Source organism: Oncorhynchus mykiss, chromosome 29 (assembly GCF_057628025.1).
Source record: "Oncorhynchus mykiss isolate SJ-2025 chromosome 29, ASM5762802v1, whole genome shotgun sequence".
In the NCBI taxonomy this organism is placed as follows: domain Eukaryota; kingdom Metazoa; phylum Chordata; class Actinopteri; order Salmoniformes; family Salmonidae; genus Oncorhynchus; species Oncorhynchus mykiss.
Genome location: NC_143050.1, coordinates 17,663,105 through 17,735,193, shown reverse-complemented (window position 1 = coordinate 17,735,193; position 72,089 = coordinate 17,663,105). Strand labels below are relative to the sequence as shown.

The 72,089-nt window shown below is 43.1% G+C and overlaps 4 protein-coding genes across 12 annotated transcripts in view; all 4 read right to left on the bottom strand.

The window, feature by feature from the left end:
* LOC110510013 (latent-transforming growth factor beta-binding protein 3) overlaps positions 1-10,241 on the bottom strand; it is a 47,859-nt gene extending 37,618 nt beyond the window's left edge. For all 8 annotated transcript variants that reach the window (XM_036967647.2, XM_036967649.2, XM_036967650.2 and 5 more), the window contains exon 1: positions 9,560-10,241. In XM_036967647.2, coding sequence (XP_036823542.2) covers positions 9,560-9,800 — 241 coding nt within the window. In that variant the 5' untranslated portion in view covers positions 9,801-10,241. The remainder of the gene's footprint in view (positions 1-9,559) is intronic.
* Positions 10,242-14,081: 3,840 nt separating this feature from the next.
* LOC110510014 (uncharacterized) lies at positions 14,082-21,203 on the bottom strand. The gene is made up of 2 exons (XM_021591275.3): positions 20,000-21,203; positions 14,082-18,478 (listed from the first exon to the last, which is right to left on the bottom strand). The coding sequence occupies exons 1-2, from the start codon at positions 20,712-20,714 to the stop codon at positions 17,505-17,507; spliced, it is 1,689 nt and encodes a 562-aa protein (XP_021446950.2). The 5' UTR covers positions 20,715-21,203; the 3' UTR covers positions 14,082-17,504.
* A 12,888-nt stretch (positions 21,204-34,091) lies between these two features.
* Positions 34,092-42,310, bottom strand: LOC110510015 (uncharacterized). 2 transcript variants are annotated; one of them, XM_021591276.3, is made up of 3 exons: positions 42,153-42,310; positions 38,891-38,980; positions 34,092-36,557 (listed from the first exon to the last, which is right to left on the bottom strand). In XM_021591276.3, the coding sequence occupies exons 2-3, from the start codon at positions 38,928-38,930 to the stop codon at positions 34,288-34,290; spliced, it is 2,310 nt and encodes a 769-aa protein (XP_021446951.2). In that variant the 5' UTR covers positions 38,931-38,980; positions 42,153-42,310; the 3' UTR covers positions 34,092-34,287. The 2 variants fall into 2 exon arrangements, with proteins under 2 accessions (XP_021446951.2, XP_036823851.1); XM_036967956.2 differs by lacking the exon at positions 38,891-38,980 and having other exon boundaries at positions 42,153-42,296.
* An 11,211-nt stretch (positions 42,311-53,521) lies between these two features.
* Positions 53,522-55,622, bottom strand: LOC110510017 (leucine-rich repeat neuronal protein 4). Its single transcript, XM_021591277.3, has 2 exons — positions 55,380-55,622; positions 53,522-54,635 (listed from the first exon to the last, which is right to left on the bottom strand). Exons 1-2 carry the CDS (start codon positions 55,393-55,395, stop codon positions 53,887-53,889), a joined length of 765 nt encoding a protein of 254 aa, XP_021446952.2. The 5' UTR covers positions 55,396-55,622; the 3' UTR covers positions 53,522-53,886.
* Between the last annotated feature and the right edge of the window lie 16,467 nt (positions 55,623-72,089).

Sequence of the window (72,089 nt, the reverse complement as noted above, 5' to 3'; positions counted from 1 at the left end):
TCATAGGCTAGGTTGTAGCAACCTCATGATGGGTATAGGGAAAATTGGAGTATCATATAGTAGCTTAAACCTAGTGATGTTACATTGAGCTGGGTGAATGGAATATGAATCACAGTCATCCAATATGCTGTAATAGAAATAAGGCCACGCTCATTATTTTATTTTTTGTCTTTCCTCATCTTAAACAGCACAGACCACCACTGTTAACCATTTGACTACTTAGTCCACTTTCATTAAACCCACCCACCCCCTATTTTCAAGCAGAATTATCTACAACACTTATTTTGATTCTATATAATTTCTAAAATTACAATTAATCTGGTGTGAGACCCTGATTTCTCAATGGACATAACATGTCATGGAGGTATGTGAGATTGTTTACATGGCCCAGAGGGGGGGGGGGTGTGTGTGTGTGTGTGTGTGTGTGTGTGTGTGTGTGTGTGTGTGTGTGTGTGTGTGTGTGTATGTGAGAGAGAGAGAGAGAGAGAGAGAGAGAGAGAGAGAGAGAGAGAGAGAGAGAATATGTTGGCAACAGTGTGAATGTTGTCATATAATCACTGGTCTAATCCCACTGTCATTGGGCCTACAGTATAATAGCAGACCAGGCAGGTAGCGAGAGGAGCGCTGACAGTGTACCCAGCAGAGCTGACTTCAGATATCTGCCCAGGCCCGGCTGCAGTGTGGTGGCACACCCCTCAGGGGAGCTGTAGTGGCTGGGGTGTCTTAGGGCCCTCTCCCCCTGGCCTGGCAGCAGCACTGTGATTCTGTATTTACCCTGGCTAATGGCTGTGCAGCTTTAGAGGTTTGGCAGGGTGCAGTCACACAGTCTCACATTCCATTGGCCAGCGTTAAATAACTGCTCCTTTTCTGCCCCTCACTAAGCAAATGGGAGGGAAGCGGGATAAAGATGGGGATGTTGTTTTGAGCTAGCTCCTATATTTCCCTCAAATGCGAGATAGCCTCCTCCATGACACACACACTGTGTTCCCTCGTCACTTAAGAAATTACCTCTAATTAGTGCTTGTTTTTGGAGCTTCAGCTGCCAAAAACAATTTGCTACTTTTTTCTCAACCTGCGCCAAAGTGTTGACTTGAATAGAGCCAGTGACAGAATGGGAATAGCCCTGAGAGGAGGAATCGAATTCCATGAGAAATCCCTGTTATGATCACCAAATAACCATGTGACCTGGAGGGTTACCCTGGCGCAGTAAAGGCTGAACAGATATCAACAAACACTGGGATTGGACTGTAGATCGACATCGCTCCCGACCTCAAATAACCTGAGATATTTTCCCTCCATATGAGAGTAGCCTAAATAAGAGAGAGAGGCAAACCATAAACATTAAAACACAACTTTGAGGGGAGGCTGTGACATGGCACCAAAAACACACACACACAGACACACACACAGACACAGACACACACACACACACACACACACACACACACACACACCCTTAATGTAGAGTTCACAGAGGGGTGAGGCTCATGAGGAGCAATGATTCAGATGACAGGCAGTCCTCAAGCACTCATCAAGCAGTCATCAGGCAGTCATCACACACACAGTTCTAAAATGGCTGAATGAATCCCCCTCTCTATGCCCCAGGGAGAGACTGACAGAGTGTGTGAGTGAAGCCATGCTGAGCCCCATCTCAGTGCACAGCCAGGCCTGTGGCACACTGTGGTGGTGTAGGTTTCTGGGTTTCCCATGTTTACCACAGCACCCATAACTTGGCATCAGAGGAGGAAGTGAGTGAGTGTGGGGAAGAGTAGAGGGCTCTCAGAGGGAAAATAAAGTGTGTCTCTAAACACGGACAGCTAGCCTTGGGCTGGTCCAGTTCTGCTTGTTCTGCTGATTTCCCTTTGACCTTTCTTTCTCCCATGGACCTCTGACCTTTACCTCTGACCCATACCCAGGGAAAACCTAAATAAATCACTGCAATAAAATGTGGGACAGAAGCTGAGCATTCAGAATTAAATACATGATTGGTATTGAATGACCCATTGAAGTCATATTTTGTGCATTTCACATCCTCACATGACCTTCATCCTGTGTCACGGATGGAGAGAGAGGAACCTTTAGGCACGCAATACAGGGGGAGTGATATAGGACATTCTATAGATACAGAGGTCAGCTCAGCCTTAATAGTAAGGACGGGAATATTGTTTAGGTCCAGCACTACCCAGCATATCAAAGTTCTGGAGGAAACCTGAGTTTACGATATGGAAAGATCTACAAAGAAACAGAGCCAGCGTGACTGGGCCACAGGAGGCTGCTGAGGGGAGGACGGCTCATAATAACAGCCGGAACAGGGTAAATGGAATGGCATCAAAGACATGGAAATCATTCCACCTATTCCGCTCCAGACATTACCACCAGTCCTTCCTTCTCCATTAAGGTGCCACCAACCTCCTGTGGACTGGGCTGAATGAAGCAGGAAGTCTGGTTTAGGATACAGATGGTTACAGAGTGACTGGGCTGAGCTGGGAAGGTCTGGTTAAGGATACAGAGGGAGAGTGACTGGGCTGAGCTGGGCAGGTCTGGTTAAGGACACAGAGGGAGAGTGACTGGGCTGAGAACACCAGGTCTGGTTAAGGATACAGAGGGAGAGTGACTGGGCTGAGCTGGGCAGGTCTGGTTAAGGATACAGAGGGAGAGTGACTGGGCTGAGCACAGCAGGTCTGGTTAAGGACACAGAGGGAGAGTGACTGGGCTGAGCTGGGCAGGTCTGGTTAAGGATACAGAGGGAGAGTGACTGGGCTGAGCACAGCAGGTCTGGTTAAGGATACAGAGGGAGAGTGACTGGGCTGAGCTGGGAAGGTCTGGTAAAGGATACAGAGAGAGAGTGACTGGGCTGAGCTGGGCAGGTCTGGTTAAGGATACAGAGGGAGAGTGACTGGGCTGAGCTGGGCAGGTCTGGTTAAGGATACAGAGGGAGAGTGACTGGGCTGAGCTGGGCAGGTCTGGTTAAGGATACAGAGGGAGAGTGACTGGGCTGAGCTGGGCATGTCTGGTTAAGGATACAGAGGGAGAGTGACTGGGCTGAGCACAGCAGGTCTGGTTAAGGATACAGAGGGAGAGTGACTGGGCTGAGCACAGCAGGTCTGGTTAAGGATACAGAGGGAGAACGACTGGGTGGGGAGAGAAGAAACAGGTCTAGTTGAGATGGGGAGCAACAGCTACCAGGCAACTGAGATTGATGGATGGAATGCCTGTGTGGTAGCAACCTTTGAGGAGAAAAGAAAGAAAGGCAGCATCCAGCGTCCCTCGCCCAAACAGAGCTGTGAGCAGGAAAACCCAGATTCAGAGCTACTGTAGGTAAATACTGCAGGGAGGGTGGGAGGGGGCAGTGGGAGGAGTATCTATCAGTAACCTCACTTGATTCCCATTCTCAGCCTCTTTGGTCATACAGTGCTGCTTCACTGACCTGCACAACCCAGCTCAACCTCTATGACTGTGTGGAGGAGACATAACACAGAACAATACGAGCCTGATTCAAAGATCAACCGCTGACTCTTTTAATCTATAGAACCTGCTGGAAATGAAACGTGTAAAAGTATGTCAACATACACAGCACATGCCATATCTGATATTATTATGGGATTCATCTCTGATACAGTATGTTATTTGAGTATGACAAGAAAAAAATGCATAAAAATATAACTATGTTTATTGTTTATTTAGCTACTTCATTAACTATTCTCTGGCAATACTGCCATTCTGAGTTTGTGAAACCCTGTTCTGGACTACAGAGTTCCTGCTTTGAAGCAGTGCAGTTTCACGCTCTCTCTCTCCTTTGTAAAATGCTTTTTGATTGCGCAATAATTCAACATGTAATTGCGGTAAAACCCTGTATTGAAAGCAACCAGTGTTGTTACTGTTGAAGATAAATGGGTCCCAGTTTTCTGGTCTGAATTGCGTTTATTATTGAACAAAGGACACTTACGTCGGCCATTCAAGGTGGGTGCATAGGCCTATACGTTAAATGTACTGTTAGATATCAACTATCAGTAATATTAGGATATACTTAAGAGTTAGCGATCTAGTTAACCACTTACTCAGGTGGTGAATTAGCCCCAAATGAATTATGTGGTATGCGATATTTACGCCGAAAAAAGGTGTAGACAAATGCATCTCTATTGAATGAAAAAAATCTGAAAATTCTGGAACCCTATTTTATATTAACATAATAACAACAATTGCATAGTTGTCGAACTTCAAATTCATGACAATGACTGGTTTAGGTTGCAAGTTAAAGTCATCCAAAAGTAATCAGCTTACGTTATTAATTTTGAGTAAGCAGCAACTAATCCTCCTCTGACCCTGCTGGACTCCCCACACCACTGGGATTCCTTAATATGATATATTAGGAGACCTGTGCCATACACTTCTGACAGTAGCATAAGAGAAATGTGAAGAGAATGAGCACAGAATGAGCATGGAAAAGGGTCACCTATATCATTTCACTGTTGGAGTTGAGGTTGACTGATTTGTGTCAATTCTCATTTACCAGGTTTTTTTTGCATTAACCATGTCAGAATCTATTACAAATCTTTAAAGTAAGTATACAGTGTTTCCATATTTCTATGAAATGTTACCTATAATTAATTACAATATAAATGAAATAGTTTTCCTTCCATCTTTTTTTATTAAAGCCCCCATGCCGTCTTTTTAAATCATCACTCTATGTCTAATAAATCACTGTGTGTGTTTATTTCATGAAAATCACTTCAAATATATATTTTAGCATTTATTTCCCGAGCCGCCTTTTGCCATTGAAATGCTCAGTCTGATCGAGTGGGCGTGTTGATAAAAAAAATGTGTATATATTTACATACACAGCCCTGATTGGCGGATAGAATCATCTAGACTCGAGTCTACCCCGCTTACCCCTTCAAAGTAGATCAGATTGTGATGTTATTATCTGGGCCAAAAGGAAAATCACGTTTTTGACTGCAATGTCCATTTTAGTATGTTAAAAAGCAGCTTTTCTGTGTTGGAATGGTGTGGGCGTACCCCAACAACAGAATGGTTTGGGCGTATACCAGTCATTGAAAATATTCATGCGAGTAGACCACTGATTTGCCAGTTCAGCTATGATTATGAGGAAATAGCAAGCAAGTTTTTTTCCCCCTCCGATTTATGCTTTGGACACAAATATGAGTATAGGACAAGTCAACAACCTTATTTGGGTACGGGTAAGTTAACAGAATATGACATTTTAAAAGTGAGATTTTCACTGGACATTTACTTCAAATGAACTCTCAGAACCTAGGATGGAAATGTAATTACTGTAAAATATAGTAATAGACAAAACCAGCCCGGTAGACTGAGGCTTAATAGACTTACCTGAAACTCACAAAGCTTTATGTATCCTTTTTTTCATCATGTTCTACAACAGCTTGAACAACATTGTTCTTTTAAGAAAGGCAATCTTGAATCATTAGGCAGAAAATGACTGCATTTGGAAGCAAACTGCATCACGGCAAGGTTCTTGCAGGTTTGCTCAGTCTAGGCCTCAGTTTCGCTGTGGTGCTGAAGTCACAACCACTCAGATATTGAAAAGCGTTGTTGTTGTCATTGACCAGCGGCCATTGCAACATGCTAAAGAGAAATTCTGCATGTCCATTGAGTGCACAGTCCACACACACCTTTGCCAAAAGTTACGCTGCCTTAGGTTGCCCTCTGTAGCCCCAGCCAGACAAACCCACACAACTGGACAAAAGCCTGGATAAATGCAGCTTATAGTACCTGTACAATACTAGACACAGGCCCGATTGTACACCAGTTTGATTCTCTGGACCAAAGATTCAGATGACACCAAATGAATAATCCAGTATTGTACTGTAATTACAACTGGAGAATAAATGCAGGGCCATTCTGATGTTGTTTTGAACAATTAATTTACAGTGCAGAAAAATATAGCTTATTATGACAAAACCCCTTTTTGTAATTTACAAATACGCTGTAGTTCTGTAATGAAGGGCTGGTGGGAGAAAAAGCTTAGCAACTTCACATTTCACTACAATATTTCCAAAACAAAATCTGTTTGAAACCACCATGACAGGGTCAATGGAAATTACAGTCATTAGTTGTATTTTTCTTAAATAAAAGCATTGTGTAAATGTATAGGAAATGTGTGGGCATAAGTGAATGTGAATATTGCTCTAACCCTCTTGACCACGATGCCCCACAGCCAACACTTCAAGGATGACCTCTGCTGTATTTGCATAAATGTAGCTTTCATAGTGACTGAATCAGTGCCTTCGTTTAGTTTTACCACTGCAGTTTATTTTGGGGTCCTGTTCGCATTCGTAGTCTGCCTTAATTGTGGGGTTGGGGTGTAGTCAACCTAAAATAACCTTGGGCCCCATACGGATCAACACAGAAAGGGACACCCCTCATCACAGAAAGAGATACCCCCTAATCATGACTAATGAAAAGCTGGGCAAATAATAACAGTGCTCTCTCAAACCAACAGGTAAGATAGTTAGAAGTGCCACTCCAAGGCCATAACGTTCATAGACTGATGATCTGTCATACTGCGAACTGTGAATCAATCTGAATGATCATTTACACTGTGTATACAAAACATAATGCTCTTTCCATGACATAGACTGACCAGGTGAATCCAGGTAAAAGCTATGGTCCCTTATTGATGTCACATGAGGCGGTTTCAAAAAATGCGGCACTTCCTGATTGGATTTTTATCTGGGTTTCGCCTGTAACATCAGTTCTGTTGCACTCACAGACAATATCTTTGCAGTTTTGGAAACGTCTGAGTGTTTTCTATCCAAAGCTGTCAATTATATGCATAGTTGAGCATCTTTTCGTGACAAAATATCTTGTTTGAAACGGGAACGTTTTTTATCCAAAAATTAAAATACTGCCCCCTAGTCGTAAAAGGTTAAATCAACTTCAAACAGCGTTGGTAAAGGGCAGGAGACAGGTTAAAGAATACTTGTTAAGCCTTGAGACAATTGAGACATTAATTGTGTATGTGTACCATTCAGAGGGTGAATGGACAAGACAAAAATTGTAAGTGCCTTTGAACAGGGTATGGTAGCAGGTGCCAGGCGAACAAGTTTGTGTCAAGAACTGCAACGTTGCTGGGTTTCACACGGTCAACAGTTTCCCGTGTGTATCAAGAATGGTCCACCACCCAAAGGACACTAGTTAGAAACTTCCTTCAAACTGCCCTTTAAAATGAGACAGGGCGATTTTTTTTAATGAGCATGGCCTTATTTCTATTACAGCATATTGGATGACTGTCATTCATATTCCATTCACCCAGCTCAATGTAACATCACTAGGTTTAGGCTACTACATGATACTCAAATTTTCCCTATACCCATCATGAGGTTGCTACAACCTAGCCTATGAATGAAAGTTTACAATGTAGGTGCACAAATCGAGAGAAAAATAGTAAACACGGTGACAGAAAGTGACACATTCAATACCGCCTTGCACACTCTTGCCTGCATCTAGCTGATCTAGGGTGCAATCATTAGTCCACTCCAAACAGTTGCAAAGGAGAGATTCTATTAGACAAATTCAGGTATGTTTATTCCTGTTTCGTTTGCATTCATTTAAGAAATGTTTTTCAACAGAATCGCCGTAATGAATCACTGATCACCTGGCCGCAAACACAGTTCAGTTTCATAGCAGCCACATACGAACAGCATGATCACTTTGCTCATTGTGTAATTCCTTCTAACATCTATGCGCTCTCCTCCTCTCACCTTTTCCCTTCGCTTGTGGACTTCATTGCACAACACAACAGCTGTCCGAGACTAGGCAAAAAAAACATTCCAAGCCAAACCTTCATACCATAATCGCTAACTGCTACACACAGCCTACATTGTTGTGTCACCATATTAGCTAACATCATAGTCAACATAGCTACTAGAACTAATGCATTAGTAAACTCGCTAAAATCATGCAGTACAGAGTACAGCAAACACTTTAGCAGTTATAACGGTGGGCTCGGTAGCAATAAATTAATAAAACCCCAAGCTTACCTTGACTTGGAAGACTTCCTTTGGATAGCTATAGCCAGCTAGCTAACATGGCATCCCTCTCTGTTTGAGCTGTGTGTTTGAGTAGGCTAAACTAGCTAGCTGCATTTGCTAGCTAAGTATGTGAAAGTGAAAAAAATACAACGAAATATAGATGGCTCACTCTTTCTTGCTTTTCCTTTATTTTTCAAGAAATTAATTTGCTCAAAACTGTTCCACTATTGAGAACCATGAGCCTCCTAGGTTTTGTATTGAAGTCAATGTACCCAGAGAAGGACATAAACTTCAATGGCTTGTTCATGTTGCTACCCCAGAGAGTGCTGTTGAGACCTTCGTTGTAAAACAGTGTTTTAATAAATTATTTGGTGACGTGAATATATTTAGTATAGTTTTATCTAAAAAGGATAACTTTTTTAATGTTTCACTATTTACATTTTTTATGAAATTCACTGAGGCAGATGGTCCTCCACTTCCTCCCCTGATGAGCCTCCACTGGCACGCAGAGACATAAAAATGGTATGCACAGGTTTATCTGACTCTAGGGAAGTAGATAAATGGTCTCATTGCCAAAATCCCAAAGTATCCCTTTAACTTTGTGCAGGAGAGAGGCAACCATGATATTTTAATTTTTGATAATTGAGTGGAGATATTGATTCATTTCAGTTTGACATTTCATTTGTACCTTTAAAGAAAAAAAATAACAGTCAACTGTGTATGTTGCTGGTTATTATTACAGTTTAATAACTGTATTATGCATTTAAAATATTATGTTAAGGTTCAAACTATACCGTATGTAGAGCAGCAGTAGTAACAACCTGACATACTAGGAAAATCATACAGTAGCAGAAAAAGAGTACACAATGTTTGTTGAATTGAATATGTCCCCGTTAACAGTCACACTGGTATTCAGTGCAGTATGAATGGCCATGGCCCCAAGACTAATTGGACTGTACCAGAGTAAGTGCCCCTATGCAAGGTCCCTCTTAGACTTGTAAATGTGCCTATTTGTAAGTTAATAAGATTTGTCTGTATAATCTTCTCAAAAGTTACTATAAATTAGCACTTAAAACCAGTTTTTATTAATTTTTTTAAATCAGGGGAACCCAGAAGCAAAATGTGTCCCCACCAATGTCAGAGTAGCTCCTACGCCCCTGATTGTGAGTGTGTTGTGAGTGACTGACCTGTTACTGGCCACCTCCTTTACAGGGCAGTGGGAGAGGAGAGTCAACTCCAGTGTAGCCTCAAGAGTGTAAACTAGTATAAGGCTCCATGCCTTACCACAGTTTATCTGATACTGTGCAGATAGACTTAACACATGCCAGCCAGACAATGTGATGATGTGGTTAGAGGAGGGGCAAAGCTGAAATATGCCAATGAGCCATGTCTGAGAAATGCAAGGTAATAAAGTTTCCGCTGAGATGTAATTGTTTCTTTTGATTTTGATGATTTAGGCCTAGGGGCCTATGTGCAATTTCTTCCCTAGTAGGACTGATATTGTTCAGAAATATGTCGCCAAAATGGGCATCAAACCAACCACTCACCCACTCTGAATCCAGGACCTGTGAGAGTATCCGCTGACTGTCCGTTCTCGCCTATCAGTGTGGTATTGTTGCCCTGCTCACAGGTGTCCTGGCACTGGCCTTTCAAACAAATTCTCTTGCAGATGAGAGGGGCGATGACCACTTTGAAGCGCTCCCGGGTGGATGCGCGCTCTGCGCACCAGGCCAGCCTCTGGACTCCCAGCCAGATGACGAGCAGATGGGAAATGATCAGAGAAGGCATCCTGGCATCCTTCACTGCCGTGCACGAAGAGATGAGGGCATTCACGGTGGCAAAATGCAATGCTCCTAAAGACTGTTTATCCCGGACCAAACCACCAATGGAGTCGGTAATCCTTTCAATCGAACCCTGAAAACAGCCGACTAACTTCCGTAGATAATCCAAAATGTTGATTATAAAGGTGCCTCATACAACGACAAAAGTATGGAGAAAACTCCAGTGGTGTACTTCTTCCTTCCTTTCCTTTCAAAACAGCTCATTTCAGTCACCCTGCATATAACAATTATTCATTCAGAACAGTAAAGTATATGCCTTTTTTGTTGCTAAAATACAGGACGCCGTTAACAACCCAAAAGTTACCGAGATAACTTTCCCCTTTTCCTACCCGCTTTCTCGCTCTCTTTTCTCCCTGATGTTGCTTGGATGGTTGGCGTGTGCGTATCTGGGTTTAGGAAAGAAGGGGAGGAGAGAGGGAGAGGGAGCCAATCATCTCCAGAGAGGGCTGGCAACAGGCCAGGCATGTTGGTCATTTCTCTAACGCCCCCTATCCTCCCATCCAGCGAAAGATAACCGCACAACTGTACGAGTCGCTCTGGAAAACACCTCCTTATCAAAACAGACTGAACTGCCAACAGCTAGCAGCTCCTCATTCACAAAAATCTAGTTTACAGTTACAGTTGTGGGATGAAAAGAGGTGCCTGTTGAGAAAACGGTTTCCCCAAAAAAACATGAATAATTAGCCCTCATAATTTAGGCCTATCTCATATCTGGACAAATGAAAAATGGATGACCAATATTGGTACATACACTACCGTTCCAAAGTTTGGAGTCACTTAGAAATGTCTTTGTTTTTGAAAGAAAAGCACATTTTTTTGTCTAATAAAATAACATCAAATTGATCAGAAATACAGTGTAGACATTGTTAATGTTGTAAATGACTATTGTAGCTGAAAACCGCAAAACACCAGTCTCAACATCAACAGTGAAGAGGATGCTGGCCTTCTAGGAAGTTTTGCAAAAAAAAGCCATATCTCAGACTGGCCAATAAAAAGAAAAGATTACGATAGGTAAAAGAACACAGACACTGGACAGAGGAACTCTGCCTAGAAGGTCAGCATCCTGTGGCGGGCTGGGCGCAGTGCGTGCTAACCAAGGTTGCCAGGTATATGGTGTTTCCTCCGACACATTGGTGTGGCTGGCTTCCAGGTTGGATGTGTGCTGTGTTAAGAAGCAGTGTGGCTTGGTTGGGTTGTGTATCGGAGGACGCATGACTTTCAGATAGTAGCTACTAAACAATTGGATACCATGAAATTGGGGAGAAAAAGGGTTAAAAAAAAAAGTAAAACTTTTTTTAAAGTATGAAGTAACAACAGAGCAATTTATGCTTGATCTGAAAATGTGGTCGGAGGCGCTGTATAGATGGTGTGACACAATTGCGGAGACTCCAGAAGCATGCAGAGGCCAAATTGAGCTCTGTATCACATCGCAGTGTGCCTCTCAAATTTTGTAACAATGGAGAGGGCTCCGTATAGCTCCACATTTACATGATTGGTTGACGGTAGGTGAGGGCGAGAGGTCCTATATAAACACAAACTCACTTCCTTGACAACTTCCTCCACAACAGCTCTGCACTGCTCTCGAAGCACAAGAAATATGAATGCCCTGACTTCTCCAGAAGCCATATCACTGTAAATGCTGCACAGCCAATGCAGACCTCGGATTGACCATTCAGTGCCTTTTACAGACCACACACCATGATGATAGGTTGACCTTCACAATCAGTTAATAATGTACAGTTGGGGTCAGGAATATCATCCGGTTGGGTCATGTGATTGGCCAGGAGGAGAAAGTAAGAGTTGGGGAGAGGGGTTGAGTCACTTCCTCTCCAAAAAGTAAGAATGTTTGCTTTCAGTCGCTAAGGAAATGACTGCATTGGGCCTGGAGAGAGTTCACAGGCTGCTCTCACATTTCTCTGCCTCCGCTTCTCCCCCTCACAGCGACATGCCTTGCCAAGACACACTTGCACAAAACATTCACATGCAAACTCACAATATTTTTTTTTTAAACTCACAGGAGAGCACAAAAATAGAACCCAGTGGAGCTGTAACACATAAAAACACCTACTCAAGCACCTTCACTCACACCCCAACAAAACACACAACTGAGTCAAGAGCCCAGTCCAGCTTTCAACATTAGAACAGGAGAGAGGTACTCAGACTAAACGGATGAGAAATGGAGAGTTGGAAATACACACTCGGGGCACCACCGAGCACACAGAGCTATCAAAGGTTTGATCACTGACTGCCACTCATCCACATGACAGGATGTCAGGGAGTCACAGCAATAGAAAAGGGGGAGGGGGGGGCTACATCACTGCCTAATTTCTATAGTCGCAGAGGGGACAAAGGGATTCCAGTTACTTCTGTTGCGAAATTGTGTGAAATTGCCCCCTTTGTAAACTCAATAGTTATTACTTACAAACCAAGTAGTAACACATATTCATCTTCCATATCAAGACAATCGTCACGTGGGATAACTGTGAAAGCCAGAACCCCACCAGACTGGGTCAGTGGTACCAGTGGGACAGACAGTGAGACCACAGGGCCAGGGAAGGGTGGAGGCTGTGGGCCTAGACATCACAGAGATCAGCCCTCACATTTCAGTGGGACTGGGCAAACAAGGAGACTGCTGTGCGCAAGTTTGACAAGGGATGGAAGTGTTTGGCTGTGGTTGGCAGGGTTGTCCTATTTATCTAACCTTTGTATGCTACTGGTTTTCCATGAGCCTGATTGTTAAATATGGTGCGTCTCCAGTCATATCCTGTGATTTAGTCTACTAGCATGTCATCAACATTTATGACGAGGGCCCTGTGGAAAGAATTGGGAATGGGTGTCTGTTTTTCTGTGCGCATTTACACAAGGCTGTCATTATAATTAATCCAGGGTGGCTGTGTGTGTCATTGTTTGTGAGTGGTCTTTGGGTGAGGGTGTCCGCAGGGCCATATCCGTCACGGAAGGAAGCAGGGTCACTACTCTGGTTGCATGGCTAGAAATTGAGTGTGAATCAAAAGCACAGGGCCGCCAGCCACAACACCAGTCTGACCACAGAGGACACTGTGAGGACACTGTTTTCAACTCCGCCTCAACCAAGAACATCTTACATTTAATATGCCTGCACTCCACTGTTGACTTGAAATTGTACTGCCACTAAGCCTCATAAACCTTGTGAAAAATAGTGCAAGCTCAAGCCCTCATAGCAAGATCAAGAAATATAGCACTATTGATTACATAAAGTGCAGTTGACCGTGCATGTCAGAGCAAAAACCTAGCCCTGATGTCGAAGGAATTGTCCGTAGAGCTCCGAGACAAGACTGTGTCGAGGCACAGATCTGGGGAACGGTACCTAAACATTTCTGCAGCATTGAAGGTCCCGAAGAACACAATGGCCTCCATCATTCTTAAATGGAAGAAGTTTGGCACCACCAAGACTCTTCCTAGAGCTGTCTGCCTGGCAAAAGTGAGCAATCAGGGAAGAAGGGCCTCGGTCAGGGAGGTCACCAAAAACTCAATGGTCACGCTGACAGAGCTCCAGAGTTCCTCTATGGAGAGGAGAGAACCTTCCAAAAGGACAACCATCTCTGCAGCACTCCACCAATCAGGCCTTTACGATAGTGGCCAGATGGAAGCTACTCCTCAGTAAAAGGCACATGACAGCCCGCTTGGAGTTTGCCAAAAGGCACCTAAAGGACTCTCAGACCATGAGAAACAAGATTTTCTGGTCTGAGAAAACTAAGATTGCACTCTTTGACCTGAATGCCAAGCATCACGTCTGGAAGAAACCTGGCACCATCACTACGGTGATGCATGGTGGTGGCAGCATCATGCTGTGGGGATGTTTTTCAGGGTCAGGGAGATTAGTCAGGAGAGGGAAAGATGAACAGAGCAAAATACAGAGAGATGTTTGATGAAAACCTGCTCCAGAGCACTCAAGACATCAGACTGCAGTGAAGGTTCACCTTCCAACAGGACAACATCCCTAAGCACACAGCCAAGACAACGCAGGTGCTGCTTCGGGACAAGGCTCTGAATGTCCTTGAGTCTTTCCGATCTAAAATCTCTGGAAAGACCTTGAAAATAGCTCATTAAGGGGTATTGTATGTAGATTGATGAGAAACCCCCCCAATTTCAAACCATTTTAGAATAAGGCTGTAACATAACAAAATATGGACGAAGTCAAGGGTACTGAATACACTGCACAATAATAAGCATAACTAAGAGAACACAATATGAACAAAGGCCCTTTAATAAGTATAGTATAACATTAAGACAAAGTAACGATGCATCATGGGTCAAAAATACATTTTAAACACAGGACAGGTCATAGCAAAATCCTGTTCTTTAAAATTTGACATTTTGTTAAAAATTGACGTGCAAAAATAACCACTGAATGCAGTACATGACCCTGTTGCCTTGGGTGCAGAGAACCCACTACGTATGATGGATGTACCTCCAGCTGTGCATTTGAAAGTATAGTACCAGTCGAAAGTTTGGACACACCTACACATTCAAGGGTTTTTCTTTATTTTTACTATTTTCTACATTGTAGAATAATAGTGAAGACATCAAAACTATGAAATAACACATATAGAATCACAAAGTAACCAAAAAAGTGTTAAACAAAACTACATTTATTTTATATTCTTCAAAGTAGCCACCCTTTGCCTTGATGACAGCTTTGCACACTCTTGGCATTCTATCAACCAGATTATCCTGGAATGCTTTTCCAACAGTCTTGAAAGAGTTCCCACATATGCTGAGCACTTGTTGGCTGCTTTCCTTCACGCTGCGGTCCAACTCATCCCAAACCATCTCAATTGGGTTGAGGTCTGGTGATCATCACTCCCCTTCTTGGTCAAATAGCACTTACACAGCCTGGAGGTGTGTTGGGTCATTGTCCTGTTGAAAAACAAATGATTATCCCATTTGGTTTGCGCTTAGTGGGACTGCTGCAGAATGCTGTGGTAGCCATGCTGGTTAGGTGTGCCTTGAATTCTAAATAAATCACAAACAGTGTCACCAGCAAAGCACCCACACACCATCTCCATGCTTCACGGTGGGAACCACACATGCGGAGATCATCCGTTCACCTACTCCACGTCTCACAAAAGACATGGCAGTTGGAACCAAAAATCGCAAATTTGGACTCTGTCCTTTGCTTGTGTTTCTTGGCCCAAGCAAGTCTCTTCCTATTATTGGTGTCCTTTAGTAGTTGTTTCTGTGCAGCAATTAAACCATAAATGCCTCCTCTGAACAGTTGATGTTGAGATGTGTCTGTTACTTGAACTCTGAAGCATTTGGGCTGCAATTCCTGAGGCTGGTAACTCTATTGAACTTATCCTCTGCAGCAGAGGTAACTCTGGGTCTTCCTTTCCTGTGGCGGTCCCCATGAGAGCCAGTTTCATTTTAGTGCTTGATGGTTTTTGCGACTGCACTTGAAGAAACTTTCAAAGTTCTTGAAATTTTCCAGATTAAGACATGAAGGTCAGTCAAAGTAATGATGGACTGTCATTTCTCTTTGCTTATTTGAGCTGTTCTTGCCATAATATGGACTTGGTCTTTTACCAAATAGGGCTGTCTTTTGTATACCACCCCTACCTTGTCACAACACAACTGAGTGGCTCAAATGCATTCAGAAGGATAGAAATTCCACAAATTAACTTTAAACAAGGCACACCTAAATCAAATCAAATGTATTCATATAGCCCTTCGTACATCAGCTGATATCTCAAAGTGCTGTACAGAAACCCAGCCTAAAACCCCAAACAGCAAGCAATGCAGGTGTAGAAGCACGGTGGCTAGGAAAAACTCCCTAGAAATGTTAATTGAAATGCATTCCAGGTCACTACCTGGATGGTTGAGAGAATGCCAAGAGTGTGCAATGCTGTCATCAAGACAAAGGGTGGCTACTTCAAAAAATCTAAAATAAAATATATTTTGATTTGTTTAACACTTTTTTGGTTACTACATGATTCCCTGTGTTATTTCATAGTTTGTCTTCACTATTATTCTACAATGTAGAAAATAGTAAAAATATAGAAAAACCCTTGAATGAATAGGTGTGTCCAAACTTTTGACTGCTACTGTATATTCTCAGTATTGTCAACCTATTTAGAGGGGATTTAAATTAGTAATGGACATTTTCCATAATTGCAGATGGACCAGTTTACAAGGATAATACACTGGGACAGAGATTGACAGCTAAAAGGCTGAAACTAAATGTGCTCTGTTCTAATCAGACAAACATCAGACAAACACTCCCTCAGATAGAGATGGTTTCCATTTCCTCTCTGAATGGGCCGATCAATAACAGGAAGAATTAGAACAATTGCAAGTGATTACATATTTACATTTCATGGTGGCATTAATCGTTAAAAGTACATTCAGCAATATGACGTGACTATAAATATCGACTTCTGACGAAGAGAGTAGGAAGAAGCTAATCTGGGCAGCATTACCACACAGCTATCACACTCCTGGCTGGTACAAATATATGCAGCTGTTTATCAGTATATCTGTGTGGGTGGGTTCTAACAAGCAGTGGTGCAAAGTACTTAGGTAAAAATCATTTTAAGTAAAACTTAAGTAGGTTTTTGTTGGGTAGCTGTACTTTACTATTCATATTCTGGACCACTTCTACTTCACTACAGTCCTAAAGAAAATAATGTATTTTTTTTACTCCATACATTTTCCCTGACACCCAAAAGTACTCGTTACATTTTGAATGCTTAGCAGAACAGGAAAATGGACCAGGGAGAACATCCCTGGTCATCTCTACTGCCTCTGACCTGGCGGACTCACTAAACACAAATTATTCATTTGTAAATTATGTCTGAGTGTTGGAGCGTTCCCCTGGCAATCCATAAATTAATAGAACATGAAAATGGTGACATCTGGTTTGCTTAATATACGGAATTTGACAATTTATACTTTTACAATTGATACGTAAGTATATTTTAGCAATTACATTTACTGTTGATACTTAAGTATATTTAAATCCAAATACTTTTAGACTTTTACTCCAGTATTTTACTGGGTGACATTCACTTGAGTCATTGTCTGTTAAGGTATGTTTACGGTTACAATTGGGTACTTTTCCCCCACCACTGCTAACAAGGCCTTGCGCTCTTTCTGAAGTTATTGCACTGCTGTTCATGGTAACGTCACATCGCTGAGTCTCCGTTTAATGTCACCATGGTGGTGGCATTAATAGTAGCAAACTAACTATTGTTACAATTCTATAAAATGGTCTTTGGACATGGTTGCATATAACTCCATTCCATATGAAAATACACATGACGAGCACCTTAAAGGATGAGTATCTCCAGCAGACAATGATGATACACACCAGGTAGTTTGTGGAGTTGCATGGGAGAAGGGGGACATGAGACATGGGTACATTTCATATTCTATAAACTACTTTCACATTTCTAAGATTATAATGCACTAAAGTATATGTCAGGGGGTCAGACAGGCACATGAAGTGTCTCTGAAATGAATAGGCTACCCTGGTCAAGTGACAATACTAAGGATGTAGATAGCCTGTTTCTCAGGGATGGAATTGTAGACTTCCTCACACAGAACAGTAATGGAATAGGAAGACTCTATACTGTCATATACCTAATGCACTAGGCAGAAGGATGTGGCCATCCTACACACAGTCCACATCGTCCCCTTCAGCTCCCCACTCATCAAACCTCATCTGAGGGGAGGGGGCAGCAGGATGGAGGCTGTTGATGTTGTCCAGGGCGTCTGGGTCCGGCTCCTCTCCCAGGCCTGCCTCCATGTTGCCAGACTCCTCACGGTGAGTGCGGACATGCTTGCGCAGCGCCGCTGGCTCCTTGAAGGTGCGGTTGCAGAAGGGGCAGATGCAGGGCTTCTCTCCAGTATGGATGCGCTGGTGGTGCTTCAGGTGCTGCAGTCGGCTCAGACGCTTGCCACAGATGGCACACACATAGGGCTTGTCACCCGTGTGGGTGCGCTGGTGCTTGCGCAGGCCGTCTAAATGGCGAAAGATTTTAGGACATTCAGAGCAGGAGTAGGGCTTCTCGCCTGTGTGAATGCGAAGATGGGTTTTCAGGGCCCCTGACTCACGGAAGCGGCGGCCACACACCCCACACGGGTAGGGCTTCTCTCCTGTGTGGATGCGGATGTGCTTCTTCAGGCTGGAGATGAGGCGGAAGGTCTTCCCACACTCTAGACAGTGGTGGGGCCGATCTGCATCTGGATCTCCTGGAGAGGTGGATGGTCCTGCTGTCTCTCCCGCCCTCCCTGGGGATATGCTGTCCCTTCCCACTGTTCCAGGAGACCTCAACACCACTTTCTGTCCTGCCAGTCCACCCTGAGTCGGACCACCAGTGGCAGTACGTGGCCTCGTGGGTTTTGGGTGTCGAAGAGAGTAGCTGCCAGAGCGCAATGACCCCTCCTGCTCCACCACATGGATATATCCCAGATCACCCACATTCTGGGCCGTCTGCTCACTGCCGCCAGCACCCCCGGCGCTCCTCGGCCCTGGCCCTCTCCTGCAAGCCTGCTCTGGACCTGAACTTGTACCAGGCCCCTGCTCTTCTTTGATCTCAAATCTTGTTCCTCCTGCTCGTGTCCCCTGCTGCTGCCTCTTCTCATCTGTTTAGTACAAAATAACAGAAAGGACTGTAAGCACACAGATATTCAAATGTTTCAAATCATTCCAAATTAATGGCATTAACCACAACACATACATGAGAAAATGTATGTGGACAGCAGCTCGTGAAAAATCATGGGCATTAATATGGAGTTTGTCCCCCTTTTGCTGCGATAACAGCCTACCCTCTTCTGGGAAGGCTTTCCAATAGATGTTAGAACATTGCTGTGGGGACTTGCTTCCATTCAGCCATAAGAGCACTAGTGAGGTTGGGCACTGATGTTGGACGATTAGGCTTGGCTCGCAGTCAACGTTTCAATTCATCCTAAAGGTGTTCGATTGGGTTGAGGTCAGGGCTCTGTGCAGGCCAGTCAAGTTCTTCCACACCGATCTTGACAAACCATTTCTGTATGGACCTCCCTTTGTGGGTGACAGGGTTAGTGTGTTGGACTAGTAACCGAAAGGTTGCAAGTTCAAATCCCCGAGCTGACAAGGTACAAATCTGTCGTTCTGCCCCTGAACAGGCAGTTAACCCACTGTTCCTAGGCCGTCATTGAAAATAAGAATTTGTTCTTAACTGACTTGCCTAGTTAAATAAAGGTAAAATAAAAATAAAATTGTGCACAAGGGCATCGTTGTGCTGAAACAGAAAAAGGCCTTCCCAAACTGTTGCCATAAAGTTGGAAGCACAGAATCATCTATAATGTCATATGGTTAAGATTTCCCTTCACTGGGTCTAAGGGGCCAAGCCCAAACCATTGAAACCAGCCCCAGACCATTCCTCCTCCACCAAAGATGACAGTTGGCACTAGGGATTAGGGCAGGTATCATTCTCCTGGCATCCCCCAAACCCAGATTGGTCTGTTGGACTGCCAGAATACGAAGTGTGATTCATCACTCCAGAGAACACGTTTCCACTGCTCCAGAGTCCAAAAGCTTTATACCTCTCTAGCCAACGCTTGGCATTGCGCATGGTGATCTTAGGCTTGTGTGCAGCTGCTCAGCCATAGAAGCCCATTCCATGAAGCTCCCGACGAACAGTTCTTGTGCTGACGTTGCTTCCAGAGGCAGTTTGGAACGCGATAGTGTTGCAACCGAGGCCTGATGATTTTTACGAAATATGCGCTTCAGCGATCCCATTCTGTGAGCTTGTGTGGCCTACCACTTCGTGGTTGAGCCGTTGTTGCTCCTAGACGTTTCCACTTCACAATAACAGCACTTACAGTTGACTGGGGCAGCTCTAGCAGGGCTGTCTTGATGGAAAGATGGCATCCTATGACAGTGCCATGTTGCAAGTCACTGAGCTCTTCAGTAAGGCCATTCTACTGCCCGTTTGTCTATGGAGACTGCATGGATGTGGGCTCGATTTTATACACCTGTCAGCAACGGGTGTGGCTGAAATAGCCGAATCGACTGATTTGAATGGGTGTCCACATACTTCTTTGTATATATAGTGTAGGAAGTGATATTCTAAATTGTTATATCTACATAGGACTGCCTTATGACAAATAGGAATAATTTACCTGGCCGGCTGTGGTCAGAGCAGATGTTAGGTGTGTTGGCAGCATAAGAGTCCATAGAATGGTTGGTCACAGAACCGTCTGGTTGGATAGAGAGCTGACACATTTTATAGTCCTCCCTGGAGTCGTCGTACCCATGCAGAGACTCACTGAGAGAGCCACTCATCTCTAGGTCGACTCCGGAAACACACCGCCCGTCCGCGCCATTGACATTACGGTGGCTCTGGCGGTCCCTGTCCATACTTGTGTTCATAGAGCCAATAGATGTGAGAGAGGGGGCGAAAACTGACTGACCCATGGTCTGTGCACCAGGGAAAGGAATTTGCAACTGGTCAATTAACTTTTGGGCGCTGCTAAGACATTCCTGCAACGTCCTCAATTCCACTTTGAGCCTTTCGTTCTCCTGCTCCTTGTTAACCAGCTCTTGTTGGGTCTCGTTGAGCACAAGTACTACCTCGCCCAAGAGGGTATCCACAGCAGCGGATAACGTGGTTCGAATGGTCGGGGCTAACCGTGTCTTGAGTGAGGATATAGTCATGTTGCCCTGGCATGCTTGGTGCGCATACTCAGCTTTCTCTACTTTACGATCACAAGACTCAGTCCCAGCTCGGTTTGGTGCGTTGATTATACTTTGTTTACGATTAGCACCACCGGCTGTGCTATTGCTATTCAACGGAGAATCCATGCCGCTGTTACAATTTCCTCGCCTGGAAGCCATAGCTAGCTAACTACAGTAGCTAACGTTACTGCGCTGGCCAGCTTGCGCGGACTGCAAAGGCCGCCTGAGACTAGTTAATAGTTCAAACGTGAAAGATAACTATTTCGCTGTAAGTAAATCCAACAAAGTACCGTTCACTATGCCAATGAATAATGTAATTTCTTGACAAGTTTAGCTCACTAGCTAAACCCGAAAAAATAAGCTAACGTTACTGTTAGCTACCAAGCAAGCTAACATCAGCTAGCTAGTTGACCAAAGACACTGACGATGATGAATGAAAATGGTCTGTCAAAATTCAGTAACAGAAGTTTGTTTTTGCTTTATATTAACAGCGTGTTTGGAGTAAACTTGCACTGTAATCTAATTGAGAGCTATGCCAGTCGCAATGCCAACATCCGTTCGACGTCCATCTTCTACTTCTGGGTAGGGGCGTTTCACCGTCGCACATGAATGACGTATACTCTGTACATGCAACGGAAGCGTTCCTCTGGTGTTGCTGACGGATGCCAGATCTTACAACATCTGGAAAGGCATTTTCAGTATCAGCTAACCACATCATATGTTATAGCATTCAATTCAATGCAAGGGGCTTTATTGGCATGGGAAACATATGTTTACGTTCTCCTGCTCCTCCAATAAAAAGTGAACAGAAATGATTACTAACACAAGTTCCAAAAGAATAAAGACATTTCAGATGTCATATTATGTCTATACAGTGTTGTAACGATGTGCAAATAGTTAAAGCAATCCAATTTAAGGGGCTTTATTGGATGGGAAAGATATGCTTACATTGCCAAAGCAAGTGAAATAGATAATAAACAAAAGTGAATATCTAACTTGATGATACAGTCGATAAGGTATCACGCAAAAATTGGTTGATTGGTTGATGCATGGAAACGCGATCAATGGTTGGCTACATGTTCTTTTCACAAAGTTTCTAAACCCAGAGGCTCAACATTGCGAGGATTCCGGGAACCCTTGCGAAACAGATCAAACAGACCAGGCCTGGGGTTTGAGAAGTCAATGAGAGAAGTGAAAAATTAAAGGCACAACCTAGATTATAGCCCATGTCTAAAGTAGTTGAATATGTTATTACTCCAACCTCATGAAAGTGACAAACTGACACGTTTTCAATTTAGTCAAAAACAACTTTATATCGAAAGAGTGCCTTTGATTTGACGGCCTGCACATGCGCAGTTCGGTGCGAGACTAGCTAGATTGAGCCTAGCTAGGCTAGATTGAGCCTAGCTAGGCAACTCGCCATCGCCTAGAAGTGTGATCGGGATTTCAATTGGCTATAGTTGCTTCTCCAATCTTCAGAGTACGCGGTTGAACACTGTATGATGGAAACATTCAGTTTGTTATTTTTGACTAAAACATAAGGAATACTCATTAAATATGTATACCGAACTTGTTTTTGTGTGGATTCCGCGACGCGGTTAGCTTTTAACAGCCAGGAATGCTATTTTTTTGTCCCAGAATCCCGCTTAACAGACACGTTGAAGCCTGCTTGACAGAGATGCTTAGCTGCTAGCCTTCAAGCTAAATAAGTTGGTACCAGATGAGTTTTGCAATGGAGCCCTCTTTGTCTGGAGAAATAAATTAATGGTTCTATCGCTGTAGGAGCTGTATCTACTATGCTTTGTTTCGGGACAAACCGGATCAGTCAGAGATTCAATTGTTTCCTTGCTGAGGATTATAGGCTTGAGGTGGCTTCCTTGATCACACAGGTCGACAGCCTACGTAAGAAACTGGGGAAAATGCCGAATGGAATGTTTACCTTTTTTACCCAGGTGCCTGGACGGAGTTTGCGCTTGTTGGATGCATCTCTGCCTTGTTGTTTGTTGTTATCCAACTGGCCGGTGTTGCCCAGAGCTCCCCCATCTGATAGCTGAGTTGAAGGAGCACAACAAGAGGAGCAAGACAATCAATGACAATTGAAGAAGACAGTGGACTCCCGCAAAGCAGTCTACACTCCTAACGAGAGGCCCGGAGCGGATACAAACAACAAATAGTTTTGCTGTCCTGGAGTCTGATCTTCCTGAACCTTCGTCGCTGGGGGTGCCTGTGTCTGCGGCTGCAGTGCCTACTCCTACGATTTCGAAGTCAACGTTGGCAACCTTCCGTCCCTGCTATGGATCGAGCGGGGCTTCTCCATCTGTCAGAGGCCTGCACCAGGCAATGGGAGCAACGGGCTCAAGTTATCCTGCCTCTCGCCCGTCCATAAAGGGTTCTGCAAATCCTGTGAAGCGTGGGAGTTGGCTGATTTCCCTGTCCTTCTCGCCAGTTGTTATTGTGGGCAGCTCCATGGTAAGAAATGTGACAGTTCCTGGTGCAAAAACAATGTCCTATCCCAGAGCTTGAGTAAATGACATTACTAAGCTGTTCCCGAATTTACTACGTCGGGACATAGAAATAAATTATATCGTAGTCCATGCGGGTTTTAATGACATTATGAAGGGTAGCTCTGAACAGTTGAAACGTGATTTTAAAGTGCTGATTGACTCTCTGCAAGACACTAACAAAAGACCCATCATATCTGGCCCTGTGCCCTCTGAATCATGGCATTGAACGATTTAGCAGGATTATTTCTCTTTGCAACTGGCTACGTGATTATTGCAGCTCAATGGGTGTAACTTTTGTTGACTATTTCGATACCTTTTGGAAACACAACACGTTTTATAAGGAGGATGGGATACACCCAAATCATTATAAGGCTGCGTTGAGACAATGATTTATCACTGACCCAAGCCCATCTCAGATAATCCCTACCAAATGTACATTATACCAGGGGCGTTGGTAGACACAATGTAAATAACCTAATTTATGTCCTTCTAACTGCCCTGAATGCCTATGCTGATGCTACAGCTATTGTATGCAGTAATCATGTACCTATGAACCAGATTTATACTGTTAACACTGAGGCAGTGTGCCCTAGGAGGAAATACACTGTGTGCAGCTCACCCTGCACTAACATAAATAACATGAGCATATCTACTTCTGCTAAGCTTCCCAGTAAAGCAATGGAAACAAGTAAGCATCCCAGAAGAAAAGTGCTCCAAATAACCCACGTTAACATATGTAGCTGAAGAAACAAGGTTCATGAAATCAATAATTTGCTAGTAATAGATGACATTCATATTTTGACTATCACTGAAACTCACTTAGATAATACCTTTGATGATTTAGTGGTAGCAATACAAGGTTATATTTTCTGGGTGATTTAAATATTGACAGGCTTTCATCAAGCTGCCCACTCAAGAAAAAGATTCAAACTGTAACCAGTGTCTGCAATCAGGTTTAGGCTATCAGTCAACCTACCAGGGTAGTTACAAACAGCACAGGAATAAAATCAACAACATGTACTGATCACATCTTCACTAATGCTGCAGAAGTAGTGATCACAATATAGTAGCCATATCTAGGAAAACCGAAGTTCCAAAGGCTGGGCGTAATATAGTGTATAAGAGGTCATTCAATACGTTTTGTAGTGATTTCTATGTTGTTGATGTAAAGAATATTTGGCTGCACTTGACACATTTATGAAATTGCTTATTCCAGTTAATAATAAGCATGCACCCATTAAGAAAATTACTGTAAAAACTGTTAAATCCCCATGGATTGATGAGGAATTGAACAATTGTGTGGTTGAGGGGGATGAGGCAAAAGGAATGGCAAAAAAGCCTGGCTGCACAACCAATCATTCATTGAATCAGATGGCTCATTCATCACAAAACCAACTGATATTGCCAACTATTTTAAGGATTTTTTCATTAGCAAGATTAGCAAATTTAGGCATTAGCAAACACTGACACATCCAAGTATAGCTGACCAAATTATGAAAGACAAGCATTGTAATTTTGAGTTCCGTAAAGTGAGTGGGGGAAGGGGTGAAACAATTATTGCCACCAGGGTCTGACAACTTGGATGGAGAATTATTGAGGATAATAGCGGACAATATTGCCAGTCCTATTTGCCATATTTTCAATTGAAGCCTACTAGAAAGTGTGTGCCCTCAGGCTCGGAGGGACGCATAAGTCATTCCGCTACCTAAGAATAGTAAAGCCCACTTTACTGGCTTTTTTGGCGGAAAAAATTGTATTTGACCAGATACAATGTTATTTTACAGTAAACAAAATGACAACAGACTTTCAGCACACTTATAGGGAAGGACATTCAATAAGCACAGCACTGATGAATGGCTGAGAAAAATTGATGAAAAAAGATTGTGGGCGTTGTTTTGTTAGACTTCAGTGTGGCTTTTGACGTTATCGATCATAGTCTGTTGCTGGAAAAACCTATGTTATGGCTTTACACCCCCCCCTCCCCCTGCTATATTGTGGATAAAGAGTTACCTGTCTAACAGAACAGTGTTCTTTAATGGATGCCCCTCCAACGTAATCAAGGTAGAATCAGGAATTCCCCAGGGCAGCTGTCTAGGCCCCCTACTATTTTCAATCTTTACTAACGACTTGCGACTGGCTTTGAGTAAAGCCAATGTGTCTATGTATGGATGATTCAACACTATACATGTCAGCTACTATGGCGACTGCAATGACTGCAACACTTAACAAAAAGCTGCAATTAGTTTCAGAGTGGGTGGCAAGGAATAAGTTACTCCTAAATATTTGAAAAACTAAAAGCATTGTATTTGGGACAAATCATTCACTAAATCCTAAACCTCAACTAAATTGAGCAAGTTGGAAATTGAGCAAGTTGAGGTGACTAAACTGCTTGGAGTAACCCTGTAAACTGTCATGGTCAAAACATATTGATACAACAGTAGCTAAGATGGGAAGAAATCTGTCCATAATAAAGCACTGCTCTTCCTTCTTAACAGCACTATCAACAAGGCAGGTCCTACAGGCCCTAGTTTTGTCGCACCTGGACTACTATTCAGTCATGAGGTCAGGTACCACAAAAAGGGACTTAGGGAAATTGCAATTGGCTCAGAACAGGGCAGCATGGCTGGCCCTTGGATGTACACAGAGAGCTAATATTAATGATATGCATGTCGGACACCCATGCATACCCCACAAGACATGCCACAAGAGGTCTCTTCACAGTCCCCATGTCCAGAACACACTATGGGAGGCGCACAGTATTATATAGAGCCATGACTACATGGAACTCTATTCCACATGAAGCAACTAATGCAAGCAGTAAAATTAGATTTAAAAAACAGATAAAAATACACCTTATGGAACGGCGGGGACTGTGAAGCAACACAAACACAGACACATGCATACACACACACACGATAACATACACACTATACAAACACTTACACATGGATTTTGTGCAGTAGATATGTGGTACTGGTGGAGTATGTGCTTGAGGGCACACAGTGTGTTGTGAAATCTGTGAATGTAGTTTAATGTTTTTAAAACTATATAAACTGCCTTAATTTTGCTGGAGCCCAGGAAGAGTAGCTGCTGCCAAGGCATGGGGATCCATAATAAATACAAATACTGTCTTTGTTATGTAGCATTATATTGGATTGCTCCAATATGGTATTCTTCCCCTCACCAGGATGCATTCCGAGTAAGAATTTTAGATGAATCCTGTGTACTGGGTAGTGCAGCGGCTGACCCCCTAAAATAGCCCCCGTCTTACTACTCCCACTTTTCTCTTTTCCCGGCTCATTCCAGAGAGGATTCACTTGGTAAGAGCTCTATGTTTGGGTGTAAAAGCTCAGAAGTATACCCGCAGCTATTCAATAGCTTGGAGCAGCTAGCCTCTCCATCAGGGTGCTCTGCTGTCCCCCCACTCAGTTTGGCTTGTGCCATCTCGTTTTAATTACTACTATTACGGCACTGAGAGTTTGTCCTAGTTGTCTGTGACTTGTCTGTCCACCGGAATCCTCCCGGTTAGCCTAACCCCGCAAGATAGAGAGTCTGTGTATGTTTTGCTCCGGCAGGCTTGCAGTTCTTCTCCCTGGAGAGTCAGTCACATGTCGCTAGGCGTGCCACGCTGGTATTTCACAGGGCAGTTTACATCTTGTCAAAACTCTTGTTTGTTCAACAGTGAACAAGCTATGCAGTAGCTAGCTTAACAAGAGCAGACCACCGCAGGACTAAGCTCACACCTTACAACCTGCCAACACCCCCATGTATGGTAGAATAAACTATAACGTGCCATGAGTTACAGCCGACCCACACGCTAGGATCGGGCTAACATGTGTGAGTTTGTGTGCTCTTCCCCTCCCCCTGGATCAGGCAGTTCACACCCCGTTCACATCTCCTCTCCTTCAGATAGTGTATGGCTCCAGGTAATCTATAAGTCTTTGCTAGGTAAAGCCCCGCCTTATCTCAGGTCACTGGTTACCATAGCAACACCCACCCGTAGCACGTGCTCCAGCAGGTATATTTCACTGGTCATCCCCAAAGCCAACACTTCCTTTGGCCGCCTTTCCTTCCAGTTCTCTGCTGCCAATGACTGGAACGAATTGCAAAAATTACTGAAGCTGGAGTCCTATATCTCCCTCTCTAACTTTAAGCATCAGCTGTCAGAGCAGCTTTCCAATCACTGTACCTGTACACAGCCAATCTGTAAATAGCACACCCAACTTCCTCATCCCCATATTGTTATTTATCCTCTTTCTCTTTTGTACCCCAGTATCTCTACTTGCATATCATCATCTGCACATCTATCACTCCAGTGTTAATGCTACATTTGTAATTATTTAGCCTCTATGGCCTATTTATTGCGGAACCTCCCTATTCTTCTACATTTGCACACTGTACATAGATTTTTCTATTGTGTTATTGACTGTACGTTTGCTTATGTGTAACTCTGTGTTGTTGTCGCACTGCTTTGCTTTATCTTGGCCAGGTCACAGCTGTAAATGAGAACTTGTTCTCAACTGGCCTACCTGGTTAAATAAAGGTGAAATAAAAAAATAAGTATAAGACTAATGCTGGTACTGTAGGTCTGTAGTATTTTCCCTATTCCAGTATTGCACAGTGTATAATATAGACACATAGTAATATCACTGTCACGTCCTGACCTTAGTTCCCTTTTTGTGTCTCTATTTTAGTTTGGTCAGGGCGTGAGTTGGTGTGGGCATTCAATGTTTTTGTTCTATGTTTTGTATTTCTGCTTTTGGCCTGGGATGGTTCCCAATCAGAGGCAGCTGTCAATCGTTGTTTCTTTTGGTCCGATCTTGACTACTCTTCCTCAGATGACGAGGGATACCGTTACAATCGCACTGTTGGCTTCACTTTCACAGAGGAATTACATTTACGTTTCATTGTGAGAGATGCAGGGTACCTCTGCCCACGGGGGATGCAGACTCTGCCTGCCTATATGACCTGTCCTGTCCTAGAGGGTAATTCTGTTGCGACAACCAGACTAGGCTGTGGACTCTCCTAAGGAATGCAGAGTCCTTGGGGCTAGACCACTATCCGGTGATTGATGACATGGTGGCTGCCATGATCCTCCTTGACAAGGAGATCATTGGCAAGGTGCCTCAACTCGAACCAGGACCTGAAAGAGTAAGCGACGAATGGATGCAAAGCACTTTCGAGACCCTTACCATCATGGCACATCTCGTAAATGCGGCTACAATGCTGCAATCCTACCATGTCTTGCTGATCTCTTGCCTCCCAGAGGGTGGTGTTGAGCTTCTTAAGGAGGCCACAGAGGTGTCAAGGCTGCTCACTATGCTCCAGATGGACATTATACATGCTAAAGGCAAGGCTTTGGCTTCAATGGTGACTTCACACCTCCATCTTTGGCTGGCAGTCTAAACGTCCACCGCCAGTTCAGAAAATATTCTTGGAACTCGCCTTCATTAGGTTCCACCTTTGGGCCAGGGTTCGACAACATCATACAGCAGACTACAAGACTGAGCAAAGACAGAGACACTGCAGGAGTTTTTGGCAACTGCGCACCCTACCACAAGCTCCAGTTCCAATTCAGGCCGCCGCCCTACAGGGGCATCTGAGTCACCTCAGTGGTAGATGGGGTGAGGAAGGAGGCGCTCCGGCTGGAGATCCTGAGCAAGGATGCAATCAGAAATTTAGAGCCGCTAGAATGGCTAAGTGCGTTCTACTCCACATATTTCATAGTTTTGGTCGATCCTGGATCTGTGTGGCCTCAACAAATGTTTAAAAGAGCTCAAGTTCAAGATGCTCTTGCCAGCGTGGGTGTTGCAGGCAATCTCGAGTGGCCAATGGTTCACCACGCTCGACCTGAAGGATGCGTATATCCACGTTCCAGTTCATCGAGATCACTGGAAGTACCTCCGTTTCACCTTCGAAGGAGTGGCTTATGAATTCAAAGTCCTCTCATTCGGCCTCTCACTGGCGCCACGTACATTCACAAAGTGCATGGACACAGTCCTAGCGACTATCATGTCCTAGGGCATTCTACTGCTGAACAACCAGGACGACTGTCTGGTGTGTGCTCAATCAACAGAGAAGAAAGTGCTAGCAGACACAAAGATAATCTTGAAGCACATTCAAGACCTGGGCCTCACCCTAAACAGGGAGAAGAGCAACCTGACTCCCTCACAGATGGTGGTCCTGGGGATGTTGATCGACTCAACTCTTATGAGAGCACGTCTCCCTTAGGTAAGATTGGGGAAGATACAGGACGAGTCGTGTCCGTATTACAGTGTCAGAAGTTACTCGGCCTACTCACGTTGGCTTCTCTGTTGATTTGCTGGGCCTTCTTCACCTCAGGCCGCCACTCCAGCGATGGTTCAACTCTCACCATGTGGCACCATAGATAACAGACATCGTCAGCTATCGGTGACGAATACATGTGTGAGGACTCTGTCAAAATGGCGCTCTCACTCCTTCCTGTTGGAGGGAGTGACACTGAACAGAGTCCACCACGGGGAGCTAGTGTGCACCGATGCTTCGCTAGCGGGTTAGGGGACATTGTTCAAAGGAATGGCAGAGAGCGGAAGCTGGAGCCTCGCATGGAGTGGCGAGGCTCAATGTGCTGGAGCTCAGGGCGGCACTCCAACAGTTCCTGCCCTACTTGGAGGGGAAGTATGTCCTGGTCAGATCAGACAATCAATCAACAGCGGGGACTGAGCTCACAGCACCTCCACAAACTGGCTCCGGAGCTCTTGCTGTGGGCTCAGACCCGCTTAGTGCCACTGTGGTCAGCACACATCCCCGGGGTCCTGAACCAGGCAACGGACATGCTTTAGAGAAATGGCCCGCCGGAAGTGGACTGGAGTCTACACCCCCAGGTGGTGCTGTGGGAAAGGTTTTGGAGAGTACAGGTGGATCTGTTTGCATCTCAGGCTCAGCAAGAGAAGATTTTGAAAATGGAAAAGCTTAATGGGAAGAAGATTAAAAGCCATGTCCGTGCTGCTTATGAGAGGTTGAGGGGAGTCATCACTGGGTTCCCAATATCTATGTCCACAGATAATATTAAAGAAAATGTGAAGGGAGGCCAAAAGGTTCATCAGTAGGAAAGAGTGTCAAAGAAGTGAAAGCTTATTAGTGATGCTGAGAAAAGTACAGACAGGATTCCTTAGTTTTAATGTTAGAGAATGTGTCTCATATGCACTGCAGTGTTTTAAATGCCAAAGAATGGGACATGTAACTGCTCAGTGTAAAGGAAAGAAAAGATGTGCCAAGTGTGGAGGGGAACATGATTACGGTGAATGTGGAAACAATGTCAAGGTTAACGGCCGTAATTGTGGGGGAGAACACAGTGCAGCATTTGGTGGATGCCAGGTACAGAGAGAGGATAGAGAGGCTCAGAGATACAGGATCAGTCATGATGTATCATATGCTGAGGCTGTAAAACAGATTGGTAGAAATACATTGCGGACTGATGGAGCTTACATGGATGTACCTGTAGTAAGTGCACCTACTGTCAGGGTTGGTGCTTGTCTTGGCATGGTTTCAAGGCCTTTTCAGAAATGTTGTGCTCATGAATGTGCAGTGTCAAATGACACTTGGACAATGATAAAAGTTGACTTCATAGCTTTTATTGATAAGGTTATTAATACGACTTGGGTTGTGGAAAGCAGAAATGCCAGGTTGAAGGTTATTGTGGAGATGGCAAAATAGATATTAGGGGTGACAGATGTTACTCTTGAAATGGTTGTTGACATGCTGAACAATCCTAAGGGTGGAGTGTTTCAGCATGATATAGATCAAGTTGAATGGGGTTGGGGAGGAGTTTTGCGGGAGGGTATAGTAGAAGTTTTGAATTTATTTGGTTTTGAATTTTATTTTTATGGTAGTACAGAATTGGGCAGATCGTGATTGATCGTACATTCCAGCTCAGTAGGTGTAAGCATGCACGTAAACAATTGTTTGCGGACCGCCATGATATCATAGAAGAAGGAGAATAAAGAAGAGGCAGCAGCAGCCTGAGGGCAGGATCCCAGTGTTGCCAACTTAGTGACTTTGTCACTATATTTAGCGAATATTCAGACCCCTCTAGCTACACATTTTCAAAAAACCGACTAGCGACAAATCTAGCGACTTTTTCTGGTGTTATTGGAGACTTTTGGAGACTCGTTCTTACTCTTCTCAACGAGCAGCGGGTGCTGCCGTGGGCCCCACCCCCGTCCCAAAGAGAATCGCGCATGCGGGAAGCCTCCACTGGCGGATCCCGCCCTGGCTTACATTCAGGGCGGGATGTAAATGTAAAATGTTCTTTGTCTAAAATAAATCACACTGCACAAAAATAAATCACTGCATTTGACCCACAGAGCCTCAGTCATTTACTCACCTTGTCCACTGTGTGTGCCTCTCTGTGACATAAGCTAAACATCTAGCTGGCTAGCTCATCATGTCTCAGTCTAAACTGTACACTCAAAAATACAGAAAGGAGTGGGAATCAAACCCTGAATCCATGGATGGTTGAAGCTGTTTATTGGAAATGATACACGGGCGTACTACCTGTATTGTCAGGCTGATTTCTACACCAAACTTAGTGATGTAAAAAAAAAAACACATGACTCTTCAAAAAAGGCTCAGGCCACCATGGCATTAGCTATCGCTGAACACTGTGTTCCATGCTGGCATGTGATTACATTGGAGAAGCATGTAGAGCTGCTTTCTCAGACTCCACTGCTGCTACCCACTTCAAAATGCACAGGACAAAGTGCACAGAAATGATTAATGGTGTTCTAGCACGATACTTTCTGAAAAAGTTGGTAGCAGATGTGGGTGACCAGTGTTTCAGCCTCCTCCTCGATGAGTCCACGGATGTAAGTGTTTCTAAGTACCTGGGGGTTGTGATAAGGTACTTTAGTGACACCAAGCAGACAATTATATCAACATTTCTGGGGCTTGTTGAGTTGGAGGGAGGAGATGCCAAATCTATAGCCCGTGCTGTTGTGGCTTTCCTCAAGAAGTGTTGTCTTAAAAAAGAGAATCTCCTGGGGATAGGGACTGACAATGCCTCTGTTATGGGGATTAACAATGGGATCCATAAAGTGCTGAAGGAGGAGTATGGCCTCAAATATCTGGTTGTTATTCGCTGTGTGTGCCTCTCTCTGCAGCTTGATCATTTGTAGTTCTAAACATACTCACTTTTTATCTCTCCCACGACAGTATTCCTCTCTCCTACAGCATCCATCACAATTACATGCACATGGTCAATTATGCAAATTAGACGATGACGTCATTCAGCGACTTCTAGGACAGCCAATAGCTACTTTTCTTACTGAGGAGTTGGTAACAGTAGACCCCTCCTTAGCTGACAACGTCACGAAAACGATGCACACGCAGAAGCCTATGAGTTGTTGTGGTTCTGTATAGCCAGAAACAATGACAAAAAATGTTAATGTGTGGTATCATATGTGGCTCATTTCAGCTAGTTTAATTATGTTGTTGATACCATATCTTGTTTTGAAGTGTTTTGACTGATTTCATGTCAACACTAATATGGCTAAAATTCACTGGCTAGCTAACCAAGATGCGTTTGAAAGACAAGTGATTATAGTGCAAATGTAGTTATGTTTTTAATAAACATTGGAGACAAAATATAGTTTACATGTCAACAATCTAAGCCAACTGTCTGTTTTGCCCCATAGTTGTACACAAGTTGGTTTTATTGTTTAAAAAATCAACCCGTCTATAGGATAGATTGACTGCATAATATAATGAATGACAAGATTGTCTTGTCTCCAATCCCTGCCCAAACGATGAGTCGTTATCCCTAAGGCGGGAAGGCAGGACGTCGGTTTATCGCTGTATTCCTGCGTGGACAGATTTAGACGGTAGTGGACCCTCTTGCTTCGCCTCTGTCTTTCTGATGTTATCTAGAAAATGTCTCCCATTAGATGCCATCTTAGTCACTAAAATGGATTTCCTAGTCTTCAAATGCGCCATTGAGTCTTCACATATTAATGAATGGTGTGACATCACTGCTGGCTTTGTCCATTCATATACAGTCAATCCTGTTGCCCATGGCTTCCAATGAATGGAGTGAGTGACTTGACAAATCAAGGGCCACTCAGAGGTCAAGTGAAGGGATTAATTCCACTTGGGTAAGATAAAGTACCTCTAATTATGACCAAACCAACACAAATTGCAACTTATACTGTTTGTAGGTTATACATTTAATAGAGCCTATCACTGTAAACTTTTCCCGATGTGGCCCACGAGCCACTGCAGCCCCTCATGAGTTCTATTTTTTTGTGGCCCCCTCCCCCATCAATGTTGCCCATCCCCGACATACATTATCAGAACTCTGGATCCATGGAGTCTGCTGCCCCTTAGTGGTACACCTGGTGTACCTTCTTCATGGGCATGTGACCTGACCATTCGTCTTTTACTGACAATGGACCTGAAACTTCATTGGGCCCTAGCCTATATGGCCCTGATATATACTAGTCCTAGACAAAGGTTTTTTCTGTTTTTCTATCACTATCACCAAATCAAAACATAAATTTCCTACACAATTGTAATTTATCCATGAATTAAATACATTGTGCAATCAGCATCTAATTCATATACCTGATACAGGTCTTCAGTGTTTTTGTAAAAACAAATACAGATACATCCGAATATATGGGGTCTACTGCTCTTCAGTTGTGGGTCTAATGTGTTGCATTGTGGTAGTCCTCAGCAGTTTGGACTGCTCAATGATACAATATATCACACTTACATCCTGTGCCACACAGCCCATTCTGTTAACATCCAGCACACAATCAAGTGCTTCAGCAAAAGGATTCACAGGGAAATATGACCCTTACAATACTATGCTTGTTCTGACCTGTTTCCTTTGTATTGAAAAATAATAGTCAAATATTAACACAAATACACACGTGCATGTACACATGGGCTGCTGTGAGAGGTAACATATCCTGCTCTCCAGTTCACTGATTTGATCAATGTTGAGGACCCCATTGTGCTATGACAACAGCCAATAGAAACAAATAAACAAAGACATTGTAAAGTTAGTTTAATTTGAACAAAACATTTTGTGAAGCAGCAATCAACAAAACAGTAACTAGGCTGAACCTAAAACTAGGCTTCACTAAGCACAAAGATTGTAAAATATACACATTAAAATAAAAATATGCTTCATCCTTGGATCATCAGATCATAGCATATAAAGAGGAACGATAGTGTTCCATTCACCTTCAGTTTTCCACCTGCTTCGATTTCCTCTGACTCCTGGTCTCTCTAGAGGTGGGGGTTTGAGGGGTGGCGTCAGAGAGGGTGTCTGAGTCAGAGAGGGAGTCTGAGGTCTCTTCAGAGTCCGACTGCTCCCTCTTCGATTGTCTTTTCCCTGACTTATTGTGCAGTTTTCTTTTGGTGGTAGTGTGTGTGTTCAGGTGGACAGTGAGGAAGGCATTGAGGCGGAAACGCATGCCACACAGAGGGCAGACAAAGGGCTTCTCACCTGTGTGAATAGTCTTGTGCGTATACAGCGCGGAGGGCGACTTGAAGGCAGCCTTGCATTCTGCACACTGATAGGGTCTATTTCCTGTGTGTATGTTCATGTGAATGTGTAGGTGGGCTCTTTGCCTAAAACTCTTGCCACACTCCTGACAGGCATGGTTGGGAGTTTTGTGACAACTGTAAATGTGTGCGTTGCGAAGGCTGAGAGTGCGATAGGTCTTGCCGCACTCCTCACAAGAGAAAGGCCTTTCCTTAGAATGTGTCTTACTATGAACATCCAAGCTATGTTGTGTTTTAAAACACTTTCCACACTCAAGGCATTTTAAGCCACTAATGTGTTTTTGTCTGTGAAACACCCACGTTCCTTGGCCTTTATATGTTGCTTTACATACACAACATGTCCAGGGTCTAGTTGTGTCTGTCTGTCCGGGTCCTTTTACAGCCTCTGCTGACAGTTTATGGGAAGCAATGGATTTCCCACATAGTTGGCAGGTATTTACCATTTCTTTTGCAGTAGTATATGGTTTAAATTGGTTGTAGATGTTTGATGTTTGAGGCAGATGTTTAATACCTGGCATTGGTAATGAGCGGTCTGTCGTATTTGACTGAGAACCCAAGTCTGACTGGGAAATGTCTGTATGATGAGAATGAGTAGATGTACAAAAGCCTGGTGTTCCATCTTGCTGCTGTGGCTTATTATGTGATCTCTGGTTTGTATTTGCCTGTGTTGAGTTAGAGGCCAGTGATTTGTCACCAGGCTCGCACTCCAACCTTTTCTTTTTGCTGGGCTGGTGTGAAATGGGCTGAGAAGAGCCTTTTGGGTCAGAGGTCATAGTGCATTCCTGCCCTCCTGTGATTGCAGGCACTGATACGTTGACCATATGGATGGGTTGCGTACTCTCAGTCCTCAATGATAGCAATTTCTTGAAGATTGGTGGCTGATGGTTGTCTTCTATCATTGACGGAAGTAGAGATACTAAATTATCATATTTTGGCTTCAAATCCTTTACTTCATTCAGGTGAAAATTAGCCCATATGGGATCTTCATTTTTGATGTCCACCATTTCCCGTTTCACATAGTAAGTTTCTGTAGAGTTTTTCACACCTTGTTCTTCGGCAGGTTTCACTGCATTTAGGCCCCCGTTTCCATCTTGATCACATCTGTCAGTCAGAGTCAGCTGAACACCGTTTTCCGGTGAAGATGAACCAAGAGCAAAGCTAAATGGAATCTCAATATCTACAGGTTCTTCTTTCACATGTGCAGCATATGTTTTCCTTTCAACATTAGGCACCCCTTTTTCCTGTTCTGCAAAATAACATGCCCAAATAGGATCCTCAACTTTCATTTCAGAATCAACTTCATTTTTGGTTTTGACAGCTACAGTAGCATTTTCTAGGGACTCTTTTTTAACTGGAGTCATGCCGGATTCAATCTGATAATAATATGACCAAATAGGATCCTCAACTTTCATCTCAGGACATTCAGACATAATCTCACTTTTACACTGAGATAAATCCAATTCACTCGTTTTACTAGACTCTGACTGCTGCTTCTCTTTGGATCTAATTTGAAGGGAGGTCAATGCACTGCATTTGGTCTCTGTAGGTACTTTCTTAACATCACATGGCTCATATGTTACTCCTCCATTGGACAGATCTATTTGTGAGGCTAGAGTAAACACAGGAACATCCATCATAGCTGTTGGTGTCTTGTTACCGACTGGTAATAGCTCTGGATCTCCAGCTCCTGTCTTTGAACCTCCAGGACTACAAACAGGGTCCAGTCTCCAATAGTCCAGGATCTCCTCAACATTCCGAGACACACCCAGATGCTTGTCTAGTCTGAAACTGTCTGAATGTCCCAGCGTCTGCGGCACAGCCTCAGCTCTCAATGACGGGCTCAGACGAAAAAGAGGATGTCCAAAGTGGTCCATCTGTAGTTCCTGATGGGAATCACCTCCTCCAGAGATATTACTCTGGTCCTCAACATTTACAGCAGTGTCCTCACCTGCAAAATGAGATGCAGGGGGTTGAGTTAAAATATACACTAGGAACATTCATTGCATTAGCCCTATATTTTATTGACTAAGGTTATGATGGGCATTTTATAATAATGCTGCATATTCAATTGTATGCAAATATATGAGAACATAGCCTACATTTCATGTTAACAATGTTTTATTTATTTAAAAAAAAGCTTTTCATTCTGAGCAAGAGTGCTGCCTCTTAATGAAAAATAAAGAACCAACAGTAGGCTTCCAGGATCCTTGCTCCTTTAGAACCCGAGTGTGGAATTTCCTTTCTCACACATCGCTACCAAACAGTCCGTATTAAAGTATTAATAACCTGATTTAGACTTGGCTCTTTGTGTATAGCTGACGATTTGAATGCTCACCACCTAAGGCACGAGCACAAGACAGAAGTACACTGAACAAAAATATTAAAACGCAAACATGCAAAGTGTTGGTTCCGTGTTTCATGGCCTGATATAAAAGATCCCAGAAATGTGGCATATACACAAAAAGATTCTCTAAAAGGTTTGTTTTCTGTAAACATTTTTGTTTACATGCCTGTTAGTGAGCATTTCTCCTTTGCCAAGATACTCCCTCCACCTGATAGGTGTGGTATATCAAGAAGCCAATTAAACATCATGATCATTGCACAGGTGCACCTTGTGCGGGGGACAATAGAAGGCCTCTATTGTTCACCAGAGCTGTTTCCAGATAATTTTATGTTAATTTCTCTACCATAAGCCAACTCCAACATCATTTTAGATAATTTGGCAGTATGTCCAACCGGCCTCACAACAACAGACCATGTGTAACCACGCCAGCCCAGGACCTCCACATCTGGCTTCTTCACCTGCGGAATCGTCTGAGACCGGTCACCTGCACAGCTGATGAAACTGCGGGTTTGCGCAACCGGAGAATTTCTGCACAAACTGTCAGAAACCGTCTCAGGGAAGCTCATCTGCGTGCTTGTGGTCCTCACCGGGTCTTGACCTGACTGCCGTTTGGCGGTGTAACCGACGTCAGCGTGCAAATGCTCACTTTTGATGGCCACTGGAGGAGTGTGCTCTTCAAGGATGAATCCCGGTTTAAATTGTACCAGGAGGATGACAGATAAGAGTGTACGGCTTGTGGGCAATCGGTTCGCTGATGTCAATGTTGTGAACATAGTGGCGGTGGGGTTATGGGGCAGGCATAAGCTACGGACATCAAACACAATTTCATTTTATCGATGGCAATTTGCATGCAGAGATGCCGTGACGAGATCCTGAGGCCCATTGTCGTGCCATTCATCCGCCGCCTTCACCTCATGTTTCAGCATGAAAATTCACTGTCCCATGTGGAAAGGATCTGTACACAATTCTTGGAAGCTGAAAATGTCACAGTTCTTCTACGGCCTGCTAACTCAGCAGACATGTTATCCATTGAGCATGTTCGGGATGCTCTTGATCGACGAGTATGACAGCGTGTTCCAGTTCTTGCCAATATCCAGCAACTTCGAACAGCTATTGAAGAGTGGGACAACACTACACAGGCCACAATCAACAGCCTGATCAACTCTATGCCAAGATGTTTCGCGCTGCATGACGCGAATGGTGGTCACACCAGATACTGACTGGTTTTCTGATCCACACCCCAATTTTTTTTTTTTTTATGTATTCAGACTTTTTACCCAGAAAGTTGGTATCACAGTGGTACCACCCAAAGTACCAATTCCCCCCAAAAATTATGTTCAAATCAGTCTTACGTGTGACCATATCAGATTTACCCACATGGTGTATGAATGGGGCGGCAGGTAGCCTAGTGGTTAGAGCGTCGGACTTGTAACCGAAAGGTTGCAAGATCGAGTCCCTGAGCTAACAAGGTAAAAGTCTGTCATTCTGCCCCTGAACAAGGCAGTTAACCCACTGTTCCTAGGCAGTCATTGAAAATAAGAATTTGTTCGTAACTGACTTGCCAAGTTAAATAAAGGTCAAATAAAAATTAAATGCGTGTGCTAATTTTTCTTTTTGGATCAAAATATTTAATAAAGCATTTTCTAAATTAAAACAAACCCTCTGCAACTAGACATGGGTGTTTAGAAGACATTGGTTGTCTTTAAAAGTGTTGACAAGTTACGGTTGGTCAAATTCTCTGTGCTACCAAACAGTGGCCCATTCATAGACGCAAACTTCCTTTAGCGCCTATTGACATAGTATCTTCTGGCAGGGGGAGTTTTTTTAAGAGCCACCAACGCATGCTCTATATGTTAACACAGCACTTTTTGTATGGTTTTGTAAACATACATCAGCGGGAAATCATTTTCAAAAAACAAAAGGTTAAATTACTACACCTTTTATAGGGTTAGGCTTCCCACACTGCCATCTTTCCATGTTAAAGCGTTGACAATCTGTGCTAATGAGCTATCTGCGTCTCCAAACACCTGTGGGTAAAGGGAAGATGGACACCAAACACGTTGTTACTGAAAAATACTGTAGGGTGCAAGTGTTAACCAGTTAAAACAGTGTACAGAGTAGGAGGTTGGTGGCAACTTAATTGGGGAGGACGTGCTTGTAGTAATGGCTGGAGCAGAATGGTATTAAAACACATGGTTTCTGTGTGTTTGCCATTCCATTTGCTTCAGTCTAGACATTATGAGCTGTCCTCAAGTGTATATTTTGCAGTTGTGAAATTATTTTAATGTGATAAAGCCCTCTTCTTTCACGTTTGTAGAGCCAATTCACCTCTAAACAGAACGTGTAAGGTCCTTGGACTGTAAGGAGTAACGTTAGGCTCCTCTAGTCCATTATTGGTCTGGAGCATCACATTAGATTAGCCCGTTAATCTCTTAGCTAGCAAAATATCTGAATTCGGCTGCTTGCGTAAACAACCCAGTTTCCCAAAAGCATTTTAAATTGAAAAATCAACCCAAAACCACTCATTCCTTTAATTTACAGTTGAAGTCAGAAGTTTACATACACCTTAGCCAAATACATTTAAACTCAGTTATTCACAGTTAGGATCACCACTTTATTAAGAATGTGAAATGTCAGAATAATAGTATTATTTATTTCAGCTTTTATTTCTTTCATCACATTCCCAGTGGGTCAGAAGTTTACATACACTCAATTAGTATTTGGTAGCATTGCCTTTAAATTGTTTAACTTGGGTCAAACGTTTAGGGTAGCCTTCCACAAACTTCCCACAATAAGTTGGGCGAATTTTGGCCCATTCCTCCTGACAGAGCTGGTGTAACGAAGTCAGGTTTGTAGACCTCCTTGCTCGCACACGCCTTTTCAGTTCTGCCCACAAATGTTCTATGGGATTGCAGTTGGGGCTTTGTGATGGCCACTCCAATACCTTGACTTTGTTGTCCTTAAGCCATTTTGCCACAACTTTGAGAGTATGCTTGGGGTCATTGTCCATTTGGAAGACCCATTTGCGACCAAGGTCTTGAGATGTTGCTTCAATATATCCACAATTTTCCTCCTTCGTGATGCCATTTATTTTGTGAAGTGCACCAGTCCTCCTGCAGCAAAGCACTCCCACAACATGATGCTCCCCTGTGCTTCACGGTTGGGATGGTGTTCTTCAGCTTGCAAGCCTCTAATTTTTTCCTATAAACATGGGAATTATGGCCAAACAGTTCTATTTTTGTTCCGTCAAACCAGAGGACATTTCTCCAAAAAGTATGCAGTTGCAAACCGTAGTCTGGCTTTTTATGGCGGTTTTGGAGCAGTGGCTTCTTCCTTGCTGAGCGGCCTATCAGGTTATGTCAATATAGGACTTGTTTTACTGTGGATATAGATACCTTTGTACCCGTTTCCTCCAGCATCTTCACAAGGGCCTTTGCTGTTGTTCTGGGATTGATTTGCACTTTTCGCACCAAAGTATATTCATCTATAGGAGACAGAACACGTCTCCTTCCTGAGTGGTATGACAGTTGTGTGGTCCCATGGTGTTTATACTTGCATACTATTGTTTATACAGATGAACATGGTATCTTCAGGCATTTGGAAATTGCTCCCAAGGATGAACCAGACTTGTGGAGGTCTACAATATTTTGTCTGAGGTCTTGGCTGATTTATTTTAATTTTCCCATGATGTCAAGCAAAGAGGCACTGAGTTTGAAGGTAGGCCTTGAAATACACCCACAGGTACACCTCCAATTGACTCAAAATTATGTCAATTAGCCTATCAGAAGCTTCTAAAGTCATGTCATAATTTTCTGGAATTTTCCAAGCTGTTTAAAGGCACAGTCAACTTAGTGTATGTAAACATCTGCCCCACTGGAATTGTGATAGTGAATTATAAGTGAAATAATCTGTCTGTAAACAATTGGACAAATTTCTTGTGTCATGCAAAAGTAATGTCCTAACCGACTGGCAAAACTATAGTTTGTTAACAATACATTTGTGGAGTGGATGGAAAACAAGTTAATGACTCCAACCTAAGTGTATTTAAACTGTGTGAGAACGATGTTTTATGGTGAAAAAATGTTTCATTCTGGCGTTACAAGGTTGGTAAAATGAGAAATCGTTTTGGAAATCTGTTGCAGCTCAAGTCGACTACAAAATCCACAATGCAATGCTCTCTGTGAGCCGGATAGCTAGCGTAGCTACACGAAATAATTCCGAAGACAATATAAGCATTAACGTAGCTGGTTAGTGCAGTTTGTATTGGCGATTTTACAGCTCTCTCACCATGTTCAACCAGCCGTACAGTGTGGACTCTAACATTCGCAAAGGCAGATATTCTTTTTTAGACATGGGAAACGTTGCCTATGCTACGTCTATGGGCCGAAGGCTGTGCAATACTGGGATATGGCGCGCTCTCCTTCAAGGAGTGAATGGGAGTTTATTGGACGCTAGCTAAAAAACTACACTAGCACGGATTTCGTCAACATTACAAATATTTTCCGAGATAATTAACTTACTCGCTGAAATATCGTATAGCTTTAGAATCGGGCCATTGCGTACTTTCGAGAAAAATAAGCACGTTTCTCAACACACTGATTTTGAGATTGGATTATTTTAGCAACCGCATGACGAAGCATGACAACGTGGACCCGATTGGTCGACATGCTGTGCTTTCCAGATGATCTCTGGAAACTGCACCATGCAATGCATCCTGGACTACAGGCAGACAAATAGGAACACATATGCTAGACACATTTCTCGAGGTAGGAAAAATATGATCAATGGCTCCTTCGAGGGAAGACATCAACCCGAGTTATGACACAGGCCAGTATTAAAGTCTGACATGTATGATAGACGTTTTCGCGATCTAAATCGTATTCCTGTTAACTTCCACTGTAGTGAGAGCGACTTTATCACAGAACTTCGTAATATCGGCCGGATGTTTGCGCCTAAATAACTCAAGACAAACGTGAAATGACACAGGGAATGGATGCACAAAAACATTAAACCTTTCCGTTAAGGTTAATTTCAGTGGTGCTAAACTTAATTTAGCCTAAACCGACCCCTGATTTTAGGGAGCCATGGGCACGCGCCATATGGAATTAAATGCATGCATCCATACGGGTAATTTGCCTTGAGGCTCAGAAAGCGCACAACAACAAAAATAAAGCGACACGTATGACAAATTCTACTTACGGATCAATTGTTAGCCCGCGATTTGCCACCTCTCTTCGGTGAAGCATGCACTACAAAACAGCACCTAAAATAAGATTCAACATATTGTCTTCAAAGTTTCGATGGAACTGCGCTCCCAATATCCTAGACCAACAGCTGCCCCTCTAGACACGCCCATTCTTCTATGAGATTTAACGGCGGTTGGCATCCAATTTGTTGCATTACCGCCACCTACTAGACTGGAGTACAACTCCCTTATACTTTGCTTGAAAATAATAATATATATAAAACAATTAAATAAACATGTACTAAATAAATACCCTACCATCTAACACTACACTCACTAATTTCAAAATGATCTAAAATAAAATGAACACCACCCTACTCCCCTAATTACATGTATTTATTCCTACCTCTTGCCATCATCCTGAAAGGATAGGATGGGACAACACCACTTAACACACCCTGTAACTATTCTGCTGACAAGTCTCGCACACCCAAATACCTCTCTGCAGCTGCCACCACAACCTCAATTTTCTGAGACTTCCGATCCATCCCTGCAGTACAATAAATAACCATTGCTATAAATGCTAAAAATCAGATTTTACTGAAACTTATATCACTTTTTGGCCTATCCCTCTGTACTGGTATATATCTCTACTACTCTCACCACTCCTCCCTCTGTACTGGTATATATCTCTACTACTCTCACCACTCCTCCCTCTGTACTGGTATATATCTCTACTACTCTCACCACTCCTCCCTCTGTACTGGTATATATCTCTACTACTCTCACCACTCCTCCCTCTGTACTGGAATATATCTCTACTACTCTCACCACTCCTCCCTCTGTACTGGTATATATCTCTACTACTCTCACCACTCCTCCCTCTGTACTGGTATATATCTCTACTACTCTCACCACTCCTCCCTCTGTACTGGTATATATCTCTACTACTCTCACCACTCCTCCCCCTTAACCCACCTACCTCTATTTTCTTCACTGCCTCAGCATATGACAACTTCTGCACTACTCTAACCCTGGAAACCTCAACTTGCCGCTCTCGCAATTCTGATCACCAGCTCAATGGGCACCCCTACAATTAACACATTCCACTACTTTCCCTAATACTACACATTCCTTGGTCTCATGCCCTTCTGCACATGTCTCACACCTTGGACCCTCCCTCCTACACATGCTCATAAGCTTGTCACCTGTAACATCTTAATGTATTCGGCACGTACAGGATAACTTATATATCCTAACTTCACTTTGTCAGGCAAAGACTCAACTTCAAAACTCAAAAGAACAGACAATGACTCTTCTGTTTCCCCACTCACCACCCTGTCTGCGTTGCATCAAACGACAAGCATCACATACACCGGGAAGCTTTGCCCTCAACTGGTCAACTTTTATATCTACTGCTACCCCAGTCATAGAAACTCCCATGTTCGGAGATTCACTTTTCAAAGCGGATAGTTTGATCCCTCCCTCTTCCTCCATAATTTTTCTTCTTTAAAGCTTTATGTCAGACTACACATACTGGGTTATTGCTGCCACCTACTGTACGGGGTATTGAAGCAAAACAAAAATACAAATATCTTCCATTATGGGAAGAGGGAGCTGAGTAAATACAGAAATAAATCAAACAACCATCCCACTCATTCAGTCACATTCAAATCCCATCCCTCAGGTGCCTGTGAGGACGGGGCATTCATCGACATGATTACTTGTAATGCCTCCGCAGAAAAAGAAAAAGGAATCCCCAAAAACGCATAGCCGCACTCACAATGATGCCAATTGTCTCAGATTTCCTCTCCGTTTGTGTTGTGCAGTTAATAAACGCTACAAAGTAATAAACGCTACAAAGTAATAAACACTACAAAGTAATAAACACTACAAAGTAATAAACACTACAAAGTAATACACGCTACAAAGTAATACACGCTACAAAGTAATAAACACTACAAAGTAATAAACACTACAAAGTAATACACGCTACAAAGTAATAAACACTACAAAGTAATAAACACTACAAAGTAATACACGCTACAAAGTAATACACGCTACAAAGTAATAAACGCTACAAAGTAATAAACACTACAAAGTAATAAACACTACAAAGTAATACACGCTACAAAGTAATACACGCTACAGAGTAATACACGCTACAAAGTAATAAACGCTACAAAGTAATACACGCTACAAAGTAAAAATGCTACAAAGTAATACACGCTACAAAGTAAAAATGATACAAAGTAATAAACGCTACAAAGTAATACACGCTACAAAGTAAAAATGCTACAAAGTAATACACGCTACAGAGTAATACACGCTACAAAGTAATACACGCTACAAAGTAATACACGCTACAAAGTAAAAATGCTACAAAGTAATACACGCTACAGAGTAATACACGCTACAAAGTAATAAACGCTACAAAGTAATACACGCTACAAAGTAAAAATGCTACAAAGTAATACACGCTACAAAGTAATACACGCTACAAAGTAAAAATGCTACAAAGTAATACACGCTACAAAGTAAAAATGCTACAAAGTAATACACGCTACAAAGTAAAAATGCTACAAAGTAATACACGCTACAAAGTAAAAATGCTACAAAGTAATAAACGCTACAAAGTCCACCTTCTTAACATGCAACATGTCAGGATCCCTCTGTTAACATGGAATCTGGTGTCTCTTCTCCTACTACCATTCCTTCCTCAACTTCACTCCTTTCTTCCACTCTTCTCGCCGCCTCCGGTTAGGAGACATTCTGGACAGCCCTTATTCTGACCGCCTCCGGATAGGAGACATGCTGGACAACCCTTATTTTTGCCACCTCCGTCTCATTCACCCTAACAGGACACTTCGTCGGACGGGGCCACAGTGTCTCCCGACCCCTCCTGTCTCAGCCTCCAGTATTTATGCTGCAGTAGTTTATGTGTCGGGGGGCTAGGGTCAGTCTGTAATATCTGGAGTATTTCTCCTGTCTTATCCGGTGTCCTGTGTGAATTTAAGTATGCTCTCTCTAATTCTTTCTTTCTCTATCTCGGAGGACCTGAGCCCTATGACCATGCCTCAGGACTACCTGGCATGATGACTCCTTGCTGTCCCCAGTCCACCTGGCCGTGCTGCTGCTCCAGTTTCAACTGTTGCAGCTGCCTGCAGCTATGGAACCCTGACCTGTTCACCGGACATGCTACCTGTCCCAGACCTGCTGTTTTCAACTCTCTAGAGACAGCAGGAGCGGTAAAGATACTCTGAATGATCGGCTATGAAAAGCCAACTGACATTTACTCCTGATGTGCTGACCTGTTGCACCCTCGACAACTACTGTGATTATTATTATTTGACCCTGCTGGTCATCCATGAACATTTGAACATCTTGGCCATGTTCTGTTAAAATCTCCACCCGGCACAGCCAGAAGAGGACTGGCCACCCCACATAGCCTGGTACTTCCCTAGGTTTCTTCCTAGGTTTTGGCCTTACTAGGCAGTTTTTCCTAGCCACCATGCTTCTACACCTGCATTGCTTGCTGTTTGGGGTTTTAGGCTGGGTTTCTGTACAGCACTTTGAGATATCAGCTGATGTAAGAAGGGCTTTATAAATACATTTGATTTGATTTGATTCAGAAATTCAGGTGCATGTTCACCACCACAATTGCAGCATTTAGGCTCAGCTGGCATATAATACTGCTCTCATTTACAGACAGATAACCAAATCATTTACATTTATCACACTGCATGGGTTTGTGCACGAAGGCTCTGGCTTCCATTCGATGGAGTGACACTGGCCTTGTTCAAGAGGATCAAAACTATAATGTATCATGGGTAAATTGTGACTGATCTACAAATAATAATGAGTCTAGTTATTTATGATGCAAAGTTCTTTGTAGATCAGTCATTCGGTAGTCGCCTGCATAGTCGACTGCCATTTCGAACAAGCCCTCTGCCGCCAAATCAATGGCCACTCGGAGATCAAACGAGGGGAAAGAGAATAAAGTAGACGGCACGGGTCAAAGTTTTGATTTCTGACCCTGTGTCCATGATGACGTGTACATGTCCAAATATGGGCCTCCGGCCAGGCCATCCTGTTCCTGTGGTCACGTGTTAGAGGGTGTGTTATTTTATATCTATATTGCATCCTTTGAAGTAGTCATGCTGATTGATGTGTAGGGACCTGGTTGAACTGGGGGGGGGGGTTCAGTGTTTGAACTTTTGAAAGTGTATGGCCCCCCACCCCCAGTTTTATTGCCCTTATGGTTGCTATCTATGAAGCAGGAATGTGTGTGTGTGTATGTATGTATGTATGTATGTATGTATGTATGTATGTATGTGTGTGTGTGTGTGTGTGTGTGTGTGTGTGTGTGTGTGTGTGTGTGTGTGTGTGTGTGTGTGTGTGTGTGTGTGTGTGTGTGTGTGTGTGTGTGTGTGTGTATGTATGGGGATGTGTGTGTGTGTGTGTGTGTGTGTGTGTGTGTGTGTGTGTGTGTGTGTGTGTGTGTGTGTGTGTGTGTGTGTGTGTTAGAAACAAGGTCCTTTGGCATTGTGTCCATTTCAAGCTTTAAACAACAATTAAACAGCCATCTAAATAATGTTTCTCAGCCTAGTTTCCTATTTAGTTCTCTTTATATGTACAGGCACAGAGCTTCCAGATGGCTCCAGCCTAAGGATTTTCAGTGCATGTACACCTGGGGAGATTAGAACCCCAAAGAAAAGATCCTAAAGGTAATTTCAGATTCAGGTTTATCATGACAGCCTCTTTATGAAAGGCCTTTACTTATGGCTAAACAGCTTCTACACAGCTTATTAATTAATGCTGTGGGATAAAATTAGGTGTTTCTAGGAGGGCTTAAACACATCTACAGTGAAACAAACATGTACACTTTACACACATATTTATTGACATTTAAAAAGACCACAGTAACATGACAGAATTTGTGCAAATGCGACGAAATCTGCTAGTGGATATTAAATGTACAACAGTAGTATTCGGTAACAAGCAATACGTGTTAAACATGTGGCACAGGCAATCATGACAGCCTCTTTATGAAAGGCCTTTACTTATGGCTAAACAGTTTTCTACACATCTTATTAATTAATGATGTGGGTATACCCAGGATTTACATGCAGGATGGCTGATCTACACATGGAGGGAAAACTTACGGAGTTTTGATGGAGCGGGCAAGCGTCTTTGCGTTGGGGAATTCGAAACGGATAATGGTCAGGGCTAACCGGACCCTTTATCTGTAAGAAATAGTAAACATTTTGAATTATAACGTGTTAAAATGTATGTACTAAATATTTTGAATGAAATCACTGGTTTTAAAAATGTATTTCACGCTTTAACGATAGGGGAAGAGGTAATTTCATATTTCGGTTTAGGGGAAGAGGTAATTTCATATTTCGGTTTAGGGGAAGAGGTCATTTCATATTTCGGTTTAGGGGAAGAGGTCATTTCATATTTCGGTTTAGGGGAAGAGGTAATTTCATATTTCGGTTTAGGGGAAGAGGTAATTTCATATTTCGGTTTAGGGGGGTTATTAACTTTATGGAAAACAATATTCACACTATGTGGATTATAAACATGTACATACATAGAGAGCCAACACATCAAGATCTAACAGGGATGAGTGGGGATTCATAGTACAACAGGAGTCTTCTGTAACCTGCAATACGTGTTAAATATGTTTTACATACATCCACGACTGAATGGTTTCACAAACTCTCTTTAAAGTTTTTGTAAGAAAGTTGTAACAGGCCTCATTCAACAGTCTAGAGATGAACCTAGAGACACCAAAAACATCAACGTTTAGAGCAGCTTGGAGATTATTACCCATGTACAGTGCCTTGCGAAAGTATTCGGCCCCCTTGAACTTTGCAACCTTTTGCCACATTTCATGCTTCAAACATAAAGATATAAAACTGTATTTTTTTGTGAAGAATCAACAACAAGTGGGACACAATCATGAAGTAGAACGACATTTATTGGATATTTCAAACTTTTTTAACAAATCAAAAACTGAAAAATTGGGCTTGCAAAATTATTCAGCCCCCTTAAGTTAATACTTTGTAGCGCCACCTTTTGCTGCGATTACAGCTGTAAGTCGCTTGGGGTATGTCTCTATCAGTTTTGCACATCGAGAGACTGACATTTTTTCCCATTCCTCCTTGCAAAACAGCTCGAGCTCAGTGAGGTTGGATGGAGAGCATTTGTGAACAGCAGTTTTCAGTTCTTTCCACAGATTCTCGATTGGATTCAGGTCTGGACTTTGACTTGGCCATTCTAACACCTGGATATGTTTATTTTTGAACCATTCCATTGTAGATTTTGCTTTATGTTTTGGATCATTGTCTTGTTGGAAGACAAATCTCCGTCCCAGTCTCAGGTCTTTTGCAGACTCCATCAGGTTTTCTTCCAGAATGGTCCTGTATTTGGCTCCATCCATCTTCCCATCAATTTTAACCATCTTCCCTGTCCCTGCTGAAGAAAAGCAGGCCCAAACCATGATGCTGCCACCACCATGTTTGACAGTGGGGATGGTGTGTTCAGCTGTGTTGCTTTTACACCAAACATAACGTTTTGCATTGTTGCCAAAAGGTTCAATTTTGGTTTCATCTGACCAGAGCACCTTCTTCCACATGTTTGGTGTGTCTCCCAGGTGGCTTGTGGCAAACTTTAAACGACACTTTTTATGGATATCTTTAAGAAATGGCTTTCTTCTTGCCACTCTTCCATAAAGGCCAGATTTGTGCAATATACGACTGATTGTTGTCCTATGGACAGAGTCTCCCACCTCAGCTGTAGATCTCTGCAGTTCATCCAGAGTGATCATGGGCCTCTTGGCTGCATCTCTGATCAGTCTTCTCCTTGTATGAGCTGAAAGTTTAGAGGGACGGCCAGGTCTTGGTAGATTTGCAGTGGTCTGATACTCCTTCCATTTCAATATTATCGCTTGCACAGTGCTCCTTGGGATGTTTAAAGCTTGGGAAATCTTTTTGTATCCATCTCCGGCTTTAAACTTCTTCACAACAATATCTTGGACCTGTCTGGTGTGTTCCTTGTTCTTCATGATGCTCTCTGCGCTTTTAACGGACCTCTGAGACTATCACAGTGCAGGTGCATTTATACGGAGACTTGATTACACACAGGTGGATTGTATTTATCATCATTAGTCATTTAGGTCAACATTGGATCATTCAGAGATCCTCACTGAACTTCTGGAGAGAGTTTGCTGCACTGAAAGTAAAGGGGCTGAATAATTTTGCACGCCCAATTTTTCAGTTTTTGACTTGTTAAAAAAGTTTGAAATATCCAATAAATGTCGTTCCACTTCATGATTGTGTCCCACTTGTTGTTGATTCTTCACAAAAAAATACAGTTTTATATCTTTATGTTTGAAGCCTGAAATGTGGCAAAAGGTCGCAAAGTTCAAGGGGGCCGAATACTTTCGCAAGGCACTGTAAGTGGGGAGCAAGGGCGGATTTAACCAACTCTGTACAAACCCCGACACGGGGTATGATAACTCTGACGCGTACGTCTAATGATTATTGTAGATGTTTACAACTGAGGGAGTTGACAGTAGGTCAATGAGATGTATAAAGTCAAATTGACATAACGGACCTCAAAGACCAACAGCCTACTTTATAATATAGAATGCAGGGGTTTGTACTGAACATGTAACCATTATAAAACAAAATGGTCTACGGTCAAATGCATCTATAGTTTTTAATGAAGTGGTCGCTGCATTCATTTAGATTATTTCAACATAGTCTAGATCAGTCCACAGGTTGCATATACATTTTTTTAGTATCTCAATATTGTGTTATATAGGTCTATGTAGGTCTAATAAACAAATATATTGTATACATTGATAATATTATTTTGTCAGAAATTCAAGCCGTTGATATAGTTGTGTACTCGATCGCCCACCCTGCTGATCGTACTCTATCTGAACTACATTAAGCTTTTATTATTTGGCATCACCCTGGTCTGTCGCGAACAAAAAAAGACACGGAAAACCATGGGGCGTGCGTGAGTGTGCGTGTGACGGAGCAGCAGGAGTGTGTGTGCGTTTCAAAAACAAAAGGGGGCGTGCGTGTGTGTGTGTGTTCAACAGGGGCCCAAGCATTCTATCTGTAGAGAATCGTTTGAAACCAATGTTTGCACTATCATGCATACGGCATGTCCAGATATCTGCCGACCGCCCGGGGTTAAACATTGATATCTCTAATCAACGCCCGGTGCCCCCCACCAGGGTTGTAGAAAGAATACATACATAGAGAGCCAGAATGTTCTGGCTCTCTATGTATGTACATGTTTATAATCCACATAGTGTGAATATTGTTTTCCATAAAGTTAATAACCCCCCTAAACCGAAATATGAAATTACCTCTTCCCCTAAACCGAAATATGAAATGACCTCTTCCCCTAAACCGAAATATGAAATTACCTCTTCCCCTAAACCGAAATATGAAATTACCTCTTCCCCTATCGTTAAAGCGTGAAATACATTTTTAAAACCAGTGATTTCATTCAAAATATTTAGTACATACATTTTAACACGTTATAATTCAAAATGTTTACTATTTCTTACAGATAAAGGGTCCGGTTAGCCCTGACCATTATCCGTTTCGAATTCCCCAACGCAAAGACGCTTGCCCGCTCCATCAAAACTCCGTAAGTTTTCCCTCCATGTGTAGATCAGCCATCCTGCATGTAAATCCTGGGTATACCCACATCATTAATTAATAAGATGTGTAGAAAACTGTTTAGCCATAAGTAAAGGCCTTTCATAAAGAGGCTGTCATGATTGCCTGTGCCACATGTTTAACACGTATTGCTTGTTACCGAATACTACTGTTGTACATTTAATATCCACTAGCAGATTTCGTCGCATTTGCACAAATTCTGTCATGTTACTGTGGTCTTTTTAAATGTCAATAAATATGTGTGTAAAGTGTACATGTTTGTTTCACTGTAGATTTGTTTAAGCCCTCCTAGAAACACCTAATTTTATCCCACAGCACTAATTAATAAGCTGTGTAGAAGCTGTTTAGCCATAAGTAAAGGCCTTTCATAAAGAGGCTGTCATGATAAACCTGAATCTGAAATTACCTTTAGGATCTTTTCTTTGGGGTTCTAATCTCTCCAGGTGTACATGCACTGAAAATCCTTAGGCTGGAGCCATCTGGAAGCTCTGTGCCTGTACATATAAAGAGAACTAAATAGGAAACTAGGCTGAGAAACATTATTTAGATGGCTGTTTAATTGTTGTTTAAAGCTTGAAATGGACACAATGCCAAGGGACCTTGTTTCTAACACACACACACACACACACACACACACACACACACACACACACACACACACACACACACACACACACACACACACACACACACACACACACACACATTCCTGCTTCATAGATAGCAACCATAAGGGCAATAAAACTGGGGGTGGGGGGCCATACACTTTCAAAAGTTCAAACACTGAACCCCCCCCCCCAGTTCAACCAGGTCCCTACACATCAATCAGCATGACTACTTCAAAGGATGCAATATAGATATAAAATAACACACCCTCTAACACGTGACCACAGGAACAGGATGACCTGGCCGGAGGTCCATATTTGGACATGTACACGTCATCATGGACACAGGGTCATCAATCAAAATTTTGACCCGTGCCGTCTACTTTATTCTCTCTGAGGGGGATCAACAAATGCTGGCTACCCATCTGACAATAATGGCTATGGTATGAATAGTCAATACTCTTTGGTATGACCAAAAACCCCAGCCTTGTAGGCTTTAAATAAACCTAGTAGGCAATAGGCACTTACTAACTGTATTTATATGAGGCTGCAACTTACAAAGGAATTAAAGTAGGCCTAATGACCAAACCAACACAAAGAGTGTAGTATTTATATTTATTTCCATAATTGTCATATTGTATGTTCAGTGACAAGTCTGTTTGTAGGCTATACTTTTGTACCAATATTTGAAGTAGTCTTTGCCTACCAGTATCAGAAATCTGGATCGATGGAGTCTGCTGCCCCTTAGTGGTAGATCTGGTAAACATATTAACCCTCAGCCCTTGGCCCCAAGTCTTTCATGTGCAAAATGACACTGAGTAAAAGGAGTGGAATGTTAGCTAAACAGACTGGTACTCAGGCTAGCCTATATGGCCCTGATATACACTGAGTGTAAAAAACATTAGGAACACCTTCCTAATATTGAGTTGCACCCCCTTTTGCCCTCAGAACAATTTGTCGGGGCACGTCCTCTACAAGGTGTCGAAAGCAATCCACAGGGATGCTGATCATGTTGATGCTGACCTATGTTGACTCCAATGCTTCCCACAGTTGTCAAGTTGTCTGAATATCATTTTGGTGGTGGACCATTCTCGATACACATGGGAAACGGTTGAGAGTGAAAAACCCAGCAGTGTTGCAGTTGTTGACACCCTCAAACCGGTGAGCCTGTCACCTACTACCAGGGGATCATAGCTTCACCTGGTCAGTCATGTCATGTCATGGAAAGTGCAAGTGTTCCTAATATTTTGTACACTCAGTGTATATTGTACAGTAGATGCTTAGCGGGAACCTTGGGACATCCCTACCCTAAACACTAACCGTAACCCTAACTTTAACGGGGCGGCAGGGTAGCCTAGTGGCTAGAGCGTTGGACTAGTAACCGAATTTCATGTTCAAACCCCCGAGCTGACAAGGTACAAGGTATCTGTCGTTCTGCCCCTGAACAGGCAAGTTAACCCACTGTTCCTAGGCCGTCATTGACAATAAGAATTTGTTCTTAACTGACTTGCCTAGTTAAATAAAGGTAAATAACAATTACCCTAACTTTTACATATCTACTTCCTTGGAGTGATGTCAGAGTTGGATCCCACTTGGACTTTTCCTATATATTCCCACTTAGACTATTCCTAAAGGAGTATAACATCCTGTGTCACATCCCCCTTAGACTCGGCCGGCCAAATGCATTTCATTATAGCCTGGGGAAGAGGTTACATACCCCTCCCCATTTCCCATCCAGCACAAGCTTTCACATGAATCTCATCTGTGGGGAAATAGAACATTGGTGCTACTTTTGTTCTGATGCCAATACTATAAGATTGGGCGACCAACATTTTCTATGACATTGTCTCACAAACCCATTCAAGAGGGAGTTCATAGACCGCTAGTTAAACAGCTGTTTGTAACTGAAAACTGCCTTATGGTTGCCTTTACAGAACATAAGACGAGAATTCACTTCCTTTTCTGAAACAGTTTAAAATGTTTCTCCTCTAGACTATGTATATTATTTCAATGATGAGCAAGAAAAGACAAACTGTTTTGTTTATATAAGGAATAACAAATGTCAAATCATTGTTTTAATATTTTTTTATTATATTATGTTATGTTACCTGCATCTTGTTTAATTTTGAATCTATTTGCTTTAGCATTTTATCTGGGCTGTGAATGCAGTCAGCAAAAGGAGATGAGTCATTTTTTGAATTGAGATGTGTATAGAAGACAGGAAGCTGTTTCATATCACCTGACTGACTGAGTGCCTCCTGCCTTTCGGTGAGCACAGGCCTATTCAGCATCCTGTTCAGTACGTGTACACACGCACGCACGCACAGACAGACAGACAGACAGACTGACAACAGTCTCTTATGGTAAAATATGCCTCAGTTCTGGACAGCTACTCTTGAGTTAGCCTCTTCCATAGCCTTCCTTCAGTCCTTTCATAGTGTTTCCTCCGTGGCCTGGGTGATCCTGGCATCTGCTTTTCTCTGAGTCCTGTGCCTCCAAAGCAGGACAGCCAGTGAGAGGAGCAGCAGGAGCCCCAGGGCCCCTCCGATCAGCCCAGCTTTTAGGGCCAGACTACTGTCTCCAGGGGGCTGGTACATCGTACAGGACCGCCTCTGACGCTCGCTGACTCCTGCGTCATTCACCGCCACCACACACACCTCCACCCCCTGCCCCACCTTTCCCACAACACCACTCCTCTTGTCCTCCCCAAACACCAGGGGCTCCAGGGTACCCACCACCACCTCATAATGGGTCACAACAGACGATGGTGCACACCACTGAACAACCACCCCTGGCCCTTCCATAGACAGTCTCTTAAGGTCTGGAGGCTCTGGGGCCACGTGGGGCCCACTCACCCCTGGACACAGGCAGCCGCTGGAGGCTGCCAGCTGGGCACAGGGGGTCTGTAGCTCCCGGCAGGGGTTGTAGTCACAGGACTGAGGATTGGTGCCCCGTGAGGGAGTGGGCGGGGGTGGAGTGGTGTCCCAATTCAGGTCATAGTCATCATTTGTGGAGAGCGCCAACATTTCATACATGCGTCTGTGTGGCCTTAGAGGAAGGGTGGCTGTGTGGTTGGTCCCTGAGACGTCAGAGGGTGCAGCGAAGGAGGAGTATCCATTGAGAAGAGCCAGTGTGAGGATTATGAGGGGAGGTGGAGGATCCCTGTGGGTGGACATTGCATCTGAAGATGATAGAAAATAGCATTCCATTACAGAGGGTTTGACACGATCTGCTTATGAAACAACCCACCCTAAATTTATTCGTTTGGAGACATACCAAGAACTAAGTCTGTTAGACTTTTACAAAAGATTTGTTGATGTGTTGTTATTTTAAAATTTGTGAAGAAGGCTTGATTTCACCTTCATGGGATATTGTACAGCTTAATCGTCAAGTTTATTTAATTCAAACCTTTTTATCTATCACACCAGTGGAAGTGGTTAAAGGCACCACCCTCATGTGGGATTTAAAAGAACAACAACATAGTAATCTGAAACCCAAAGATTATTAGTTTATATAATAATCTAACTAGCAGACTTTATTGCACAATAGGTCAGAGCCAGTCTTTACACACACACAGCACTTCCACCTCTACAGCAGAGCTGCCAATGCAATCTCCACATGATCCTATACAAAAACAGTATATCTACCTGAAGGATACCCTAGATAAACAAGTATGGATGAATAAACATACTAATACTAACAGAACACACTAAAAAAAACGGAGGTAAGGTTTAGTAGAACTCCACTAACATTGAGAGAGAGAGACGACCCGAATCAACAAAACTGTATGCCAGTAGTTAACGAGTTACATGTGTGTCAATAGCCTTCAAAAAGTTGTAAACAAATGTTCTCTTTAGTCATTTATATAGAATAAGGAATAGAACATTTTAGATTGATGAAAATGTTTAAAAAAATATTTGTTCACCTGATAGTCGAGTCATTAATCGCCTTTGAAATCTCTTACTTTCTGTTCTTTTATTCTCTCTCCCTCTTTTTATACATTTTTCCTAACTCCCCAACAATCCCCTCCTTCTTTTCTCCCTCCCCTTACCCCTTCTCTACCCGTCTATTGCTATCCCTCTCTTCCTGCTCAACCGCTCTCTCTCTCTCTGTTCCATGGTGGTTTGGCAATGTGCGTGTGTGTGCCTCTCGCTTGCTTCCCCTGTATGTGAGGTAACTCCCAGTGCAGTCAGCTGCAAATCACATGAACTCCTATTGCATTCCATTGATGTGTGTTTTTTTCCAGAGAAACCTTGTTTATGAATGAGACTTTCTGCCTGTTAGGGCTGGAGCACAGTGAATGGATGGGGTTGATTCTGTCTGCTGCCCAGGCAGGTTCACACACATCTGTCACCGTCAGACACACACCAGTACCTCCCAACCCTTCCGCTCAATGGCTCACCTCTCCTTCCCCCTCTTTACTGTCTGTATGACTGTCCCAAACACGGTCTGGTTAAGACTGTTCTACATGCACATACTGTCATCATACACGGAGGAGGCAAGCGTTCAGTGGTTGAATGAAGTCAGAGAAGAATTTGACTGGACTGGACTGGACTTGCCCACCTGCTGCTCGGAATCAAAGCTCAACAGAAAATAGTAGTTACTTATTTACACTGAAGAGAGGCTGAGCTTTTCAGTCAAGAGAAAGCAACACATTGAAACAGTTGCACAAGCTGGACAAGAGAAGGATGAGATAGAATAGCGAATCAGGCTGAGTGTATTGATTTCTTCTTCACCTTTCTGGAATTACTCTATACAAAACAAACAAAAACAAAAAGTGAACTAATGCCCACGTAGGGCTGAGATTGCGCAGGAGCTAAAATGTTTTGTAAGAATTAGTCAGGGCAGGTGGGATGTGAAAATATGTAGCTGGTGTAAATGGAATTATCTTGCTGTGAGACTATGAAGCCTTAGGGGCTTTACAATGGTTACACTGATCCCAGTTCTCTCTTGCCCACTTCCTCAGTCCTTTGGTGCCTGCAATGTCTGTTGTAGTCAGTAATTGCTTAGCACTGTGCAATACAATCTGTTAAATTACAGAAATGTGGATTCCAAAAGTCAACCTGAATAAATCAAATCAAATTGTATTTGTCACATACAAATGGTTAGCAGATATTAATGTGAGTGTAGCGAAATGCTTGTGCTTCTAGTTCTGACAATGCAGTAATAACCAACGAGTAATCTAACCTGACAATTCCACAACTACTACCTCATACACACAAGTGTAAAGGGATGAAGAATATGTACATAAAGATATATGAATGAGTGATGGTACAGAACGGCATAGGCAAGATGCAGTAGATGGTATCGAGTGCAGAAAATACATATGAGATGAGTAATGTAGGGTATGTAAACAACGTGGCATAGTTTAAAGTGGCTAGTGATACATGTATTACATAAAGATGCAGTAGATGATATAGAGTACAGTATATACATATACATACAGTGGGGCAAAAAATGATTTAGTCAGCCACCAATTGTGCAAGTTCTCCCACTTAAAAAGATGAGAGAGGCCTGTCATTTTCATCATAGGTACACTTCAACTATGACAGACAAAATTTGAAAAAAAAATCCAGAAAATCACATTGTAGGATTTTTAATGAATTTATTTGCAAATTATGGTGGAAAATAAGTATTTGGTCACCTACAAACAAGCAAGATTTCTGTCTCTCACAGACCTGTAACTTCTTCTTTAAGAGGCTCCTCTGTCCTCCACTCGTTACCTGTATTAATGGCACCTGTTTGAACTTGTTATCAGTATAAAAGACACCTGTCCACAACCTCAAACAGTCACACTCCAAACTCCACTATGGCTAAGACCAAAGAGCTGTCAAAGGATACCAGAAACAAAATTGTAGACCTGCACCAGGCTGGGAAGACTTCATCTGCAATAGGTAAGCAGCTTGGTTTGAAGAAATCAACTGTGGGAGCAATTATTAGGAAATGGAAGACATACAAGACCACTGATAATCTCCCTCGATCTGGGGCTCCACGCAAGATCTCACTGTGTTGGGTCAAAATGATCACAAGAATGGTGAGCAAAAATCCCAGAACCACACTAGGACCTGCAGAAAGCTGGGACCAAAGTAACAAAGCCTACCATCAGTAACACACTACGCCGCCAGGGACTCAAATCCTGCAGTGCCAGACGTGTCCCCCTGCTTAAGCCAGTACATGTCCAGGCCCGTCTGAAGTTTGCTAGAGAGCATTTGGATGATCCAGAAGAAGATTGGGAGAATGTCATATGGTCAGATGAAACCAAAATATAACTTTTTGGTAAAAACTCAACTCGTCGTGTTGGAGGACAAAGAATGCTGAGTTGCATCCAAAGAACACCATACCTACTGTGAAGCATGGGGGTGGAAACATCATGCTTTGGGACTGTTTTTCTGCAAAGGGACCAGGACGACTGATCCGTGTAAAGGAAAGAATGAATGGGGCCATGTATATTTTGAGTGAAAACCTCCTTCCATCAGCAAGGTCATTGAAGATGAAACGTGGCTGGGTCTTTCAGCATGACAATGATCCCAAACACACCGGCTTCGTAAGAAGCATTTCAAGGTCCTGGAGTGGCCTAGCCAGTCTCCAGATCTCAACCCCATAGAAAATCTTTGGAGGGAGTTGAAAGTCCATGTTGCCCAGCAACAGCCCCAAAACATCACTGCTCTAGAGGAGATCTGCATGGAGCAATGGGCCAAAATACCAGCAACAGTGTGTGAAAACCTTGTGAAGACCTCTGAAAACGTTTTACCTCTGTCATTGCCAACAATGGGTATATAACAAAGTATTGAGATAAACTTTTGTTATTGACCAAAAACGTATTTTCCACCATAATTTGCAAATAAATTCATAAAAAATCCTCATAGTTGAAGTGTACCTATGATGAAAATTACAGGCCTCCCATATTTTTAAGTGGGAGAACTTGCACAATTGGTGGCTGACTAAATACTTTTTTGCCCCACTGTATGAGATGAGTAATGTAGGGTATGTAAACATTATATTAAGTGGCATTGTTTAAAGTGGCTAGTGATACATTTTTTACATCAATTTCTATTATTAAAGTGGCTGGAGTTGAGTCAGTATGTTGGCAGCAGCCACTCAATGTTAGTGGTGGCTGTTTAACAGTCTGATGGCCTTGAGATAGAAACTGTTTTTCAGTCTCTCGGTCTCTGCTTTCATGCACCTGTACTGACCTCGCCTTCTGGATGATAGTGGGGTGAACAGGCAGTGGCTCGGGTGGTTGTTGTCCTTGATGATCTTTATGGCCTTCCTGTGACATCGGGTGGTGTAGGTGTCCTGGAGGGCAGGTAGTTTGCCCCCGGTGATGCGTTGTGCAGACCTTACTACCCTCTGGAGAGCGTTACGGTTGTGGGCAGAGCAGTTGCCGTACCAGGCGGTGATACAGCCCGACAGGATGCTCTCGATTGTGCATCTGTAGAAGTTTGTGAGTGCTTTTGGTGACAAGCCGAGTTTCTTCAACCTCCTGAGGTTGAAGAGGCGCTGCTGCGCCTTCTTCACAACACTGTCTGTGTGGGTGGACCATTTCAGTTTGTCCGTGATGTGTACACAGAGGAACTTAAAACTTACTACCCTCTCCACTACTGACCCGTCGATGTGGATAGGGGGATGCTCCCTCTGCTGTTTCCTGAAGTCCACAATCTTCTCCTTTGTTTTGTTGACGTTGAGTGTGAGGTTAATTTCCTGACACCACACTCTGAGGGCCCTCACCTCCTCCCTGTAGGCCGTCTCGTCGTTGTTGGTAAGCCTTATTAGTGTGCCATTACACTCTGAGCTCAACACACCAGTATTCTACACGAGTGCACTTTCTGCGGGGTTGTGAGGTGGGGCTTTTTGTAGAGGCTTACTTTGGCATGTTAGCAGTGATGTCAAGACTGTGCCAGCCCAGCTTCCACCCCTCCCTGCCTTAGTTTTATAACCCCATGCTCTTTGCCCTGATCCCTTTTCTCTGTCCACTCTCATCCTTCCCTACTCTCTGTCCATCTGCTCCACAACCCATTCCTATCTGCACTCCTTACTTCCTTCCTTTCTCCATCTCTATTGGTCCCTCCCTCTCCTTTCTCCATCTCTATTGGTCCCTCCCTCTCCTTTCTCCATATCTATTGGTCCCTCCCTCTCCTTTCTCCATCTCTATTGGTCCCTCCCTCTCCTTTCTCTATCTCTATTGGTCCCTCCCTCTCCTTTCTCCATCTCTATTGGTCCCTCCCTCTCCTTTCTCCATCTCTATTGGTCCCTCCCTCTCCTTTCTCTATCTCTATTGGTCCCTCCCTCTCCTTTCTCCATCTCTATTGGTCCCTCCCTCTCCTTTCTCTATCTCTATTGGTCCCTCCCTCTCCTTTCTCCATCTCTATTGGTCCCTCCCTCTCCTTTCTCCATCTCTATTGGTCCCTCCCTCTCCTTTCTCCATATCTATTGGTCCCTCCCTCTCCTTTCTCCATCTCCATTCATCCCTCCCTCTTCTTTCTCCACGTCTGTTTACAGTTACATGGTGTGGTAATATGGGCAGGGACCAGCTGTCATGAAAACCAGCCCGTATTTCATGTCCTGCATTTCTGAGCGGTTGCTAAGATCATAGCAGTGCACTAACCTAGACACTTTCTGTGTCAAAATCCTTGAAATAAATTTGATCACTAGTCTCCGTGTGTGTTCAGCAAGGGTATTTTCTTTTGAAAGAAAGGCTACTAGGTAATACTGAAGATTGATGTGAGTAGCCTGACATCTTGCTGGATGAGGAATTGCTCAATAGGGTGGAATACACAAGCTGTCATAGAAACTTCCTCCTTTTCAAGAACATAGGCCAGACACTGCTTCATCACGTACACAGTATTGCAATACAGTGCATTCGGAAAGTATTCAGACCCCTGGACTTTTTCCACATTTTGTTACGATACAGCCTTTTTCTAAAATGGATTCAATTGTTTTTTTACCTCATCAATCTACACACAATATCCCATAATGACAAAGCAAAACAGGTTTTTAGAAAGAAAAAAAAATGAAAATCACAGTTACATAAGTATTCAGACCGTTTACTCATTACTTTGTTGAAGCACCTTTGGCAGCGATTACAGCTTTGAATCTTCTTAGGCATGACGCAAAAAGCTTGGCACACCTGTATTTGGGGAGTTTCTCCCATTCTTCTCTGCAGATCCTCCTAAGCTCTGTCAGGTTGAATTAGGGAGCGTTGCTGCACAGCCATTTCCAGGTCTCTCCAAAGATGTTACATTGGGGCTCTGGCTGGGCCACTCAAGGACATTCAGAGACATATCCCGAAGCCACTCCTATCAAATCTAATTTTATTTGTCACATACACATGGTTAAGAGCTGTTAATGCGAGTGTAGCGAAATGCTTGTGCTTCTAGTTCCGACAATGCAGTAATAACCAACGAGTAATCTAACCTAACAATTCCACAACTACTACCTTATACACACAAGTGTAAAGGGATAAAGAATATGTACATAAAGATATATGAATGAGTGATGGTACAGAACGGCATAGGCAAGATGCAGTAGATGGTATAGAGTACAGTATATACATATGAGATGAGTAATGTAGGGTATATAAACGTAAAGTGGCATAGTTTAAAGTGGCTAGTGATACATGTATTACATAAAGATGCAGTAGATGGTATAGAGTACAGTATATACATATGAGATGAGTAATGTAGGGTATATAAACGTAAAGTGGCATAGTTTAAAGTGGCTAGTGATACATGTATTACATAAAGATGGCAAGATGCAGAAGATGCAACAGTTTAAATGAGAACAGTATATACATATGAGATGAGTAATGTAGGGTATGTAAACATTATATTAAGTAGCATTGTATAAAGTGGCTAGTGATACATTTTTTACATCAATTTCCATTATTAAAGTGGCTGGAGTTGAGTCAGTATGTTGGCAGCAGCCACTCAATGTTAGTTTAACAGTCTGATGGCCTTGCGATAGAAGCAGTTTTTCAGTCTCTCGGTCCCTGCTTTGATGCACCTGTACTGACCTCGCCTTCTGGATGATAGCGGGGTGAACAGGTAGTGGTTGTTGTCCTTGATGATCTTTTTGGCCTTCCTGTGACATTGGGTGGTGTAGGTGTCCTGGAGGGCAGGTAGTTTGCCCCCGGTGATGCGTTGTGTAGACCTCACTACCCTCTGGAGAGCCTTACGGTTGTGGGCGGAGCAGTTGCCGTACCAGGCAGTGATACTGCCCGACAGGATGTTCTCGATTGTGCATCTGTAGAAGTTTGTGAGTGCTTTTGGTGACAAGCCGAATTTCTTCAGCCTCCTGAGGTTGAAGAGGTGCTGCTGCGCCTTCTTCACAACGCTGTCTGTGTGGGTGGACCAATTCAGTTTGTCCGTGATGTGTACACAGAGGAACTTAAAACTTTCTACCATCTCCACTACTGTCCCATCGATGTGGATAGGGGGGTGCTCCCTCTGCTGTTTCCTGAAGTCCACAATCTTTTCCTTTGTTTTGTTGACGTTAAGTGTGAGGTTAATTTCCTGACACCACACTCTGAGGGCCCTCACCTCCTCCCTGTAGGCCGACTCGTCGTTGTTGGTAAGCCTTATTAGTGTGCCATTACACTCTGAGCTCAACACACCAGTATTCTACACGAGTGCACTTTCTGCGGGGTTGTGAGGTGGGGCTTTTTGTAGAGGCTTACTTTGGCATGTTAGCAGTGATGTCAAGACTGTGCCAGCCTAGCTTCCAACCCTCCCTGCCTTAGTTTTATAACCCCATGCTCTTTGCCCTGATCCCTTTTCTCTGTCCACTCTCATCCTTCCCTACTCTCTGTCCATCTGCTCCACAACCCATTCCTATCTGCACTCCTTCCTTCCTTCCTTTCTCCATCTCTATTGGTCCCTCCCTCTCCTTTCTCCATCTCTATTGGTCCCTCCCTCTCCTTTCTCTATCTCTGTTGGTCCCTCCCTCTCCTTTCTCCATCTCTATTGGTCCCTCCCTCTCTTTTCTCCATCTCTATTGGTCCCTCCCTCTCCTTTATCCATCTCTGTTGGTCCCTCCCTCTCCTTTCTCCATCTCTATTGGTCCCTCCCTCTCCTTTCTCCATCTCTGTTGGTCCCTCCCTCTCCTTTCTCCATCTCTGTTGGTCCCTCCCTCTCCTTTCTCTATCTCTATTGGTCCCTCCCTCTCCTTTATCCATATCTATTGGTCCCTCCCTCTCCTTTCTCCATCTCTGTTGGTCCCTCCCTCTCCTTTCTCCATCTCTGTTGGTCCCTCCCTCTCCTTTCTCTATCTCTATTGGTCCCTCCCTCTCCTTTCTCCATATCTATTGGTCCCTCCCTCTCCTTTCTCCATCTCTATTGGTCCCTCCCTCTCCTTTCTCCATCTCTATTGGTCCCTCCCTCTCCTTTCTCCATCTCTGTTGGTCCCTCCCTCTCCTTTCTCCTTCTCTATTGGTCCCGCCGTCTCCTTTCTCCATCTCTGTTTGTCCCTCCCTCTCCTTTCTCCATCTCTATTGGTCCCTCCCTCTCCTTTCTCCATCTCTATTGGTCCCTCCCTCTCCTTTCTCCATCTCTATTGGTCCCTCCCTCTCCTTTCTCCATCTCTATTCATCCCTCCCTCTTCTTTCTCCACGTCTGTTTACAGTTACATGGTGTGGTAATATGGGCAGGGACCAGCTGTCATGAAATCCAGCCCGTATTTCATGTCCTGCATTTCTGAGCGGTTGCTAAGATCCTAGCAGTGCACTAACCTAGACACTTTCTGTGTCAAAATCCTTGAAATAAATTTGATCACTAGTCTCCGTGTGTGTTCAGCAAGGGTATTTTCTTTTGAAAGAAAGGCTACTAGGTAATACTGAAGATTGATGTGAGTAGCCTGACATCTTGCTGGATGAGGAATTGCTCAATAGGGTGGAATACACAAGCTGTCATAGAAACTTCCTCCTTTCCAAGAACATAGGCCAGACACTGCTTCATCACGTACACAGTATTGCAATACAGTGCATTCGGAAAGTATTCAGACCCCTGGACTTTTTCCACATTTTGTTACGATACAGCCTTTTTCTAAAATGGATTCAACTACTACCTTATACACACAAGTGTAAAGGGATGAAGAATATGTACATAAAGATATATGAATGAGTGATGGTACAGAGCGGCATAGGCAAGATGCAGTAGATGGTATAGAGTACAGTATATACATATGAGATGAGTAATGTAGGGTATATAAATGTAAAGTGGCATAGTTTAAAGTGGCTAGTGATACATGTATTACATAAAGATGCAGTAGATGATATAGAGTACAGTATATACATATGAGATGAGTAATGTAGGGTATATAAACATAAAGTGGCATAGTTTAAAGTGGCTAGTGATACATGTATTACATAAAGATGGCAAGATGCAGAAGATGCAACAGTTTAAATGAGAACAGTATATACATATACATATGAGATGAGTAATGTAGGTTATGTAAACATTATATTAAGTAGCATTGTTTAAAGTGGCTAGTGATACATTTTTTACATCAATTTCCATTATTAAAGTGGCTGGAGTTGAGTCAGTATGTTGGCAGCAGCCACTCAATGTTAGTGGTGGCTGTTTAACAGTCTGATGGCCTTGAGATAGAAGCAGTTTTTTAGTCTCTCGGCCCCTGCTTTGATGCACCTGTACTGACCTCGCCTTCTGGATGATAGCGGGGTGAACAGGCAGTGGCTCGGGTGGTTGTTGTCCTTGATTTTCTTTATGGCCTTCCTGTGACATCGGGTGGAGTATGTGTCCTGGAGGGCAGGTAGTTTGTGTTGTCTTGCCTGTGTTCTTAGGGTTGTTGTCCTGTTGGAAGGTGAACCTTTGCCCCAGTCTGAGGTCCTGAGCGCTCTGGAGAAGGTTTTTATCAAGGATTTCTCTGTACTTTGCTCCGTTCATCTTTGCCTCGATCCTGACTAGTCTCCCTGTACCTGCCGCTGAAAAACATCCCCACAGCATGATGCTGCCACCACCATGCTTCACTGTAGAGATGATTTCAGGCAAACTGGCACCAAACTGGCCTTTTGGAAAACTCCAACCCGACTGTCATGTGCCTTTTACTGAGGAGTGGCTTCCCTCTGGCCACTGTATCATAAAGGTTGACTGACGGAGTGCTGCAGAGATGGTTCTTCTGGAAGGTTCTCTCATCTCCACTGCGAAACTCTAGAGCTCTGTCAGAGTGACCATTGGGTTCTTGGTCACCTCCCTGACCAAGTTCCTTCTCCCCCTGATTAATAAGTTTGGCCGGGCGGCCAGCTCTGGTAAGAATCTTGGTGGTTCCAAACTTCTTCCATTTAAGAAGGATGGAGGCCACTATGTTATTGGGGACCTTCAATGCTGCATACATTTTTTGGTACCTTTCCTCAGATCTGTGCCTCAACACAATCCTGTCTCAGAGGTCTACAGACAATTCCCTCGACCTCATGGCTTGGTTTTTGCTCTGACATGCACTGTCAACTGTGGGACCTTATATAGACAGGTGTGTGCCTTTCCAAATCATGTCCAATCAATTGAATGTACCACAGGTGGACTCCAAGTTGAATAAACACCTCAAGGATGATCAATGGAAACAGGATGCACCTGAGCTCAATTTCGAGTCTCATAGCAAAGGGTCTGAATGCTTATGTAAATAAGGTATTTCTGATTAAAACTTGTTTTCACTTTGTCATTATGGGGTATTGTGTGTAGATTGGTCATTTTTATTTTATTTGATCCATTTAAATATGTCTGTAAATGTAACAAAATGTGGAAAAAGGGAAGGGGTTGCAATACTTTCCGAATGCACTGTATATAGGGTTTGATTTACTCAGAATGAAAGACTCAATCTAAATGCTAACAGTAAGAAAAGCCAAGACATTATACACTCACAGAAGTGAGTAATAGGAAAAGTCAGCATTAGGTCTGAACGATTGCTAGTCAAGGCTTGGATAGAGCTTTGATCAGGTATTTCTCATGAAGCAGTCTGTCAGAGTAATTTGCAGAATGTTTGTGGGTCTAGTCAGTGTTAGTTCACAGTGAGACAGGAGAGATGGACTGTTATTGTAGCTAATGACCAATTTATTGAATGTTGACAGGCTCCGGGCTCCAGTCTCACCCAGTCCAGTCAAGTGGAATCACTACAGAGCTCGTTCCCGGTGTCTGCCTGTGCCGGCCACAAAAACCACAGCTACTATTTGGAATGGATTCACATCAGACTGAGCGATCAGTCATTGAAAGAGAGACGGGGCATTTGGTCGGCCGCTTCTTACTGAGTGTGGATGTGCATGTTTGAGTATCTGCGCTTGTCTCTATGTGTAAGTTGAATGTACCATTCCTTTTTGCAGTTCGGTATATGACCTACAGGTGTTTCTTTAGTCACCAGCTTGGGGTGATGAGGAAAGAACCAAAGAAAACCTATGGCTAATTAGATATTAGCTCAACTAATTATGAATACTCCACAAATGCACACATCAAAGCCGCACAGAGGGAGCAAGAAATCACTTGTGGGGAAAAGAGAGCTTTTGAACACCAGGGCTCTGTGATGTATTGTTTTCAGTGGCATTCCATAATGCAAATATCCCACTGGACCAAATGAATCACCTTAACGTTTTTAATAATCACATACATGACGTCACAGCCATGAAGTGAATGACTTACAGGGTTACATAAAGACCTACAAGGCTTGGTGATGTCACCTTCAACTATCACCATGCAACACAATGTCATGACAACTACTGAGAATGCAACAACAACACAATGTCATGACAACTACTGAGAATGTAACAACAACACAATGTCATGACAACTACTGAGAATGTAACAACAACACAATGTCATGACAACTACTGAGAATGTAACAACAACACAATGTCATGACAACTACTGAGAATGTAACAACAACACAATGTCATGACAACTACTGAGAATGTAACAACAACACAATGTCATGACAACTACTGAGAATGTAACAACAACACAATGTCATGACAACTACTGAGAATGTAACAACAACACAATGTCATGACAACTACTGAGAATGTAACAACAACACAATGTCATGACAACTACTGAGAATGTAACAACAACACAATGTCATGACAACTACTGAGAATGTAACAACAACACAATGTCATGACAACTACTGAGAATGTAACAACAACACAATGTCATGACAACTACTGAGAATGTAACAACACAATGTCATGACAACTACTGAGAATGTAACAACAACACAATGTCATGACAACTACTGAGAATGCAACAACAAGACAAATGAGAAGTCATGGAGCATATACAGTGTGCTGCAAAAAAAACGGAACAGGTCTGATAGAAATACAGTACATTGGATGAATCATCCCTGGAAAGCATCCCACTCTGCACACGTCAGTGAGGGAGAGTTAGTGTTATATACGATACCTGTTTTTCTATCCACCTGTTCAGCAGAGGCTGTATCCCCTATTTGAAGGTGTTGACTCCACAGCTTCCTACTCATAGTCACCATGGAAACACCAGCTAGTAGGCTGAGGCAGGTCCAGTGCTTTTGGCAGACCTTCAAATCAACTCATCTATGAGAAAAAAGGAAACTTCATTGATAATATTATCTTTAACCCCCCTAGAACCCCTGTGCCTGACCCCTGTCATCTGAGTGTGGACAGCCGGCGCCCCCACATCTTTATTTTATTTATTTCACCTTTATTTAACCAGGTAGACAAGTTGAGAACAAGTTCTCATTTACAATTGCGACCTGGCCAGGATAAAGCAAAGCAGTTCGACACATACAACAACACAGAGTTACACATGGAGTAAAACAAACATACAGTCAATAATACAGTAGAAACAAGTCTATATACGATGTGAGCAAATGAGGTGAGATAAGGGGGGTAAAGGTAAGAAAAAGGCCATGGTGGCGAAATAAATACAATATAGCAAGTAAAACACTGGAATGGTAGATTTGCAGTGGAAGAATGTGCAAAGTAGAAATACAAATAATGGGGTGCAAAGGAGCAAAATAAATAAATACAGTAGGGGAATAGTCTTTGGGAGTGCTTCTCAGTGTACTCTAAGCTCACAGTTCTGTGGCTATCTGTCCAGCAGAGTAGGTTTAGACTCAGGGGCACACAACTGGCCCTCCCAGAGAGAGACACGTCACTCAGCAGACTGAGGCCCCCCACAGAGGAATCCCTGGGATGGATGGAGGGGGTGTTGTGGAAAACCGATCCTTGGTCTGCTCTGATCCTATCCTGCTCTGACTCCCTGTGTGGTTTAGAGCTGTTTGTCTCTTTTGTCTCTGATGTAAACACAAACCACTTGGCTCATGGTGAGTAGTCTACACAAATGATCTCATTCATTGCAAGAGGAAACAGTCACATCAACAGAGACATTTGAAATGTTGAAAATAACATTGTCACATTTCCAAATGTCACACTTTATTTGGATAGTCCGGATAGATGCTCTACAGATGGTCATACTATCAACAAACTATCAGTTGATAAGCAGCTGCTTGTTAAGGTTAAGTTTAGAATAAGGGTAAGGGCTAAGGTTAGGATTAGGGCTAGGGCTAATATAGACCCAAGGTCACAATCATAAAGAGTTTGTATTTTGTTCATACAAATTCATCAGAGATCTATAACTAGTATGTGATCTACTAGTAAATGAAAGACTATAGTTTTCTTTATGGACGTTATTGATTCATTTGGAGGACATGGATACACCAGCGTTCTCATGGAGATTCCCTAAAAACACATCACTTTTCATACATCTACGACCCGGTAGGGACTTTTCATTGCAGGTTAGGAGAACTTATGCAGCAGGTTAGGAGACTTAACGTAGCAGGTTAGGGGAATTAGGTTAAGGTTAGGAAAAGGGTTAGGATTATCAAAAATGCTCTCCTAACCTGCTACGAAAGGTCACTTCCAGTTATACAGTAGCTGTATCGAACTGGCGTGTTTTTAGGGAGTCCCGTTTTCATGATTACCACTAGATGTCATCATTACAGAGAATCATGCAGAAATTAAGACATTTTCTCCATAAAGAACAGATTTGTACATTCTTGGATTTACATTAATGTCCAGGAGATACATGGTTAAAAAATAAAATGTTTGGGAATTCAAAATATAATATTTACAAAAAGCATATGTTGCTCTCTTACTATGTAGATAACTGATTATTACAGATCCATAAAATGATACATTTTTTATTTTGTGAATTCAAGCCCCTTCCCTTGGCTTGCCTCTGATCTGCTATTTGCTACCCAACAGACTCTCCTTAGCTTCTATTGATTGGTGTGTTTAATAAAAGAGGACTTAAATGGGAGAAAAGCAAACCGAAAAGGCCTAAAATCTTTTCCTTTTTATTTATAATATGAAGAGCGTGGTAACCGTGGCAACTAGCAGCACTGCATGATTATGCAGGAGAGAGCTGAGGAAGCTGATATTGAGTTCAGCCAGGAAGAGAGCAGTTTAAATCACTGTTGCCAACACTCACACACTGTGTCAACCTGCATATTCTCCCTCTCTCTCTCTCACAGACACACACAGACACACACAGACACACACAGTTACGCACTAATAAAATACTAAACCCCTTTCATTAAAGTAAATGAGTCTACCAGTTAGATGCCAATATGCCTTTACTTATGGATCCATCACAGGCCTGGGAGCAGGCTGCATGTCAACATGGAGCTACAGTTGATAATGACATTGTCAATAGCAACCTGATCCCCTCTTCTCCAGAGAGGAATAACCTAGTCAGCCTCCCCAGCTTATCAATACAGTGACCTTGAGAGGGGTAAGGGGTGAAATTGGGATGGGGTTGGACTGGATCACAGACCTGGCAGCTTCTTCTGCGTGTTCTGGGCTCCAAAGCCTCTCTGAGCGAAGCCAGGGCTTATGTGATGCCCTCTCAGACATATGAAGGTTGACTTGGCTGCAGCAGTTAGGTCATTACTCAGACTGACAGGAAGAGAATAGACAACAACAAAGCATTGAGAGAAAATAGCACCCATGCATCCTTTTTCCATATATACATCATTGGGTGATTCTGAAGCTTCATTACATTCCTGTTCCCTCACCTGCTCTAGCTGATCAATAACAAAGTCAAGTTTTTACTGTGGTCTTTAGTGTAATGTGGATCTGTGGAAGTGCTCGTGGCTTTACCGATTACAAAGCTCTTCAACCTCATGCCCCGTTAGCCATTGAATAATGAACCACCATTTTGTCACGCAAGAAGGGTTGCAGCCAAGAGCCGGGTGGCCCAGAGGAAGGTGTCATGGCAACAGCTCATTCTGAGGAGTGGTGGCGAACTGCACTGCCCCAGATCCACAGCTGAACACAGCGAGACAGGCCCAGGAGGCTGTGCTGCACTGCGCCCAGGTTGCTACAGTTTACTCTTGCCTCTTGTTATTGTCAGAAACGTAACTTCTCAGAAGTCATATGCAGGAGGTATTCTCTGATTGGAACAAAATGGAAGAGAGAGGTAGAACTGTGTGACACATTGGTCTTTGAAATATGATGGAATGAGACAAAAGCTGCCTGACTGAACAAAGATGTCAGTTGGAAAGGCAGAAAATCATGACATAGGGAGAAATATGGGTGTCACTTGTCAGGATGATTAAGAACCATGAGAACCCAATTAGATTTTGTCATAACATTAGTGTGGCAAGGCATAGGGTTCCAATGGTCATTGATGATGTATTGAAAGTCAAGCAGAGTAATCATCCAGAAATCATGGATTGCAAACGGTCCTCCTATGCTTTTTGTTCCAGGTACAATAATGATTAAGCAATACAGACATAGCCGTGAACTGTCGCTTTAATGTTTAACAGACTCTTATACAGAGGGACTTATCAGAGCAATTAAGGCTAAGTGCCTTGCTCAAGGACAAACTTTTCACCTAGTCATCTTGGGGATTCCAACCAGGAACTCTTTCAGTTACTCACCCAACTCACTCAACCGCTAGGCTACCTGCTTCCCCTGTGAATCAGAGCATTGGCCTAATGGCCACCACTGCGCATGACTGACTCAGAGTGTGACATCATTGTTAACAACAGCTTCTGTAAGTATATACAAACTCCTGGATGTTTATCTAGTAATTCAGACACTGTTTTGCAATCGTCAGCTAGCGATCTTTGCCACGTTTGCACACACTACTGAAATGATATAGCCACACTGAAAGGATTGTGGAGTGTACAAACGCCCACAGGCAGTGTGTGTGGTGAAACTTTTATGTTGTCATTTTATTCCATTTGAAAGTACAGAACTGCAAAAATTGGGTTCACAAAATTGCCATACTAATTAATCTGATTTCAGGGGTGTAGGAAGGAGGTATAGTTAATTGGGTGGAAGATGAAGGGGAAGGATAGCGCGTGCTATGACAGCAGGGGCTGCAGGGGAAACTCGCTGCTCTGGACTCTGCTGACCACTCTGTCTCCCATTCCATGTACCAGAATGCTGCCGTTGGCGAGGACATTCTCACCTTTACTGTTAAGGCGAGGCTACAAGTTCCACCGACAAAATATAATTTAGCACTCTGGTACCCTGCAAACCATGACCCATTCTGTATTCTACATGAGTCAAATGTAATGGAGTCCGTTCCCCATGTTGTGAATGGCTGCCGTTCATACAGGGTTTGTACATTGCTAGACATGACCACCTTGTTGATCTGATTGCCAGCGAGGTGAGACAAGTAGTCTCCCCAACAGTACACATGCAGACACATTCTTGTGTAAGGGGAAGCTGGTTTGATGATGATGTGTTTTCCTGTGCGCCAAATACACCAGATATTTATTTTGAATGTATGATTTATTTAACAAGGCACGTCAGTTAGTAACAAATTCTTATTTACAATGACGGCCTACCAAAAGGCAAATGGCCTCCTGCGGGGACAGGGGCTGGGATTTAAAAATATATATATAAATAAAATATAAATATAGAACAAAACATACATCACGACAAGAGACAACACTACATAAAGAGAGACCTAAGATAACAACATAGCAAGGTAGCAACACATGACAAGACAGCATGGTAGCAACACCACATAACAACAACTTGTTGGCAACAAAACATGGTAGCAGCACAAAACATGGTACAAACATTGTTGTTGTTGGGGGGGAAGCCAGGTGGAGGGGCTCATTTTGGAAGTGGACTGCTCATTGGACGGCTACATGGTGCAGGCCTTTGCAGAGTATCTGTTTAAATACCAACCCCGTGTGGCATGCTGGGACAGCCTCGGGTGGTGGTGCAAGCTGGTGGGGCTGATATTTGGTAGTCTCGGCCATGTACACAGGCTTGTAGTGCATGGCCTCCAGATTGCGGGTCTGATAAACTTGGGTAAGGCCATTGACTAGGTACTGACCTGTTTCAGTTGTCGTAGGCAGTCTAGTGGTTTGGAGGACTGCCATGCATACAGGGATCTTTGAAATGTTGGATCCTTTTTTTGTACATTTGATTGATGGATTCAAATAAAGTATTTCATGTGTGTGTGAGGAGAGGGGGCATTTGGTCTCTGAGCCTTGTGATGTGAGTGCTGGGACTCAGACTACAGACAGTGGTGGGTACAGACTACAGACAGTGGTGGGTACAGACTACAGTCAGTGGTGGGTACAGACTACAGTCAGTCCCGAGAGGGGAGGTAGCGTGAGTGTGTGCGGACGCCGA

Bases quoted from the DNA above. Each gene is read 5' to 3' on its own strand.
- LOC110510015 (XM_021591276.3), bottom strand. From the start codon at position 38,930: ATGGAAAGATGGCAGTGTGGGAAGCCTAACCCTATAAAAG. The intron at 36,558-38,890 runs GTGTAGTAATTT...CTCATTTTGCAG, and splicing joins GAAGCCTAACCCTATAAAAG to GTGAGGACACTGCTGTAAAT.
- LOC110510014 (XM_021591275.3), bottom strand. From the start codon at position 20,714: ATGGCTTCCAGGCGAGGAAATTGTAACAGCGGCATGGATTCTCCGTTG. The intron at 18,479-19,999 runs GTAAATTATTCC...TGTACTAAACAG, and splicing joins CTCTGACCACAGCCGGCCAG to ATGAGAAGAGGCAGCAGCAG.